A 62,741-nucleotide genomic window follows, 5' to 3' on the forward strand; every position below is an offset into this window, starting at 1 on the left:
TAAATTAATAATAATTTAATGTTATTAATAATAAATAACAACAATTAATAATCTTATTATATTTTAAATATTTTTTTAATTTTATGGTTTATAATGGATAAGTCAACGTAAACAAATACATTAATAATAGACCTAGACCTATTTTAGACCTAGAAATATCGGTGGCAATCGAAAGCCCGACAACCGAAATCCCGTCAATGAAATTTTAGACTGTATCGAAATCCCGACAGTATCAAAATCCCGACAATCATAATGACGACAATCATAATCCCGACAACCATAATCCCGACTATATGGAATATGTCTACAATAACGTATTTAAATTATTCCAGAGCATAATCATTTTGAAATTGTTATTAATAATAAATAACAACACTTAATAATCTGTATTTGAGATTCTTTCATATTGTTAAGGTTTATTATAAATAATTCAACAAAATTAAATAAATTAATAATTTATTCTTATTAATAATAAAAAATGTAGCACATGGTGACTACAATCCGAAATAATTTAAAAATGTTATTGTAGAAATTTTCAATATAGTCGGGATTATGGTTGTCGGGATTTCGATGTAGACCCCTAAAATATATATATTTAATTTAGTTTTTATGTTATATTATATTTTTTACCGAATAACTTGTTATTATTAATATAATAATAATTATAAGTGAGTTTCTTAAAAATATATTTTTGAGTATATGTCGCCGACTTGACCGTCGCCGAGTTGGCAGGTGCCCAGTTGACCGTCGCCGACTTATCCGTCACCAATCTGTCGAGTACCCGTATTAAAATAATGCATGCAAAGACTGCTTATTTTTTATTTTTTTATAATATTATTTACATTTAATTAATACATATTTTGCTGGTAATTTACTTGTTTGTTGTTGATTCGTTTGCCATTTATTTTTTGTTTTGTTATTTATTGATGCAATGTTGATTGACTTAGTGCTTCTTGACGTTGAGGCTCTCTTATTTTTTGTTCTAATTCATGCGTGATTTGTTTCTCTTCTCTAGTTCTTTCTTATTTGAAAACTGTCACCACTGATATTACTTGCGTCGGCTCTGTATACATTTTGTCTGGTGTTTGATTTTAATATTTCATATGAATAAACTTTTTTTCTTATCACCTGAGACCGTAAATTATTTATGACCCTTCTTGTACACCAGTATTTTTTGTTAGAAATTTGTTGGCTATATTTTGCTCTTTACATTAATGCACTGTTTTAGTTAGGTTTTGACTCTTTTAATTGCTTTGAGCTCACGTCAACATATGCACCCAACCTCACATTCTTTTCACTATTAACTATTAAATAATAATATAAAATATATACAATACTAGCTCTAACAAAGTTAATAAAAAGGATTTTTATTTTCTCTAGTGGTGATATTAAGTGTACGCGCTACCCTCGTAAGGAATTTCATGATTGCCGCCTTTGGGTTAGGCATGACTAAAGGAGATTGGGTATTCGTGGCATTGGAGATGAATAACGTAACATTTTGAAATCATGCTATACTATGATGATAGTTGCTTAAAATTCATTTTTTGTTAGGAGAGTTATTGGGAAGACTCGGTTTGGTCCGTTGACAACAAGAATGACTCCGTTACAAGAAAAGCATACGAGGCTCTCATCAGAGTGAGTTTACTTCTTCCAACTAAAGTCAGATTCCAGGATGTTGCGGATAAGGATAAAAAAAAAACTCAGACTGATTATAATTACATTATTAGCGAGAGGAAAAAGGTAAATTACAAGTTACTTGCGCAAAAAACATTAGCAATATTCATCCAGGATGTACGATTTATGTGTTTGTAGGTGGACTTCGCGATTGGCGCATTTTACGACGGTATTTACTTGCTTGGTATGGCTTTGAACGAGACGATTTCTATGGGTGGAAACATCAGAGACGGCCTGACCATAACCAAATTGATGTGGGGTCGTGAGTTTAACGGTACAAAATCATTATTTTTTTTAATAATAATTAACTCATTAACAATATACTTTGATTTTATTTAGGAATTACCGGTCATGTCAAATTCGATGATAAAGGAGACAGAGATGCGGATTACTCCATACTCGATTTGAACCCAATAACAGGGAGCTTTGAAGTTGTCGCTCATTACTCCGGTTTGAACAAAACATATTTGCTGGTTCCTGGACAGATGATCCATTGGCCAGAAGGACGAAAAGACCCTCCGCTGGATATTCCAAAATGTGGATTTTTGAATGATCATCCTAAATGTATGAATGATGGTAAGTCATAATATATATAATGCACTCAATGAAATGTACTTAAATAAAAGTACACCAAGTTCCATTTTAAATATTTCTACAATGCAACTGGAATTGCTTTCCTACGTTTTCTTACTAATAATTTTTGCTGTTTATGTATATTGCCGCTGCTATCAAAAGAATCAGCAATAAATATTATTTATGGAATTGTCGCTTTAGGATTGATCTTAGCTTTCTCAGCTTCACTAGCTTTTGTTTATTTTAAGTAAGTAGTTATACATTTTTTAATATAATTACATTTTATTCTTTATTTATAAATGCGTTTAACCGGTTATGAAATTGCATATCAAAAATAGTAAATGTTCACCTAATATCAGCGCCGGATTTACGAAGTAAGTCAAATAAATAAAGAAAAAAACATTATTACCAATAAGCTTCCGCACCAATACAACCATATTGTGTTACATTTCTTTACATTACCGTAATCTGAAGCAAATATTTGTAAATATAATACAAAATTTTACAACCATTAAAAATGTTAACTTTGGAAGGAAGTAAAATTGTCAGTAACACTGGAGTATCCTGTCGGACAACTGATTTGACATTCGCACGATGTAAACATACGAGGATGTGACTTTTATGTAGTGTTGTTTGATAAATTAAATATTTTGTCTTTATTGTGGCGTTAACTTAGTTTTATACATTTAGCAGATCTGACTTATTAATTAGAAATGGCCCTAATATTTGGTGAACATTATAATATTTCATTATAACTAATAAAATTAATGCAATTTATGTTAGGCGTGTAAGGCGAGTACCAGAGAACTTAAACAACATGTCATGGCACATACGACCCAATGAGGTGATATTTGACTTAGATATATTTTACGACTCCGAACTAGGGCTTCTGAGGTTACCTGAAGTAATGATACACGTTGAAATAAGGAAACTTAATTATAAAAAAATATTTTATTTGTTTTGCTAGTCAATCAACTCGCTGCATACGTCATCAAATATTATTACGGAGGGAATCTACAGAGGTACTCGTGTATGCATAAAGAAAATTACCAAGAAAAAAATGGATATTAACAAGAAACTTCTCTGGGAAATCAAGCAAGTACGAAATATAAAATGTGCAATATCGTATAACATTGACAAATTGAATGTTAGCATGTAAAAAACAGATGTATATATTTATGTTTGTTCTCTCTACTTTCATAAAGACATTTTTTATGTGCAAATGGAGCTTCATTCCATTTCTTTAAGGTTAAAGATGTTATACACGAGAATGCTGTTTGCTTACTGGGTGCATGTATTGAGAGTCCGACCGTCCTTATTATCACAGAATACTGTACCATGGGAAGTTTGCGTGAGGTTCTACGTAACGATGAAATTAGTCTTGATTGGAATATCAAGATGTTGTTAATTGACCATATTGCTAAAGTGAGTAAACATAATGATATGTAACCAAATGAACAACTCTTCTTTTCAAGGGGATGAGCTACCTGCACAACAGCGAGATTTCCGCTCATGGGAAACTAAATTCCCACAATTGCTTAATCGATGGCCATTTTGTATTGAAGATTTGCGATTTCGGTCTAACCTCTCTAATGACACCAGACGATATCATCAAGGATATCAGTTATTATATGAGTAAATCCATTCATAACTTATATTTTGCTTCCTTCATCTAATTTACACAATTATTCTTTTCATTGTAATATATTCATTTCACATTTCGTAATACCATATTAGAGTCATAGCTAGCTTATCTTTGATTAAAAAATATATAATACATGCATTTATAAAATATTCGAGGTAAATTCACCGATATTAATGTTTCAAACATTAATTTACCGATTAAATTTATATACAATAATTATAAGTATTAATTGCAATATTAATTATTTAACTTTTAATAATCCAAGAACTATTGTGGGTTGCTCCGGAACTGCTTCCTAACACCGTCATAGTAGGAACTCCGGCAACGCAAAAAGGCGATGTCTATAGTTTTGCTATTATCCTTGAGGAGATTATTCTGAGAGCTGGTCCTTTCTTTGCCGCAATGCAATGCGTAGATGTTCATGGTATTATCATATAGACACTTTAGAATTTCTTAATTTGTATTATTATATTTTTCCTAAGAAATTTTAAAACGCGTGGTTGCCAGGGCGACTCCTCCATTTAGACCGACCGTGGATGATACAAACTGTTCCGACGGTTTGATTTATCTAATGGAATCATGCTGGGAGGATAATCCAAATCACAGGCCCACCTTCGACGTTATCCGTGGGGCATTCCGATCTATCATGAAGTACATATTATTTCCAAATTATTACTTAATTGTCTTACTCACTTTTTTTAAGGAACTACTACGGAAATATGATGGAAACTCACCAGACCCAAGGAACACTATAAAGTATGATAATAAAGTCAAGAAAAATGTCACTCCGGAGTACCCTTATACTAAGTATTAATAATTAAAATACAGTGGAATCTCGCTTAACGAACATAATCCGTTCCAAAATTTCCGGTTTTTTACACGTATAGTGAAATACTCGTATAGTGAAACAATGTTTACGATAATGCGTTCCATGCCGGAAATGATAGTACTTGGCCTCGATTTTTAATGATTTTACTTTTCATTTTTATTCGGAGACATGCAAGTGTTATTAAATTATGCACAAAAAAAATCAGTAATAACATGTCCAAACACAAGGAACAATTCACAAATGGTAAAGTGAGTCCATTTGTTTATATATAAAAACGTATGTTTATATTTGAAAAGTATAGTCCGCTAAAAACAAAGATGACAAAAAAAATCGAAGATGGTTAATATATTCAAAAAATACACATATGTGTAAGTTTTGAAAATAATATAGAAGGCACTCGTCATGCGAAACGTCGCTCGTTAAGCGAGTCATTTTTGTTAAAAATTATTTTGCTCCTTAAGCTAAATCTTCCTTAAACCTCGTTAAGCGAGGTTTCACTGTATATAAAATTTAGATATATTATCTTAGGAAGAAATATTTCAATCATAAAGATGTATTTTTGGCAGTATCCTGAATATAGCAACATCTTGCATTCTTAAATCTTAATTTTTTAAACTAAATATGTTGAATGTTTATATACAACCAGTGGCGGATTATTGCATTAGGGCCTCTCAAATCAAGAATACCTGACAGTAGCTCTCACTTTGTTTTTTTTAGAAAGTCACCCTCCTTCAATAACCTATACAATTTTTAACTAGAAATATATTTAAATTGGAAATATTTATAGGAATGCCTCACAATTAAATTGCGTCTTGGGCCTCTCAATTGCTCAATCCGTCACTATATGCAACTAAGCATATATTGAAGAAGTTTGGTACCCTTAATCTAGATTCCACCCGAGTGTACTTATTTGTCATTTATATCCACTAGTAATCATGTATCAATAATCATATTACCTGTTCTGAAAAGTATTCAATATTTATTGTAGAAGAAATATTAATGATAATGTTCAGAAATAAAATTCATTATAATTTAATATTAATTAATATTATGTCGTGTCCCAGGGATGGAATTCTAGACACAGTGGAATATTGTCTGATGCTGTCGTTGTGGAGTCTCAGTTGTAGGAATTAAATAATTTGTTTGGTTTTTAAGAGACTATGCTCATCATATTAACGTTTTACTGAGATTATTCTAAATACTTATTCTACTTACAAAGCTAATTCTTATTAATACGGGGTGGGAGTTTTGATTGGGAATTGATAGGGCATATATTGATGATTAAGCGTTCCCACGGGACAAAATCTTATACATTTGTTTATATGAAAAATATGATTGATTACGATTGTACTCAAAATTTGGTTTAAAATATTCTTCGTCACTTTCTAAAACAATATAAAAAACAATGAGAAATAAAAAAAAACAATATTACAATAAAATACATAAAACTGTGAAATCTTTAATTTCTAAGTGCAATAGATGTGTTTTGGCATAAATTTATTTTCTCTTATTTAGTTTCTATAAATCGAATTTAATTCTTTGTCCATTTATCAAAAATATTATCTTTAAAATTTAAATTTTGTCCATATCCAACTAAATTTGTTGAATCCGGTATTACTATAAATTTGAGTTTTAATAATTTACCATTTATTTCAATGTTACCTTCACAACTACCGATTGTTTCAAATTTACCTACAATACAATCAATTAAGGCATTATATTTAGTAATTTTACATGACTCATTTTATTTACTTTCATTAATTAAAGATAAGTCCGATCCTGTGTCAAGTAAAAATGTTGTTCGTTCTTTTTTGCCTATATCTAATTTAAATTCTACAGATCTTTTAAATATTTTCTTGTGCTGGCTGCACTGTTCCTGTTGAGTGAAATTATTTTCTTCGGAATTATCGTGAACTAATTCTTTTTCTTTGTCTTCAATAACCAAAATTGATTTTGAATGTTTATTTCTTTTTCCTTTATCTCTGCTAAATATATTATTATAATTCGATCTAAAATAACAACTTTTCGTTTTATGATTATTTTTTCCACATATAAAAACATTTCATCTTCTAAATTTTCCTTTCAACATTTATATAATTTACTTGATAATAATTTTGATTTTCATTATCATTAATTTCCAATTTTAATAATTTTTGCAAGAAAAATTTAATATTTTGAGTTTCCATTTTAACTTTAATTAAATCTTAATTTTTATTCTGACCAAAAAAAAAGATTTTATGATTTCTTGTAATTTCTACAGAAAACTGTTTTTAATTAATAAAAATTCGGCCATTTGCACAACTACAACAATCAGAAATAAAAAATTCCACTTACATAAGTTTTTGCTTCTCCCGTCCGCCTGCGATTTCGTCCGTAATAGCTCCAGGAATTGGTTTACCCTCTGCTGCGAATGGCTTTGAAGGAACCGTGAACTTGGCTTAAATCGTTCTATGGTTTCGTAGATGCAGTTGTAACGAGTCCGTTGTCCAGTCTTCAGGAATTAATTGACTCTCGTCGGCTAGAATCCAGAAATTGTTGACTTCTTACGATATTCGGTCACGTTAGGTTTGTACACCGCTGCCACAATGTCGTGTCCCAGGGACGGAATTCTGGACACAGTGGAATATTATCTGGTGTTGTCGTTTTGGAGTCTCAATTGTAGGAATTAAATAATTCAATTGGTTTTACATAACTTTATTATAATAATTGGTACTCTTGGGGTCCCTTTCCAAGACAATGTAGTTATTTTGATAGGTTGACTAAGACTAATTTTAAATACTTAATCTACTTATAAAGTTAATTCTTATTAATACGGGGTGGGAGTTGTGATCGGGGTTGAATTCGGAGTTAAGGTATAGAAGTATCGATGGGAATGTTTACGCTTGGTCCCCTTTGTTTATACTAAAGTCCTTTATGCCGATTCTTATGTTTATATAATAATCCGACTAAGAGACGCTTTGGATGTCTCTAGTTCGTTAATACACTATATTAATAATAACAATTACAATAATAATGGTTGGACACAACAGTACGTGTAATGATTATTATATGTTTATAATAAGGACTTGAATGCGGAATAAAGGTATAGGAGTATCGATGGGAATGTTTACGCTTGGTCCCATTTGTTTATACTAAAGTGTATCGAACTAGGATCACTAGGATCGAACTAGGATAACAATTATAATAATAATGGTTGGACACAACAGTTTTACTTCTAGTATCTGTTTCATCGGTCGTTAGATCGTTTAATAGTTTTATTCTGTTGTGTTGTCATGGCCGACCATTTTATTATCATCTATTGTATAATAAATATGTATATTTGTTAGGTCTACCAATTTCCTCTTAATTAGTACAAATCATATTTGACGTATCCATCAAATATATAAGCGGATACGTCATTAATTAGAATAACTTGTGGAATATTTCGAAGAACGGTTACACTTTAAATTGTATAGTTGCGTCTATTTTATCACCACTTAACAGCCTTCTTCTGCCTCTAAATATTGGGGTAGGATTATAAAACTTAGATAAAGAAACGGTTGTATTTTCCTCAAGCTCAAAACTAATTTCCTTACCTCCGACGCAGACCCTTTTTGAAATGGATTCATGTTTGTATTATATAATTTTGTCTTTGATATGGGGCCGACTGAGAAGACATTCACAAATAATATTCAGTGGCATCAGGAGGTGAAAGGCCACTGAGATACTCGTGCAACTCTTCATTTTTCATATTTTTTTAACCGTCTTATGCAACTATTTAAGCGTGTTTTGTCTGCAGGATCACGAGAATTTTGCCAAGTCATCCTCAGTTTGAGCTTCTAAGATATTTAATGGGCATTTGTATGTTGTTCCATTCAACGATAACAGGGGAATAGCGTTTCATGCTGCTGTTTGAATGGATTAAGTGAGATGTTCAACAGCATCCTCCAGGTCCTGCTCTATCCGCAGGACAGAAAAGTAATTTATTTAGAATATCTTTCAGCATACTCCAGAGTAATGTAAAACGAAAAATCGGGATGGTAGTGACCAACCACTAAAGTTTGGGTAAAACTGAGGAATATTATAAGTCATTAACAGAATCAATAAGCAGAGTAGTCAAATCCCACGGAAGACAGTGACCATTTGCAGCGTTTCTTCGTATTTTTAACTGATAAGACCAAATTGTAGAATTGACAGATCACACGGAGAAAAGTGACCTGAAGCGGAGCGTCTTTTTAAAAAAACGTGTCATACTCCTCAAACTCCCACCCCGTCCGTATTAATAAGAATTAACTTTGTTAGTACAATAGGTGTTATGTAATTAGTATTAGTAAATCTTTTAAAGTATCTACATTGTCTTGGAAAGAACCCCAAGTACCAATTATTATAATAAACTTGTTTTAAACCAAATGGATTATTTAATTCCTACTACTGAGACTCCATAACGACAACACCATACAATATTCCACTGTGTCCAGAATTATATCCCTGGGACACGAAAATAATTTATTTAAAAAATAAAGAAATGATAAAAAAAAATATAACAGAAATATTCATAACTTTTTTATAGCAACATTCGTGCCTCTCATTAAATAAAAAGAAAAAATGTTGTAAAAATCATAAAAGTTGAGTTTCGAAAACATTTTTGTATAAACTCTGTTCCTACAGTTGAGGTAGTAAAATCACTAACAGAGCAATATTTATAGTTTATATTTAGAAGACAAATAATACATAATAAATTACAATAATAAAATTACAGGAGTGCGATTGTTTTTATTATCTTTTAATATTTTTTTATTTCTTTGTGTGATATGATTATTATCATACTTCTTGTGCACAATTGGGGCGAAAGTGAGACCCATAATACAAAAATAAATAATAATAAACTATTACAAAGGGCTACTGATCATAGCTCTTTCCGCCCTCGATTTAATTTATTAATAAATATTTATTAATATTCTAATAATAATAATAAAATTTATTGTAACAAATCATAATAATATTAATTGCAACAATACAAAAGATCATAATTTAACATTTCCATACAATAATAAGGAAACAAAAAATTCAACTGCTACAAAGGACTATTGACCATAGGTCTTTCTGCCCTAAATATTCTAATATTACATAAAGCGCGTGTAGCATTGATATTGAAATTATTCTTTCACTAGCTGTTCTACATTAATTGACTGACTGCGTATAATTAGAACCAAAGGTAATAGTTCGCCCTTTCAACAACGTCATAAAGTGTGAATCTAAATCGATTTTATTTCCAGGTACACATGTGTCGGTTTGTCTCATCATTTAAGTTTCTACTTTAAATAACTATAAGAAAAACAATTGCATAACGTGACTACAACCGTAAATATATAAATATCTACGATTTTTATGAATAACCTCCGGTGACATAAATAGACCCTACTCCGAGGGTAGTCCCAGAAATATCCGACCTAAGAAAGTAATCACAAACAAAAATTGCTTGATACCCTAGCAAGAACCGTCGAACTTCTCAAAATTTCAAATCTTTTACCTATGAATCGATATTTTCATCATTTTTTTGAACTAATAAAATATTTGAATTGGAAATATTTAGAGGAGAGCCTCTCAATTAAATTTTTATTGGGCTAAATCCGTCACTGCAATAATTTTATATTGACACAAATAATTCCTAACAAAAATGGGATTAAATATTATATTTTTCATATGAACGACGGTCACAAAATCTATATATTTCTAGAACGCAGGCGCGTGAATTTCCTGCCTAAACTAAATTTCTAGAGCTGTTAGAAGCGTGAGTTAGTTTAGTACAACATTGTCATCCAATGAATGAACAGACCTCTATAATGAGGCTATAATAAATAAATAAATAAGTGTAATTTGTTGTGTAAAAAGGCAAAGTGATTTTTTAATACTATATATTAATTTTTGATTAATGTATCTAAGATTAAATAGATCACAGCTAATGCGTGTAACATCTGAACATGCGATGAATAAAATGTAAGTTGGAAGTTTTTTTATTCACAATTTAGAATAAAAAAAAACAAATAAAATATGATAAATTTATTGCAACAAATTACCAAAATATAAACTTAACACAATAAGATAATAACAAAAATAAAACTAAATTAAACTAATCTTCTCAAGAAACATAAAGTAAAAATATTAGATAGGATGATGTAAATTGGCTCCTTGACAAATATTTCATATATAAAGGAACACATATGTCATATAAGTTGTTTAATAAATGTTTTTTTATAAAACTATTTTACTATACTTTATTATATATACGTTACTACTATACTTTTTATAACATCTTCAAATACAAAACTTATTTGACCTACAGTTTCCTTTAAAAAAAAACCTAACGCATTCTATCAATCAAAACGAACTAATAGCAAAATAGTGCCAAGTCTGTACTAAATTATTGAGATTATTTTGACCAAAAAAAAAAGAAAAGAAAATTAAATTAAAATAAACATTGAGCGGATTTCCCATCGGAAACCTTCTAATTACAAATATAAATTTAACCAAATAATAATTTGACAAGAACAACAAAGAAATATTAATTCTATAACGATTACTATGCAATTAAAGAAAATGTATTTTGTTTTAATTTCTAATAGGAAGGTCAAGGATCTTGTGTCTTTTTAGTCTGAAGGGAGTATCACTGTTATCTATGATAATACTAGTCTGTTGAGATGGTCCAGTCTGTTCTGGTATCACGCACTAAAATTGTATAATTCGTTCTACACATACAATGACATACAGTGGCAAAACTGTGTGGGAGTTTGCACAGATCGCAAATATAATAGCTACTCATTCTTTTATATATAGGTAGTAATTATGAATGCTGTAAAAATTATAAATTTTATAAAAGCTAATGCCCTTACTCAATATTATTTTCGGTTTTGTGTGAAGAAGTTGGCGTCCATTATAAGTCGCTCTTACTTCACACAGAAATTAGATAGTTCGTTTATTGGAATTGAAAGCAAAAGTGGAAATATTTCTAAATGAAAAAAAATCTGATTTAGCAATTTATTTCAACGACAAATAATGGATTGGCAGAAATCTTCTCCATTCTAAACCTTCTAAAATATCAATGCAAAGAAATCAACACAACATTTTTTTCATGCGAGATAAAATTCAAGCGACAAAGTGTTTTTAAATGTTTCCAAATTATTTTAAAAATATTGCAGATAACTGTGAACTACGTACAAAGAACGTATACATTATTTAATACAATATCATCTTCAAAAAATAATTGTTGTTTAGGGGTTTGTTGCGGACCACTGTTTGTTGACCACTGTTCTAAGACATATAATATATTGAGCGAAAAATAAAAACTATAGTCTCCATTTCATCTTTCTAATACATATTTTATCTCGAGTGATTGAAGATTATGAATAAATGGTAAGAGAGTAAGTACTGTGAAGAATTATCTGAATAAAATTGTAGTGGATGGTGACTACGCTCTGGAATAATACAATCGGGATTTTGATATAGTCGGGATATCGATTTCGCAAACGATTTGTGACAATTTAATGTACTGTATTGCGAATCACATAAAATGGGGTCTATATACCAAGACCGGCAACCTAAAGTCCGTCTATTGATATCTCGACGTTCGAAATCCCGACGTTCGATATCCCGACGTTCGATATCCCGACTATATCAAAATCTCGACTGTATCAGAATTTCGACAACCATAATTGCGACAAACATAATCCCGACTGTATTAAAATCCCGACATTCGATATCCCCACTATATCAAAATCTCGACTGTATCAGAATATCGACAACCATAATCGCGACTAACATATTCCCGACTATATCAAAATCTCGACTGTATCAGAATCTCGACAACCATAATCGCTACAAACATAATCCCGACTATATCAAAATCTCGACTGTATCAGAATCTCGACAACCATAATCGCGACAAACATAATCCCGACTATATCAAAATCTCGACTGTATCAGAATCTCGACAACCATAATTCCGACAAACATAATCCCGACTATATCAAAATCCCGACTGTATCAAAATCCCGACTATATCGAACATTTTTACAATAACATTTTTAAATTAATTCGGAGCGTAGTAACCTTGTGTTACACTTTTATTATTAATAACAATAAATTATTATTAATTAATTTGATTTTGTTGAATTATTCATAATAAATCTTAACATATTGTGTTATTCTTATTATTTATTATTAATAACAATTTAAAAATTACTACGGTCCGGAATAATTTAAAAATGTTATTGTTGACATTTTAGATATAGTCGGGATTTTGATACAATCGGAATTATGGTTGTCGGGATTTTGATACAGTCGGGATTATGGTTGTCGGGATTACGATACAGTCGGCATTTCAAACGTTGGGATTTCGAACGTCGTGAATTTGATTGACGGTATTTCGGTTGTCGGATTTGCAATTGCCACCGCATTAAATGACATGACATTTGAAAAGAGATAATATGATTTACTGCAGAATTCGTATGTAATGGATACGTGACATGTCTATTGCATGCAGGTCTCATTCATTACTATAATTGCATTATCTTCGATTCTAAGCAGTGTTGTACGGTAACCAGCAAACGTCAAAAATTAATATCACCAGCATCAAGAGAATGCATGCTTCGATTTCGTTCTTTTATTAATATCAATGACCGATGTAAAAAGTCGTGTCCATATAGTGTCGTGTATTCCGGGATGGAATATCTAAGGGCACTGGAATAATTTGTAGCTTTATCGATGTGGAGTCCTAGTGGGTTTTATGGTAAAGTCTAGTTAATAGTATTTATTTAACACTTAGATGATAGAGTTCTTAATCTAGCTTCCAGTTGCTAACAAGCATAGATTGCTGCTTAAGAGTTATACTAGAACTGATATAAGTTTAGCTATAACGTGGCTAAAACTATTACTAGGACCAGGACTAACTTAAAATAATAAATTTTCGTCTAAGAATTGATGGTCAAGAAATTGCCAGATGAACTTTTGATCACGATGAATGAATGCATTCAAATCATAAACATAATTAAATCGAGAGCCGTAACTTCGCGCATATTTGGTAAACTCAGTGCAGAAATGGGAGCCGAATATAAATCCTTATTATTTTATACTGAAGTTCGTTGACTGTCCTGAGGCAATTTGAAATCCTATTGCAACCATGCAATAAAATCTACGAAAGAACTGTCTCTGCAAATTCTTAAAAGGTCTTGACCAAGAACTTCGGTTTGCATTGTCAAATATTGAGCTAAATATAAAACTTTTGTGTTCATTGAAACATGCACAGGTATCACATTGAAATGAAAATTTATTGTAAATTTTGTGTATCAATTTAATATCTATATATTTTAATTTTTGGTTTGCTGCGGAATCCTTGGAACAACTTTGGTGTGCCGTGGGTGAGAATAGGTTGCGGAGCACTGTTTTAAAGGAATGGGCTAATTTGCACTGTCAAATACGTCTACCATAAAAATAAAGTATTGAAAAGGATCATAAATCTTACAATTATTTAGGGAGATTAATTGTGAGAGTGCATAGTTTTTATAGTTAACTGCCCGACATGTAACATAAACTTCCACTTATGAAACTGACATAACAAAATGTCCAATGAATAATGAATAAGAATGTACTTATTACACATAATACTTAGATATCAATAATTAATAATAAAGTGCTTGGACACAACAACACTTTTATTTATTTATAAATATTTCATTAAATGAGGTACTATACATTTTTATACGAAATAAAAAGAATAAAATGATTGATTCGTTATACGGTTTTTCGTTTTTCGGTCAACTTTTTGGGTGCGTATCTAGACCAGATACAAATTATGATATATTAACATAAAATTCACCCTGAGATAGACCAAAGTTTTGACTTTGGGCGTCCCGGGAACAATTCTGAAATGTTAAGGGCGCCGCTAATTTCCACGACAATATAATATATTCCATATTTATTTATCTGATCTGTTTAATTTTTATGATGTGCACTAATTTCATATTTTTTATTTTAATATATTGGTACTACGGAAGTCATTGTATTTTGTATTAATTTATTAATTTTGTTCAAATTCAACTGCGGTGAATAGGAAAGTGTTTACCCTTAATATCGTAGATTGACTTCAACCTTTTAGTTGTAGTCAATATTATCAATCTCAATGTCACAACATATTCTGTTTAATTCATATTAATATATTATAATTGGTTTTAAAGATATATAAACATTTTTAAATTTTAATGTTGTTTATATCTTCTATAGATATTTTTAGTTCTCTAACTGAATTTATAAAAATTAACATTGTAAAATAGCAAAAAATATAACCTCAAGTACATTCATTTTTTACTTTACGATTAATAATTTACTAATTAATATATTTTGAGGGCGAAAAGACCTCGGTAGATAGCCCTTTGGCCAACATGTCAATTATTATTTTTTTGTTAATTTATGTTAGAATTTATTTATTTATGTTTTCTTAGAGTTATTATTAATTAGTTGTTATCTATAGAATGTATTTTTTTTGTATATTGCAGACTGACCAATAAATTATTATTATTATATTTTGATTTTAATATCTAATGAAGGTTTTATGAAATTACGTAACCTCTATTCACAGCAAAGATTTACAAATAACAATAGCTGTCCGTCAAGAAATAAATTATAAACGTAAACTATGATTTTGGGTACAACTAGGAGTGCAAAAGCAAGAAGAAGAGTTTTAGGTTCGATCGCCTGCTACAAACATTTGCTTAATGAAAGAAAAATAAAGTGACAAATGACTAAGTGATTTTATCGCCAAAAAAATAAAAATATCAGAAGAGCCAGGACTTTCATCACAAAAATAAACTTAATATTTCTGTGTGCAAATGTTTGTGTTATATCAAAACATATATCATAATGCAAATGATTATAAAAACAACTTAAAATTAAAGTGAAATTTGTTTAATTTTGCTCGCGTGTTCCAGTTTCACCATTTGCTATGTGTTAAAATGACTTCATATGACGCAGTTTTGTTAAACGCTGTCTTCATTAACGCATATAAAGCACTAAATGAGGTCTTATTTGTTTCGTATTTGTTTTCATTGAATTATTCATTATAAACCTTAACAATAAAAAATATTCTAAAATAAAAGTAGATTATTAATTGTTATTATTTATTGTTATTAAAAATAAATTATTATTATTTAAGAGTCATAAATATGTTCTAAAATAAAATTGTCGTGGCCGACCAATTTATTAACATCTATTGTATAATTAATATGTATATTAGTTAGGTCTACCACTTTCCTCTTAATTATTACAAATCATATTTAACGTATATAGTTTATTTTATCACCACTCAACAGCCGTCTTCCGCACCTAAATATTTGGGTAGGATCAAAAAACGGTTTTATATTTCACAAGCTCAAACTGATTTCCTTACCTCCCACACAACCCCTTTTTGAAATGAACTAATTTTTGTATTATATAATTTAGTCTTAGCTAGAGGGTTGAACTAAGAGGGATTCTTAAGAGAGAGAGATAGTCCAAGGAAGAGCACTTATCTATGAGATCAACTATTGTACAGTTCACTTCTCAATAAAAACTCCGATGTGTATAATAAAGTTAATTAAGAATATTGCATTTAATTTTCATAAATCCCAATATTAGAATGGTGGCAGCGGTAATCGAACTCTCAGCGTGACCAAGCACCGTCGTAAGTCAACTTTAATAACCGGGATTGAAGCCAAATCATCAGGAATCAACTCCAGGTGACAGAGCGTGGTGTTACACAACCTTGGTCGAAGCCTACAACAAACGATTCAACCCAAGTTTCCGGTTCCTCCAAGTCTAATTGCAGCAGAGGGTAAACCAACTCCAGATATCTGTACGGACCAGAATTCGATGGCGTAAACCAACGGATGGGAAAACAAACAAACAAAAAACTATGTAAGTGGAATTTTTATTTCTAGTTATTGCAGTTGTGTATGGCCATCTTTTTTTAAATGAGAAAAATTTACTATAAAATCATAAAATTTTAAATTTGAAACGTAAAATAAAGTTAAATCTAGTTCAATTTATTTTATAATAAAAAAAAAATTTGGTCAGAATAAAAACTAAATTCAATTAAAATGGAAACTCAAAATCTTAAAATTTTCTTACAAAAACTTGCATTGGATAAAATTTTAAATCATCAATATAATGGAAATTTTGAAACGATAGATACATTTATAGAAGATTGAGAAAGACAAGTCAATTTTAAATCTAGAATAACAGCTTATTTTAAGTATTTGCTCAAGTTTTAGAGAAGAAGCAGACATTTTAGTTACAGGAAAAAAATATAAACCATAATTAAAGCAATTATTATAAAATAAATTTGGACCAGTGATAGATATTGCTCATTTGAATTTTCATATTATTACAGAATTTATAAAATTTCAGAAAATATTAAAAATACCATAAATCACACATATAATTCAGATAGACATGATGAATTACTAAAGTTAGAATTGTTAGAATATTTCAAATTAGGTCTTACACCTGAAATTAGGCAATTTGTTACAGACAAAAATCCAGACTCAATAGAAGATACATTAAAATTAGCCGAAAATAAAGAAAATTTAAAAAATAAACTCGCCAAGATCAATTATAATCAAGAATTTTTGAAAATATGTTTAACCAATGTAACACTAATTATGATTATAAGTTTAATCAATGTAACTCTAATTATGATCAGGAGGAATTAATTAATGAAAATCCAAATCAATTTCAAATAAACTGTATAAATATCGAAAGAAAAAATAAAAATGTAAAATGTTTTATATGTGGAAAAAATAATCATAAAACGAAAAGTTGTTATTTTAGATCAAATTATAAAAATGTATTGGGCAAAGATAAAGAAATACGTAATATAGATTGTAAATCAATTTTTCAAATTAGTGAAAAGCAAGAAAAAGATTTAGTTAAAGAAGAAAATCATAAAAATGCATTAGGCACACATAGAGAAAATTGCAATAGACATTGCAAACAAACATGTATTAAAGGTTAAAAATAAAAAGCTTTACATTATAAGTGATTTACTTACGGTATTAATAATTGCTCAAATGAGAGATAAAATATAATTGATATTATATTGCGTTGACTGCGGTACAAAGAAGTTATTGTTGTGCATGTTCGTTCTTGCTCTGCAGTGTTGGTATAAAAGCAGATGATGCTGATACCTCTACTCACGCTTATATAGAGGACAATGACGACAATTCTGATTCATACATTATTATATTAATTACAAATACTAAAGAATCTAATAAAAGAACATTAATTAGCATGAAAAAGTTTTATCTTGTCGTAATACAATCATTTATGCATTCCGTCTGGCTGTAATACATGTGGTGTATAAAATACACCGCGCGATTAGTATATATAAATTTTAGTGCGCGAGTATTTAAAAGTTCTAGCCCTTTGGTTACAATTGGTGACTAATAAAGATTTTTTATTTTATTAAAATAATTACTGTAATACTCACTTTTTTTTGCAATGAGATTTGTAGATGAAAATAAGACTATAAATGTTTCCAAAAAAAGATACCAGTGCAATGATAATATAGATGTAGACGAACATGTTGATATCATTGAATATGGTTGATAAATGCATGATTTTTTACTTGATTTTAATTCTTCTTTTAAAATATTAATAATTTATGTCTGAAAATAATAAATATTTGGATTATTTTAATGAAACTTTTAATTAATAATTCGTTTAAAAAGTTATCAAACACCAATCAATCAATAACAAATAGTTGTCACTTTTATTTTAGACACTTGAAATCACAATAATAAATAAGTTAGTAAATGACAATCGTTTAAATTTGGTTGGTATTATTAAAATTTCACGGATTCGCTACTGCCTGTTGCTAGCTGAGATGACTAACGAAATCTGTCGCGCCAGTGGCTAGCTGCACTTTTCGGAAGAAATATTTATGCGCTCGCGCCCTTATTCAATGGCCATTGTCCAATGGTCATATAGGTATTTTAATTACATTTAAACCGTCGGAAAAATATGTATCGATTTCTATGAAAAAGATCATGAAATCCATTTCTACACAGTGAAGACTTTCTTTTAAACAGAACATATTTTAATAATTGTAATAAATGTAAGATTATTCTAAAATCTGTATAAAAAAACATTTGTTTTAATTGAATTTTAAAATAATATGTAATACACAATTTGCAAAAATATTTTTTTATATGGAATATCTAGGTTCATCGTAACCTTAACAAATCTCCGCTGTGGAGGAGATGTATACGGGGTACTTTTGTTAGTTTCAGAATCGAGAGTGCGATTGATGGAACCAATTCGTCAATGGATATGTACCAAATTATCCGGAGCAAAACAGTTTTTCCGACCACCAATATATCAAGACACAGAGTCCGATTATTTTCTGTCGTTCAACATTAAACATTATTAGGAGCGCTCTACGATAATAACCCTGAAATAGCCAGTACCCGAACTTCAAACAGGGTGCGCACAGACTTCCCTTCAGCCGTTTACCGTTCGGAAACCCATGAATCAGGAAGTCAAGAAGCGGGTTTTTTAAAAATACCAATCTTTCACTTTCCCGTAAAAGAACGACATCAATACGTTTTTTTTTTAGTCACCGATACAAACAATCCTAAATAAAGTTGAGACAAATCCAACATACAATACATTTATGTACATTTTTATACAGCCAAATAAAGAACACTATTAAATCCAATCTAAATTATTTTATAACAATTTTTATATTATTGGAAAGTAAACTTCGGAACTCTTGTATTGTATGCAACCGTTATTATAATTATTATTGTTAATATAGTGCATTAACGAACTAGAGACATCCACGGTGGTTCTTAGTCACCTTATTGGGTCTATATCGAAATCCCGACTGTATCTAAATCCCGACTATATCGAAATCCTGACTGAATCGAGATCCCGAAAGTATTTTTTATTATTAAAATTTCTACAAATAACATTTTTAAATTTTTTCGGAGTGTATTCACCATCTACCATATTTTTTGGGTGCACCACCGACCTAACACAACCCCACTAATTCAATTCAATTCAATCCAGTTAATTCTATCTTTAAAAAGCTATATACGAAAGCACTGTATCAATAATGTCTTGAAATGATGTCAGAGATCGAACTTACCTTGCGAGATTTTTAGATCAATTACTTTAATATCTTGCATTGTTTGAAGTTAATTGATGAATTATGGAACTACACGAACAATTAATTCAGAATGGAATAAACTGTGGCAAGAGTGTGTGACAGAAAGAGACATCGATAATTTTCAAGAACAGCCTAACAGTTGATAAAATTGTAACGCATATTCATTAAAGATAGGTAGTGCAGATATAAAAGTATTGGTCGAGTAGCTATTTAGATTAATTATGTATTCTATGGACTGCAATTGTTCTTCTCTTACACTAGTTCTTTTTTCACGAAGTTCTCCAGTCTACGTCCCGCCGATCATACTGGAGGGACGAGAGTTTGAATGGGTTGGAGAAATTAGATCCCTGGGAGTGTGGCTGCAGCTCATCTTTTTAGGATGAATTTGCAGAACATGGAAACAGATGACAAACGTCTCATACGAAAGATTTAAACGTAGAGCGACCGATGAATCAGGCAACCCAATTTACTTGGCAACGAACACCATACTGGTCACATTTCGGGGTAAAGTTACCCCATACACGTACACGTACCATTCAGTGTCATGGGTCACAAAGAGAAATTTTGTAAAAATTGCCGTGGTGACCATTATACCACGGAGTTCAATAAAAAACTATCAGACAGTATTTGTCCGAAATACATTAAACAAAAAGACATAAAAGATACCATGATTAGACGCAACTACTCATATCAAGAAGCAGCGAGCCTTTATAAACCTACTACATTAAATTTCGTATATGATAGAGATTTTCATCTGCAAGAGAATCATCTGAACCTCAGAAACTAGCATTTATGACTAGGTCCGAGGAGGACATTAAATCGAACACGATTCATAAACTAATCGGTATCCTTCGGAAAGCTTTGGAGGACCAGGAGGTACCATCAGTATTCGATCACCCGGACTGCGCTTTAGCTGTCGACCACTGTCGACTCAATAATCACTTGAATAGATCTGCTCCAATCTAGGAGTAATAACTACGACTTTGACACCGCCGAATCACATAACTTTCTGACTTAAAAGTATAAGTATGATGTAGTTTATTTATTTTTTGAATTTATACATATTTGTCTATTCTTGTCTGTATATCTACTTATTGATACTTGTATCTTATAACAGCTCGTATAATATTTTACCTACCTGTCCGAGATCTTCCACATTGTGATAAGAATCGCTGGGCCCCGGTTAGTGAAGAGTTCCTATATTTTTTTTTGAGTTACATATATGTGTATTTAATGTTTAATCCTATTTAGTATTTAATACAGCATTGACTGACTACATTAACCCCGATGTGCGAGCTAAGTAACACACAAGAAACAGAGAAGAAGATATTCGTGTCGACAATATAGTTATTTAAGAAGCGCTCTTTTAGTCTTTGTAATAATATTGATCCTCTTCAGGGAGTTTAACTTATTAATATACGCGTTGACGATTTGGTCGTGTAATGTTACTGTCTTGTGTATTCTGCATTTGTCGAGAATTTTCTACAGCTCGCTCTTTTTGTTTATCAAGTGGTTTTATTTTGATATTCGGGATATTTTTATAGAAGAACAATCGTTTTTGAAATAGATATAAAATTTAACACTTAGTTGATAATATATGAGATCAACACTTGTATAGTTGACTTCTCAATAAAAAATATTGATGTGCATAATAAAACTACCTAAGAATATTGTATTTAATATTTATAAACCCCACTAAAATTCGCAATTTTTGTTTTTATTGTAATCTGATTCTACTTGTTTGTAATTTTTGCCTTAAATTTATATTTATTTTGATTGCTTTTATTAGTAAGAAACGAGAAAAATGGAACTGCTGTGTGTCCTACCTTGTAATGTAGAGTTTATCGACCACAAATTGAATTTCCTCTGTATTGTATTTATTTGCTTTTTCTGTTATTATGTCAGTTGGATTATTATCCAATTAATGTATTATAGTTATCTATATTTTCGCCTACTATCTACATACAAATTATACCATATGATAAATTTTTCTAATACTACTAGCATCAAATACACCAAAATTCAGAAAATAATGTCTAGAAATTAGTCTATGTTTCTATGATTAATTTGATTTCATAAAATAAATTATATACGAAAATACGTTAAAGGGTTTCATTATCATTTTCTTTTATTTACGACATGACAATAAATATACAACAAACACACAATATATTCCTTTAAGCCTAGATGTTTTCAATATCTGATAATAATGATACTGCACTTCCAAGGATTTATATGAGTGAAACATTTTTTGAGTGCATTGTTTTAGATATATTGCATTGAACCCACATTTATTAATATAAAACAGATCACAATAAAATTAAAAATGTTATATCTGTTAATGTGTTCCTTGATATTACATTGAAAATATAACTTATGAAATTAAATTACTTTGCATTGGGTGGGCGTTTGCAATTTTACCATCATTGCCATATATTACTAGCTAGTGTTGGTGGCGTGGCAGACGCCCCGTTGGAACCGTTTAAGTGTAAATTGCCAAACTGTTGCTGAAGATTCGATTGGCTGAAAAATGGATTGGGGGTTTGTTGAGAAAGCTGGGCATTTGCCCGAGGAAACTGATTCATCTGGAACTGGCTGCCCTGCATAGGCTGCTGATTATTAAATTGATTACCGAGTGCGTTGTTAGTTGACTGGCCTATTGTATTATACTGCATGGAAAATTGATTTGGGTATTGCTGTGGTTGATGATAAGCATTGAAAGCGACATTATTAAAGTTTGCCGGTGTCGCTTGGGTGAAATTGCCTGTTGCAGTTTGATTAAAATTTGATATGGCAGGAGCGAAACTGGTCATCTGTTGATAGTTAGTCGGAGGATTGTAGCTTCCTGCACCGCTAAAATTATGACTCGGTTGTTGGAAATTATTCGCTGGTTGAGTGAAATTATTTATAGGGGCACTGCCGTATAACGCTAAAATACTGTCCTTGGTTAACTTAACGTTGCCCTTTACAGTTGGTGTTGTCTGATTAAAGAAACTTTCCTCCTCGCTCTTAGCGGGATCGATGACCTTCTCATCCTCCTTCTTTTCGCTGGAAGCTTGTGCAACCGGAGCAGGCGCTGATAGAAAGTTACTGAAACTGTCATCTCCATTCTGCAAACCCAACAAATCGGCGTTTTGTTTGTTTTCCTGCTTTGGAGGAACGATTGGATTTATTCTGCCTGGCTTTGGGCTTGCAGTTTTAGGTTTTGGCAATTGCGGAACTTCCACCGCACCGTGTGACTTGTTCTCCATCACAGATGTTTTCTTCCTTTTCTGTCTCTCAATTTCTTCATCTATTTCTTTCTCCCAGTTCACCTCTGGCAATGATGGAGGCACCCATTCTCTAGCAATATACTTCTTGTGCTCATACTTAGCCCTGATGAACGTTTCCAGACTAGGATCATTTTGCGGTCGACGGAAACTGTCGGGTAAGTTTGCTTCATAGACAGCACGAGCCCTCGAGTTCCCCATTTGTTGTAAGGAGACGACTTGTTCTGGTGTCCATGAGTCTAGATTCACAGATTTGACTTTGGAAATGTGAACGCCCAAATTTCGATGGATACCAGCACATCGAATACAAAGGAAAACACCTAAATTCCAGGAAGACCATCTTGGTCCTGTAACCAAACACACACAAAATCAATTAAATTTTCACAATAAAACATGGAAAATAATAAGAAAGTTTCTGTTTACCACAATGGTCTCATTATACAATATGCAAAAAATATCATTAATATTGTATATCAAATAACATATTTCATTTAAATTTCGTACATTCAGTTAATTTTCTACTTTGAAATATTTTAAAATCTCAAATAAATAGTAATACGTAATAGTAAACGTATTACGTATTATTACATATCAAAAAATAAGTTTTTTATTGACAGTATTTTGATCAATTAACTTATACAACAAAATATTCCATATTTTTATTTATATACAGTGATAACGATTGGAATTAATTGCCATATTCATTCCATATGCAAATTCATTCCTTATTCAATTTCACTGAATAATATAAAACAGCGAAATAATAACATAAATAATACGAGATAAAAACAATAAATTGAAATAGATTTGTGATGTTTAATTTAGAGTCCAACAATGAAACCAACTATTATGCCAACATTCTAAGTAAGTAACATATGTACATGTTAGAATTATAAATCTTAAAACTATACAATACATAAACACATTAGGCTCTTTAACTACAGTGCCTAGAACCAACAGGAATTGTTAGGGCCTACTCAAATTTTTGAAGCACACATAAAAATATTGGAATTAGGACTCAAGAATACATATTTTGTTGTTAAGTATGAGATGCAGGGAGGGGTGGTAAATGCTCTGGGATCCACAACAACCTTAATTGAATACTGGTGTCATTAATAGCACGAGGATTGATAATTAATTCAATTTGTCAACTAAACACAAAGAAAATGTTTTTTTTTTATTGAAAGTCTTAATTTGACTAATCCACACAATTCACACAAATATTCAGATATAAATAGATAAAATTTCTCACATCCAAAAATAAAAGTAAATTTACAACAATGAACAATATTGATTGAATTATTGTTTTTACTGCAAACATTTTTGTCATATATTATTATAAGCAATTATGAAGAATATTATTTCTGAAGAATAAGTTAAGTGATTGAATCAATATTTGGAAAGTACACTTCTACTTTACTATGTAACAAAGTTGAATTAATGAATAATAATAATAAAGTTGCATATGTGGTTATGATAGTAAAGGTTGGTTCAATGGAAGAAAAAAAACTTAGATAATGATTACTTGTAGAAATGAATATAGGATGTTTAGAAGCATAGCCATTTTCAGTTACCCCAACAAGAGATGATGGGATGGTATATAGGTGAAAAGAAAGAAGCCTTTACCTTTAGAGTCACAGTCCACACAATACTTGTTATCCTCGTCCCTTAAAAGGGCATTCAGCACAGATTGGCATTTTTCTTGCAGTTGTTTTGCCTTCTCTTTTTCAGCCTTGGTAGTCATATCGAAGTCCAAATCTTCGTGCTATGGCTTTTTTCAAAATGTTAATTGTATGACAACAGGGGGTGGGCTGCCATTTATTTGACCGACCGAATGTAGGCACAAAACGTCATTGTGCTTGCTACGTGCGCAAGCCTTTGTTTTTTTCGATATGACATCCATCGCCATCTATATTAAACTTTGAAAAATACTACAAGAATAACATAAAATCCCAAACTTCAAGTAATATGTTTATTATTTATATATTGTGTAGTATACAGCTTACATTTACATCTAATTACCTTATAAAGGCATTTTACAATAATGTTTTGTAGTTTAAGCGTAGCTTTTAATCATATTTGGTTTAAATATTCAAAGAAAAATATTGAATAGAATGAAAATTAAACAATATCAAATAAATATAATTTTATGCAGTATATGAAAACATTGTTAAGAAATTAATTTAAAAGAAATAAATCAAAGCAAATTGTATAGAAAACTAATTGAAAAGTTAGATGATACAATTTTCAAAATGATATCTATATCATTTACTTCCCATTTGTACATTTAAAACATATATGTTACATAGGCACATTTTCGTAATTTTACTTTTATTAAAAATAAAATTTGAAATAAATTGGTCATATTTGTTTAGATTCTAAATATATATATATATATAACTATCTATCTACATATGGTACATTAAAACATTGTAAGTAGCATCTCATATCCTCCTCCTCTTTGTGCCACCCGAGGTTACAGTTAAAGGACTAGCTTTACCACTATTATTTGCATCTTCTGGCTTCAAACTGCCCCTAGTTGGACGTTTGGAAGGTCTTGGAGATTCATCAGATTTATTTCGCACAATTCTGGGTTCCTCTTTCAATTGAGAAGTCCTACCCTTAATTGGTTTTGGTTTTTCAGTTTCTTTCTTGATTTCCTTTTTTGCGATGAGCGTTTTAATATCTTTGCCATCTTTGCTGTCACGTCTCTGAATTTCTTTATTATTAGCCTTTGGAGTTTTTACTTCTTCTTTCTTAATCTCTTTCATCATTTTTGGTGTTTCTCTACCCTTCTGGTTGTTTTTTTTGTCATCAGCTTTTTCTTCTTTCTTCAGCTTCAGGGCACCAAACTCAGCCTCCGGCAAATTAAATTCTTTCTCATCATTGGGAAATGGCAATTGTTCACTTTCATCTAAAACCTGCAGATTGTACATGGTTTGTAAGTGGGACCAGATCTTTGTGGATTGTATATCTTTTTTGATATTCTCTGTAAGTTTGTCCCAAATGAAAGCCATTTGAAAGTACTTATTTACACCTAGAAAGTAACATAATCATTGAATGCACGCCAGAAAAATATGCTCTTGGATTTCAAGGCATTTGTTATTGTTGTTAGTGAACAAAATAGTAAACAGTAAAGGGAAAGTGAGGTTAGAATCGACCGAAATACAAACAGCTTACTCACCGACAGGTTTGTGACCGACCATGGACTCCAATAAATGGCTCTCATTCACAACGTTCCATTCGAAATCATCCATTTGAAGTTCTTTCAATTCTTCTGGCTTAAAACTTAGTACTTAAATAATTAATTGTTTGACAAGATGCAGAAATTATGTGAAGCTTAATGCAATTGTATGCAACCATATGCAACTCTTCATTGCTCTTCATTTTGTAGGTATTGCAGCCATCTTCAGATTTATAGTAACATTGATTTAATGTTTTTATAAACATTCTCGATTCTAATTGTGCTGATTTAAAAGAAAACTTTGAAATATTATTTAAGATCATAAAATATCTATAATTTAATATATACTTTTAAAATGCAATAAAATATTTGAAATTGCTAATAAAGTTGCATAAAAATATTATTATTAAATTATTATAATATTATAAATAGATTATTATAGATATTATAAATAGTCATAAATTCTAACAAATATATATGTTTAATAATGTTATAGGTTTTGGTTATATACAAAAATAAAATAAATAAAAAAATTTAATTTCATTTTAAAATATATTTTGCTCGTATTCAATATATCATTCATTATGGCACAGAATAGTAATAAAATAGTTGCTACATATAACAAAATTAAAAAAATTGTGGTTCTTGAGAATAAAGTGAAAAATTTGTACGTCACTGACTTGTATTAACAACACGAAACGTGGAGGATAATTGAATCCAGGAGCAGCTGTCAAGGTGCAAAAGATTCGTGATTTGTTTCATAGGTTTATGTTTGAAATTTTTTGGTTTCATTACAATACCAGTTTGACAAAACAATGGTTTTATTGGAAAATGATTCGGTAAGCTGAAATAATAATTCTCTTTCAATTCAGAAATAATCTTCATTCATGTATACATTAACCTAAAAACAAACTGATTCTTCTATTACAGTTTCTCACAGAGTTGACAAAGCTATTCCAAAAATCTAGACTGAATGGATCAGTGAGGATGACATTCAAGCGATGTGAGTAACATAAATTTAAGACACTTCAGATATCATTTGTGGTCTTTATGTTTTCAGATGATGGCAATGATAAACCAATTCCGAGAGAGGGTAAACCACCACTGCCAGAACCTAGTGAATACATGTGTCTAATAAGAGCACAATCTAGGTCTAAGAAAATTGCAACTGTCATTAACCAAAAGGACATCAACAAATTTCAAGTGGCCTACAGTAGTTTATTAAAGGGAAATTTGGATGGACTTAAGAAAGTGAAGAAGATCAAGACAAAAACAAAAGCTGAATAAGATTTGCATGTCAGTCAACTTCATAATTAATTAATTTTTGTGTTTAATTTCTACTGCTTGTTTTTCTTTACTTTATTATTACTTTTTTTTAAGTTAAGAGAATAAAGATGTTTATTTTATTTTTTCGATCCTTGTTGTCTTCAAATCATTTTGACTGAGGGCATGTCTTCTTCGAGTAGTGGACACAAAAGCCGCCACCTGATGGGGACGATCGCATCAAATCTGATGCAGTCGTTTGCACAACCTACCAGCATTTTGTTCGTTTTAAAACACTGGTCGCAGTTAATGATGCACATGTCTATGGCGAATTCCATTTCCGCCAACTCCGATGATGTTGGGTGACCGGTTGAGAATGCGAATATCATCATTGACAAAACGGCTATGATGGCTTTCACTTCTGGAACAACACATTATATTTTAGCATCAAACTCTCAGTTAAACTTTCTACTATATATGAAATGTACACAATTACTAAAATATACAAATTTAATTATAAACCTAATGTTTGTTTTGTAATAATATAAATTATTATTTATTTGATAAACTTTATTGAAAAGCAGCAAAATGATTAATGACGCGTAGAAATTGTAGATTTGTTCTTAGAGTGCCCATTTGAGCGCACACAGGTCGGTATACTTAACTATACCATATTTAGAACAAAATTGTATTGAAATATTTGATTAAACGTGATTCCAAACATTATTTACAATACAATTATATTTCATAATCAAACATTGATTACCATTATATACTATGCGAGATTGCTACATTTCAAAATTTCTACAAATTTATTATTATTTGTAAACATGTTGATGCTTTGTGGTTGATGTGCTGCTTGCGATTTTAAATAAATCTCGACCCATAATTTATGAAGTCCGCCAGTTGAACAGAGCAGGATTAAATTTCCAAATGTTCACTGGTCAAAGCGGAAGTTTCATACCAAAAAGGACATGTAAAACAGCAAATCCGTCCAAAGGTGGTTTGAAATGATGCTAACCGCATAATGCAATTTACTATTTAATATTTCATTCGGCGGTTGCCTCCCACGCGATTTTCTGCGTGCTACCCATTTTACAATCTGTTGGAGGCAGAGCACCGCTAAATGTTTTATAATTGCTGCCGAAATGAATATCCTATGGACAATTCCATTAAAACCAAATTTATACAATTAAGAACGAATAAAACACAAATTTCAAAAACCGCATTTCACAGCACAGCATGGGCTTTCAAATACTTTTCAATTAGAGCCTTCACACTTTATTACTTATAATAATCTGATTTTCATTTCGTCACTCTTAAAAAGATCTTATACTACAAAATATTTTTGAGAAATTTTTACTTACTATCGCAACAGTTATTAACATTACACAGTTATTAATTAAAATACAATTGTCATATTTTTTTTTAGTTTAAAAATATAAATACTACTCTATACACAAATACAAACTATTTATTTAATTTAAAGTAACTTCAATTAAAATTGAAACGAAATAAGAATAAATTGTTATTTACCCATGCTTGCTTCTTGTTAGCTTTATGGTACAAAAGTCGTGTTATGAACAATGGTTAGAACGCTGTCAGCTTGCAAACACATTCCTGGTGCCTTTTATCCCAGACCAGAACATAAAAATATGATACACCTGCTGATAGGACTAATTCTTCCACGATACTTAAATGGCCCTAAATCATCGGAAACGTTAGCTAATTATAATACACTATGTATACTTTCGATTTTTCATGGTTCTTCAGATACTCGATTCAGTTAATTAAAATGCGTATAAAATATGTTATTAAAATGTATATTGTATAATACAAAAATCGAATATTGAAATTTGTATAATTATATCAAATATTATCAATTTCATATATGTATACTAATATTTATAAACTTATAATTAATATAATTAATTAAATATTTAGATATTTACTGGAAAGATATTCTTAAATAATATTAATATTATTGCAAGAATAAGAGAATGAAATAAATAATTATATCCAGAGCGGAAAGACTCTTGATCAATAGTTCTTTGAAATAGTAAAATTTACGAAAATTGTTTCATTTAGAAATCGATCAAAATTGCGTTGCCAGGCGTCTGTTTACATAAAAGTAAACAAGTGTGCGTTGCGCGTCAAAGCTGGCATATATAAATTATAATATTTACTGGTGATTACGCAAATTTTGTGCTGAGAAGAAGTCATGGGAGATGATAAGAAAGCTGCTAAGAGCGATGATAAAAAGGAAGATGAGGATGAGAGGTTGGATTACATACTGACTTATCTTACGAAGACGTTGCGCTTGAAACAGGACAAATGGAACAAAATGATAGCCACTGATGAGTATAAAGTAAACAATTATAGATATACCAGTTAGAATTGAGATATGATTTATAAATTTTTATGTATATTTTTAACAGTCGGTGGTTATGAATTTCCTAAATAAATGGCAAATGATGCTGATTTTGAGAATTGCTACTTCAGGATTACTAGTTTCCGCAACCGAATTCCCCAATTCGCAACGCAACAAATTTACGTATTTTATCAAGAAAAGCGAAACTCATCTCGACATGGATAATATTAAAGAAGAACTTATAATGGGCGAGTTCTCTTATAAACCCATCGAAGATTTATCCATACTTGCTGAGGAGATCTTTACTCCTATACTCACCAATTACAACAATTCTAGAGGATGGCCAAATGTTCTTTATACAGATGTAAAGAAGCAAATTGTTGCATTCAACAGTACACTATATCAGGTAAAATATTAATTATTATTCTATTGAATCTCTATATTATTGCATTAAATTACAGATTAAAGGATCTTTGAAAGGCGTGACATTGTTACCCATGCCATCAGATATAGAACACATCTTTGAAGCTGAGGAGCGTTATAGACAAGGCGAGGTTTATGATTCCGACTTGGTTCTCAAGGCCTCGGCTGAAGCCGCTGTTATACGATGGTCTAATATAATAAGTGACATTCTTAAGCAAACTTCAATGGTGTCATTTGCTGGAGGTGCTCATCCAGGGCCTAGCAAAGAAGTTCAGTTTTGGTTGTCAAGATTAAAGAATTTGGAAGGTATCTATAATCAACTCAGAGATCCGAGGGTTAAAAAGTTGGTCATGTATTTGGAAATGACAGACAGCAGCTATATGACATGTTTCAAAGATATATTTAAGTGCGTCGTGGCTGGAATTATTGAGTCGCGAGACATTTCCTTATATTTCATGCCAATGAAGCAGCACTTTGAGCGTTTTGAGGGCGACGAATTTATTGATAATTCAGATTATATTAAGCCATTTCTACATTGCATTGGATTATTTTGGGGAAACTGTCGGTATTATTGTAACAGCGGAAAGATAGTACTGCTTTTGCAACAAGTCGCAAATTCTCTTATTGATGCGGTCACTAGATCGATAGAACCAAGTTCGATTTTCCAAGGGGACACCGAAGAGATCCATAAGAAGTTTATTATATGTTTAGAACTTTTAGACAAATTTGAGAAGAATTTTGAGATCGTCAGGAATAATTTAGAACAGTACTTTCCAGCAGAGGTCACTCCCGTCCCTTGGACGTTTCATTCTCGGAATGTCTTTCAAAGATTGTACGATTTTAAAGCCAGACTTAAATTGGTTGATGGAATTTTAGCTACGGCTTTGGAGTATTTTAAATTGGAAAAGGTGGAAATTGGCGGTCTTAAAGGCAGAATTATTTCACAGAAATGTGTTGAGTTGTTTGAAGAATTTAACAAAGCCTATAGTAAATTTCAAAATATTCAATATGATATATTAGATATTGAGGACGAAAATATATATAAGCATGAAGGAAAATTTGCAAAGAAGTGCTTCGATTACGATATGCGTCTAGCAGCAATCTTTTGTCAGGGATTTGATGAATGCAATGATTTGGAGGGTATGTGTAAATTGGTGAACATAATTGGTAATCTTATTGAGAGGACAATCATTTACACTGAGTTAAAGCCAAAGATTGATCGATTAGTAGAACTTTTATCAGTTGAATTGGATACTGTCAAAGCACTTTACGATGAAGGAATAAAGCACGGCGTTCCAACAAATAATTATTTTCCTCCAGTATCTGGAAAAATGTGGTGGCTTCATAAATTAAGATCTCGCATTACATTTCAAACGGAAATGTATAAATCAGTTAATCATCCAACCATAAAAAATGAAGACTCATTATATAACCTGGAGAAATACGATCAACTAATAGATATAATTGTTAGTGATGAGAAGAAGACGTTCGAAGATTGGGCTAAAACGATACCACAGATTATTGCAAAGAATTTGTCCAAAATGCAGTTACTAAGAAGCAACAATGATATGCTTATAGAATTGAACTTTGACGCCGAGTTGGAGTGTGCCCTTAGGGAAATCAAATATATTAAGTTATTGGGAAAGGAGGAAGATCTTCCGGAAAGTGCAAAAGGTCTCTTCGATCGCAACGAGGAGTTGGTGAAAGCTGTTCAAAATCTTATGAGAACAGTCGAGTGGTATAATCACTTGAAGCAAAAAACCTTGAGTGTAGAATTTGCAATGATACAACCAGAAATCGAAGAAATAGATGAACTACTGGAGCAAGCGATTACGGCATTAACATGGGAAACAGACAGTTAGTTTATATGTCACATGCCGTACCAAATATTTAATATTATTTTTCTTTTAGATTTTGAACAGATCAACGAAATGCACGTCAGGTTGCATGAGTTATATCTTCGGGTGAGTCAAGCACAAAACAACATTAGTAATTTCTTTGAGGAAGCGGATATGTGGGCACTACAACCAATATTTGGAAGGAAAGACGACAAAGATGATGAACTTATTGGCTTAGATAATAGGTTAGATCGAATTACCAAGAAATACGAGAAGGTGAAAAATTCATCTGATGAAATAATATTAATTTTAAAAGAAAATTATTACCTATATCATGATATCCCATTACCAAAAATAGAGGAAGATGAAGTGCCTGAAGAAGAACATGTAATCCATGAAGGAGATGCAATTCAAGGAGAAAGCACAGCCGAGATGCCAGTTGATGTTGCTATTGACGCACAAGAACCAGTAGTTGAAGAAACTCCAGAAGACCCTTATGATACAGCTTTGGAAGATGAGAAATGGATAGATTATCTCAATTATTTAGATGACTTGATCTTGAAAAAGTTACTAGAAGCCGCTACAGTGAGTATGCACTTCTTCACTTACGAAATGAACGAGAATGGCGAAAAGTATCCAGTATTTGAAATCACGATCGAGTTAAGAGATCCAAATATCTATTCTGATCCATCATTTGATATGGAACAGGACAATAATTTTCCACGCTTTCTTAATGGTCTTCTGATAGAGATTACTCAAATGGGAGAGTACTTTGTACGTATTTTATTGGAAAAGGGAGAGAATTACCTACAAGACGTGATACATGACAACTACATTCAAGACATACAAAATGATATATTGGCCAAGGCAAATGCAGCAGTCCAAGAAGCAGTTACCTATTTAGAGGAGTTCGAAGAATACGAGTATCTTTGGTTGGATAGTCGTCAAGAATTCTTGAGGCAGTTTCTTCTGTATGGTAAAGTTTTAACGCCAGAAGAAATAGTGTTATCACGGAATGAAGAAGGGATCAAGGAGACGCCACCAACGATTAAACAATTTAAAGAACAGATCGATACTTATGAAGAATTAAAGATCAAGATTGAGGCTATCCCATATGAAAAGAAAATTTTGGGTTGGTTGAGATTGGATATAAAACCGCTTAGGCAGAGTATATTGAATATGGCATGTAAGTGGAGTCATATGTTTAAACAACATTTGATGGATCATGTATTAAACAGTATTGAAGAGCTAGAGAATTTTATTATTGAATCTATTGAGGCGATGCAAAAGCCTCTTGCAGACGATGACTATGATGGTCTCATAACAATTATGGGATATTTGTTTAAGGTAAAAGATCGTCAGATGGCTACAGACTATATGTTTGATCCATTGAAGGAGATCATGAATCTTTTGGGTGAATATGGTGTTGAATTTACAGAAGAGACTCATGTACAACTCCAGGAGCTACCTGATAAATGGAATAACTGCAAAAAAGTGGCGCTCACTACTAAACAAGCTATTGCACCTATGCAAGCTAACCAAGTTAATGCTATAAGGAAGAGATTGGCATTGTTCGACATCAGACAATCTATGTACAGAGACAACTTTAAGAAAAGTTCAATATTCAAGTTTACCTGTAAAGATGTATATAAAACATTGGACAAAATTCATCGAGAGGTTAAAGAGCTAGAAACTGACATGGATAAATTGGTTGATCAAGGAAATTTGTTTGAGCTTCAAATACCAGAGTTCAAACCTATTAAGACTGTACGAAAGGAAGTAAAAATGGTAAAACAATTATGGGATTTTGTGAATATTGTCAATTCAAATATTGACGAGTGGAAGTACACACCTTGGCGTAAGATAGACGTTGAAGGTATGGAAATGGAATGTAAGAAGTTTGCAAAGGAGTTACGAGCAATGGATAAAGAGCTAAGGACATGGGATGTATACAACCAAACTGAGGCAACAATTAAAAATCTCTTGACGTCATTGAGAGCAGTTACAGAGTTACAGAATCCAGCCATTCGAGATAGACATTGGAAACAGCTGATGCAAGCAACCAAGGTATGTCATTCTTATATTTGTCATTATTTAAAAATTATAAAATATAACAAAATATTTAACAAAAATTTCACGCAACAGATACCAGGAATAGAATTACTATACTCAGTGAGTACACAAACAAGTCTTTAAAGTGATTGAACAAATAAAACTTCTTATTTCAGTCTTCAATACATTATCTATCTTTATTACATATAATATGTCTGCACAAAAGTAACCATAACCATCATTTCCTATTACTATTATAATCATTGGTTATCTTTAGGTGAAATTCGTGATGGACGAAGGAACAACTCTAAATGATTTGCTTGCGCTTAACTTACACGAGTATGAAGACGAGGTGAAGAATATTGTTGATAAATCTGTTAAAGAGATGGCAATGGAAAAAGTCCTGAAAGAGTTAAATGTGACATGGTCCACCATGAATTTCGAAAACGATATGCACGAACGAACAAAATTGAATTTATTGCGTGCATCTGAGGAGCTTATAGAAACTTTAGAAGATAACCAAGTACAGCTTCAAAATATGATGACATCCAAGTTCATAGACTTCTTTCTCGAAGAAGTTTCAGATTGGCAAAAGAAATTGTCGAATGCAGATCAAGTGATACAGGCATATTTTGAAGTGCAACGCAAATGGTGTTATTTAGAGAGCATTTTTATTGGATCAGAGGACATTCGTAATCAATTGCCAGAAGATTCAAAGAGATTCGATAGAATCGATAAAGATTTTAAAGATGTTTTGAATGAAATGCAGAAGACACCAAATGTAGTGAAAGCAACAAACAAACCAGGATTGTACGAAAGATTAGACGGCATTCTTGGGGAGTTGATGCTTTGTGAGAAGGCATTAAATGATTACTTGGAAACAAAGAGGTTAGCATTTCCACGTTTTTACTTTGTTTCCTCCGCCGATCTTTTGGATATATTATCGAATGGTAATCAGCCGGACATGGTTCAGAGACACTTGACTAAACTTTTTGATTCTCTGGCAAAATTAAGATTTGAACAGGAGGGTGGAAAGAATAGCAAAAAAGCAAAAGCAATGGTTTCTAAAGAGAATGAAGAGGTTGTAACGTTTGTGGGCATTTGTGATTGTACGGGAAAAGTTGAGGTCTGGTTGAATAGAGTCATTGAAATTATGCGAAAAACACTTCATAAACTGTTTGGAGAAGCTATAAGCACATATGATGAAAAACCAAGGGAAGTGTGGATTTTTGATTATCCAGCTCAGCCGGCTTTATGCGGAACGCAAATTTGGTGGACTTCTGAAGTGAATATGGCCTTTGCCAGGCTTGAGGAAGGTTATGAAAATTCGTTAAAAGATTATCAAAAGAAGCAAATAGCCCAATTGAATGCACTGATTGTCTTGCTGCTCGGTGACTTGTCTGCAGGTGATCGTCAAAAGATCATGACAATATGTACAATTGACGTGCATTCGCGAGATGTAGTTGCTAAAATGATAGTAGTTAAAGTTGAAAATTCTCAGGCATTTCAATGGCAGAGTCAGTTACGACACAGATGGGACGTAAAGGTGAAAGACTGTTTTGCCAATATATGCGATGCACAGTTTAGATATCAATACGAGTATCTAGGGAATACGCCGCGTCTTGTTATTACACCCTTAACCGATCGATGTTATATAACATTGACTCAGAGTCTGCATTTAATTATGGGTGGGGCACCAGCTGGGCCTGCAGGAACAGGAAAAACTGAAACTACTAAAGATTTGGGCAAAGCCTTAGGAATTATGGTCTACGTGTTCAATTGTTCAGAGCAGATGGATTATAAATCCGTAGGCAATATTTATAAAGGCTTAGCCCAGACTGGAACTTGGGGGTGTTTTGATGAGTTCAATCGAATATCTGTTGAAGTATTATCCGTCGTAGCGGTTCAAGTTAAAACCATTCAAGATGCAATCAAGGATAAGAAAACTCGTTTTAATTTCTTGGGAGAGGATATTGCTCTAATACCAACGGTAATATAACGCAGCTAATAATCGTAGAATATTAATTTTATATTATTTTCAGGTCGGTATTTTTATCACAATGAATCCGGGATATGCAGGACGTACCGAGTTACCTGAGAATCTGAAAGCCCTCTTCAGACCTTGTGCCATGGTTGTGCCCGATTTTGAGTTAATTTGTGAAATTATGTTGGTTGCTGAAGGTTTTCAAGAAGCACGACTTTTGGCTAGGAAATTCATAACATTGTACACGTTATGCAAAGAATTATTAAGCAAGCAAGATCATTATGATTGGGGATTGAGAGCTATTAAGTCTGTGTTGGTAGTTGCCGGATCACTAAAACGTGGCGACCGTCAACGTCCGGAAGATCAAGTATTGATGAGAGCTTTACGAGATTTCAACATACCTAAGATTGTTACGGATGATGTGCCAGTGTTTATGGGTTTAATCGGTGATTTATTTCCGGCTCTGGATGTGCCACGGAAGAGAAATCTGGAGTTTGAAGTTTTAATCAAAAGATCAGCAATTGATATGAAGTTGCAGCCTGAGGATGGCTTTGTTCTTAAAATTGTCCAATTGGAAGAATTATTTGCTGTGAGACATTCTGTGTTTATCATTGGTTTTGCTGGAACAGGAAAGTCAATGGTCTGGAAAACACTTAATAAAACGTATTTTAATATGAAAAGACGACCAGTGTACAATGATTTAAATCCAAAGGCAGTAACTAATGATGAACTATTTGGTGTTATTAACCCATCTACACGCGAGTGGAGAGATGGATTATTTTCTGTAATAATGCGTGAGCAGGCCAATTTAACAGGAGATGGTCCTAAATGGATTGTACTAGATGGTGATATTGATCCAATGTGGATCGAATCTCTAAATACCCTGATGGATGATAACAAAGTATTAACTTTAGCTAGCAATGAACGTATAGCACTTACAACCCATATGAGACTATTATTTGAAATTGCGAATCTTCGTACAGCCACACCAGCCACTGTATCTAGGGCGGGTATTCTTTACATTAATCCTGCAGATTTGGGCTGGAATCCGTATGTATCATCTTGGATTGATACAAGAACACAACAAAGTGAAAAGGCAAATTTATCATTGTTGTTTGATAAGTACGTACCACCATGCCTTGAAGCTATGCGAATCCGTTTCAAGAAAATAACTCCTATTTGTGAAATTGCTCATATTTCCATGCTTTGTTATTTATTGGATTGTTTTTTAACACCTCAGAATGTCCCATTAGATTGCCCTAAGGATTGGTATGAAATATATTTTGTTTTTTCGATCGTTTGGGCGTTTGGTTCGGCATTATTTCAAGATCAAATTATTGATTGGAGGAATGAGTTTAGCAAATGGTTTACTAATGAATTTAAAGCAGTGAAGTTTCCTACTGCTGGTACCGTTTTTCATTACTATATTGACGAAGAAACAAAACAATTCTTACCTTGGGAAGATTTGACTAGAGATTTTGAATTGGATGCAGATATTCCCCTTCAAGCAACTCTGGTAAACACTGATGAAACTACTAGAGTAAGATTTTTTGTAGACCATCTTATGGCAAAGAAACTCCCTGTGATGTTAGTAGGAGGTGCAGGTTGCGGAAAATCTGTAATAATCCAAGAAAAATTAGATGAGCTATCAGACCAGTATTTAGTTACTAATGTACCGTTTAATTTTTATACCACTTCGGAGATGTTGCAGAAGATTCTAGAAAAACCATTGGAGAAAAAAGCTGGAAGGGTTTATGGTCCACCCGGTAGTAAGCAGATGATTTATTTCATAGATGATATGAATATGCCTGAGGTAGACAAGTACTTCACTGTGCAGCCACATACGTTGCTTAGACAACATTTGGATTATCAGCATTGGTACGATCGTCAAAAATTGACGCTTAAAGACATACAAAATATCCAATATGTATCATGTATGAATCCTACTGCAGGATCTTTTACTATTGATCCAAGACTTCAACGGCATTTCTGTGTATTTGCAATGAGTTTTCCATCAGTGGAAGCACTATATGTGATTTACAATTCTATTCTGTCTCAGCATATGCTTATACCAGGAAACAAATTTTCCCCAAATTTGCAGAAAGGGTGTCCATCTATTGTTGCAGCAGCTTTACAGCTTCATCAGAGAATATCTATGACGTTCTTACCAACTGCGGTCAAATTTCATTACATATTTAATTTGCGTGACTTATCTAACATCTTCCAGGGAATGCTCTTTGCGACAGGCGATGCCATCAACAATCAGACAAGTCTTATAAGGCTATGGATGCACGAATCAATTCGAGTATATGGAGATAAATTCACCGAAACCAAAGATAACGATACGTTCAAAAAGTTGATCACAGAGATTGTGAAAAAGGGTTTTGAGGAAATAAATGAAAACGATGTATTTGAAACACCATTGATATTTTGCCACTTTGCTGAAGGAATAGGTGATCCTAAATATCATCAGATTTTAGATTATTCGCATTTGAATAAGTTGCTATTAGAAGCTCTAGCTAGTTATAACGATTTGGTAGCGGCAATGAACTTAGTATTATTTGAAGATGCTATGAACCATATCTGTAGAATAAATCGAATTATGGAAGCACCAAGAGGTAACGCTTTGTTAGTTGGTGTTGGTGGTTCTGGAAAACAATCTCTGACACGTTTGGCAGCGTTTATTTCATCCCTAGAAGTCTTCCAAATTCAATTAAAGAAGGGTTATTCCATGAATGACATGAAGGCAGATATAGCAACAATATATATTAAAGCTGGTCTAAAAAATGTTAGTACCGCATTCCTAATGACCGATGCTCAAGTACCTGAAGAACAGTTTTTGGTACTGATTAATGACATGTTAGCCTCTGGTGAGATCCCTGAGCTTTTACAAGATGAAGATATTGAGAATATTATCAGCATGATGCGTGGCGAAGTGAAGAATATAGGATTGGAAGATTCTAGGGAAAACTGTTGGAAGTTTTATATTAATAAAGTAAGGAAATTAATCAAAGTTATTCTGTGCTTCTCTCCAGTTGGTTCAACACTGAGGGTGAGATCACGCAAATTCCCAGCTGTTGTCAATTGTACCGCCATCAATTGGTTCCACGAATGGCCAAAGGAGGCTCTCGAGAATGTCTCTAAGCGTTTCTTGTCTGAAATTGAAGTGCTTCCTAAAGAATTGGTTAATTCTGTATCTCTTTTTATGTCATACGTACACACATCGGTGAATGAAATGTCCGAAGTGTATTTAACGAATGATAAGCGTTATAACTATACTACACCAAAGTCATTTCTTGAGCAAATTGCATTATATTCAAAACTTTTATATGAAAAAACTGGAAACGTTGATTATAGCATTTCACGCTTAGAAATGGGTTTGTTAAAGTTAGTATCTACTTCTCAAGAAGTGGATGGTCTTCAAGAACAACTTTCCGTACAAGAGGTGGAATTGGCAAATAAAAACGCACAAGCAGATAAGCTCATAAAAATTCTTGGTACAGAAAATGAGAAAGTGGCCAAGGAACAAGTTATCGCATCTGAGGAGGAGGCTAAAGTCACAGTAATCCAAGAAGATGTTTCTGTTAAAGCGAAAGTATGTGCAGAGGATCTGCAAAAAGCTGAACCTGCTCTCCTAGCAGCACAGGAGGCACTTAATACGCTCAATAAGAATAACCTGACAGAATTAAAATCTTTTGGCAGTCCACCTGAAGCTGTTGTCAACGTAATTGCAGCTGTATTAGTTCTTTTCTGTAAAGGAAAAGTACCCAAAGATCGCAGCTGGAAGGCAGGAAAGATGTTAATGAATCGCGTGGACAAGTTTCTCGAAGATTTACTTACTTATGATAAGGAAAATATCCATCCAGAAATCGTTAAAGCGATTCAGCCATATGTGAAAGATCCAGAATTTGATCCCAAGAAAATTGTGTCTAAGTCAACTGCGGCAGCTGGTCTTTGCGCATGGGTAATTAATATTATGAGATTTTATGATGTATATTTGGTAGTCGCACCTAAGAGGCGAGCTCTGCAAGAAGCAGAGGATGATTTGAATAACGCGAGGACTCGATTGAAGGAATTAAACGAAAAATTGAAATTCTTAGAAAATCAGCTTGCTACATTGAGATCAGAATTTGAACAAGCTACAGACGATAAATTAAAATGTCAAGCAGAAGCTGCTGCAACGGCTAAAAGTATCGATTTGGCCAATCGACTGGTGAATGGTCTTGCTTCGGAGAATGTTCGCTGGAGACAATCTGTTGTAAATTTTAAAGGACAGTTTATAACTTTACCAGGTGATGCACTTCTAATCACTGCATTCATCTCATACGTAGGTTGTTTTACACGTCGATATCGTATTGAACTGCTGAATAAGCATTGGATGCCTTTTGTAAAAAAGTTAACTTCTCCAATACCAATGTCAGATGTTTGTGATCCCTTGAGTTTGCTCACAGATGATGCAATGATTGCCAAATGGAACAATGAGGGATTACCCACAGACCGTATGTCTGCAGAAAATGCTACCATTTTAACTAACACCGCCAGATGGCCACTGATGATTGATCCGCAATTACAAGGTATCAAATGGATTAAAACAAAATATGGTGATCAATTAACTGTTATCAGATTGACGATGCGAAATTATCTTGATACTATTGAACGTTGTATTTCCAACGGTAACGTAATTCTTTTGGAGAACATTGGAGAAACAATTGACGCTGTCCTCGATCCTATTCTAGGCCGTGTGCTCGTCAAGAAGGGAAAATGTATCAGGATTGGTGATCATGAAATTGATTTTGATCCAAATTTCAAGCTCATTATACACACAAAACTGGCAAATCCTCATTACAAGCCTGAGATACAAGCACAAACGACTCTAATAAACTTTACTGTAACACGAGATGGTCTTGAAGAACAGTTATTAGCAGAGGTCGTGAAGGCTGAAAGACCTGATTTAGAGTCATTAAAATCAAATTTAACGAAACAACAAAACGATTACAAGATCATTTTGAAAACTTGCGAAGATAATCTTTTGGAAAGACTGTCATCGGCGTCAGGGAATATTCTAGGAGATGAAGCACTCGTCATAAATCTAGAGACTACCAAGAAAATGTCTGCAGATATCCAAATTAAAGCAGCCGAATCCAAAGTGACTTCGGTAAAAATAGATGAAGCTAGAGAGCAGTATCGACCAGCAGCAGCTAGAGCATCATTGCTCTATTTTATACTAAATGACCTAAATCGAATCAATGCCATATATCAGTTTTCATTAAAGGCTTTTACAGTAGTTTTCAAATATGCTTTGTCAGTTGCCGAAGAAGCTGAGAAATTGAAAGACCGTCTTCTAAACTTATTAGATAGCATCACATTTTCTGTCTTTATGTATACCAGCCGTGGACTTTTTGAGTGTGATAAACTCATATTTATGGCTCAGATGGCTTTTCAAATTCTACTGCATAGTGAGGAAATAAATGCCGGCGAACTAGATTTTTTACTGAGATTCCCAGCAATGCCCAATTTAACATCGCCTTTGGATTTTCTGAGTAACGTCTCATGGGGCGGTATAAAATCTTTATCGCAGCTTGATGAATTTCGTGGCTTGGATAAAGATCTTGAAGGATCATCAAAACGTTGGCGCAAGCTAGTGGATAGTGAGTGTCCAGAAAAGGAGAAGCTACCAGGAGAGTGGAAGAACAAGTCTTCCCTACAGAAATTGATAATGATGAGGGCATTCCGACCCGATCGCATGACGTACGCAGTTCGCGGTTTCATTGAAGAAAAACTGGGCCAAAAGTTTATTACAGCCAGAACCGTTTCGTTTGAAAAATCTTACGAGGAGACTAGCAATGAAACGCCAACATTCTTTATTCTATCGCCTGGAGTGAATCCGCTTAAGGATGTAGAAAAGATGGGAAAGAAGTTGGGATTTACGTTTGACAGTGGAAATTTCCATAGCGTATCTTTAGGACAAGGACAAGAAGTTGTTGCCGAAGCGGCGATGGATATAGCTGCTGAAGAAGGACATTGGGTTATTTTACAAAATATTCACTTGGTGTCAAAGTGGTTACCCATGTTAGAGAAAAAGATGGAACAGAATACAGAACAATCACACCATAATTACAGATTATATTTAAGTGCTGAAGCTGCAGCCGACCCATCTGCTAATGTTCTACCGCAGGGAATTCTAGAATCGGCAATCAAGATCACTAATGAACCTCCTACAGGTATGCACGCTAATCTGCATAAAGCGTTGGATAACTTTAATCAGGAAACGTTGGAGTTATGCTCAAAAGAAGCTGAGTTTAAGGCAATACTATTCTCGCTGTGCTATTTCCATGCTGTCGTTGCGGAGCGCCGTAAATTTGGGCCTCAGGGTTGGAACAGAAATTATCCATTCAACATGGGCGATCTGACGATAAGCGTGAACGTACTGTACAACTACCTGGAGAATAATAATAAGGTGCCTTGGGAGGATCTCCGCTACTTATTTGGAGAAATTATGTACGGTGGACACATTACTGACGATTGGGACCGGAGGCTATGTAGAAATTATCTGCTTGAATATATGCAACCGTTGCTTGTAGAGGGTGAACTGTATTATGCACCAGGATTTCTTGCACCACCAAATACAGATTACATCGGTTATCATCGACATATTGATGAAAGATTGCCACCGGAATCTCCATATTTATATGGACTACATCCAAATGCAGAAATTGGGTTTTTGACTAATACTTCAGAGATTCTCTTCAAAACGATATTTGAAATGCAACCTAGGGATTCTGGTGCTGCATCTGGGGGTGGATTGAGTCGAGAGGATAAAGTCCGATCTACTCTTGATGACATTGCAGATAAACTTCCCGAAGAGTTTAATATTGCGGAAATGATGGCAAAGGTAGAAGATCGGACCCCGTTCATCATCGTATGTTTTCAAGAGTGCGAGCGCATGAATATTCTTATGCGTGAAATGAAGAGGACTCTTAAAGAATTGGACTTAGGTATGAAAGGTGAATTGACCATAACCACTGATATGGAGGTCCTGGAGCAGGCTCTTTTTATGGATCAAGTTCCAGCTGGTTGGGCGGTGAAAGCTTATCCCAGTCTTCTTCCTTTAGGACAATGGTGCGGAGATTTGAGTTTACGGATTAAAGAGCTTGAGAGTTGGGTCAATGATTTTTCGATGCCTGCTGCAGTATGGCTGGGTGGTTTTTTCAATCCTCAATCATTCCTCACGGCAATTATGCAGCAGACAGCTAGGAAAAACGAATGGCCATTGGACAAAATGTGTCTCATGTCTGATGTAACAAAAAAACAGAAGGAGGAATTTATGTCAGCACCACGAGAAGGCGCCAATGTACACGGTTTATATATGGAAGGTGCCAAGTGGGATTCACAGCTTGGATGTATTGGCGAATCAAAATTGAAAGAGCTATTCCCTGTTGTACCTGTCGTTTACCTCAAGGCCATCACTCAAGACAAGCAGGATCTTCGCAATATGTATGATTGTCCTGTCTACAAAACAAAAACAAGAGGACCCACATTTGTCTGGACATTTAATTTGAAGACCAAGGAACGTGCATCTAAGTGGGTCTTGGCTGGAGTAGCTATTCTGTTGCAAATTTAATATTTTCATTGTTCATAACATTTATCGTTTGTTAATAAAGTTTGAAAAAAAAATCAAATCAAAGTTTTACATTTTTCTCTGATTGATATAATTGAAATCCATGTTTTCTCGTTTCTATTCATTTCCATTTGTTTTAGTTAATCTAATCTAGGAATATTTAAACATCTCTCATTGCGACAATGTTATATACTGTTTTGTTCTTTTTTACTCACTATCAAATGTAGTGAAGAAAATTAAGTTATCACTTCTCATATTTCATAGTTTCATTTGCAAATTAATAGTATATAATTGTAACAAACTGGCCTTTTTGTGCTTGGGATTTAATGCAAGACGAGTAAATAGATTTCATTAAATTTTGCGTATAAGATCTATCGATCGCGAAAAGTTTACTGCGGCTGTTCCCATTCAAATGCCGCCCTCGGTACGAGTTCCCGTCGCACATAATTCATATTGTATTGAGCCCACTTTACCTCAAATAAACAAACTTAACATCTGACTCCATTGTGCTACGAACAAATCCTTCCTTGCTCCTCCAATTAGAAACAATCATGGCTTCCCATGAAATATAAACTTCTTCGATATATCATTGAATTGTAAAGTAATTTATTTATTATGAACAAATCTAAATCATTTTTGTAAACACTACTTCAACAATAGCTATATAGATGATCAAGCTAAAGCTATTATATTTATACGTTACAGTATAAACTAAAATGATTATAAAATAAAATTAATAATAATAATAAACATTATGTATTGCAAATAGAATATGTTGAGCTAATATAAATAATAATTTATTAGCAGGATGATGATGCGAAAAGAAGTTTATGCAGTGTTGTTATTTTAAAAACTTTGTTTTTAATTTAAATTTTAATTAATAGCAGAATATAATGTAACCAAATACAAAAATAGTATAATTTTCCCGGTTTGACCCACATGACTTCGATTCTCTGTTCAAAATTAAGATCGATTGAGGGAAACTTCAAAAGCAGTCTTCACTATATTACGAATTCATAGGGATTTATGCGCACTTTGGGGATGGTAGTATCGGGGATGTGTGAGTGTGCAGATATATTTTGATTTCCTTGGACATAATTGAGGGTTCGCAGAAAAGAAGATTTGGAGAATTTCCTTGGAAACGAAATAATAATAATAAACTCTGTTCAGAAGAACCTAAGGGACTGGTTACCCATTTTGGATACTTGATAGGATATAAAGAAAAGAAGCGAGTGGAAATATTCTACGAATCAAATACTAGTAATAAAAACAAGAAAGACGAAAGACGAAATCCCTCTCACGAGATATAGCGAATACGAATTTATTTGATTTACTTATATCTGCAGTTTATCAAATTATTATAAACGTAATTAGGTACTTAGCATAATCATAATCGTTGAATATTGTTAATATCTTAAAAATATCACACGTTTATTGTGCAGATAAGCAAGCAAAGCATTCGCCCAAATAAATGTATCATTCCTCAGCAAAGTACGATATGTTGGAAAATATTAAATCAATATTGGTCGACTTCAATATTTAGTCCTTCTGTGAAGCGAGTTAATAACTTATAACAAAAGGATTGCGCTTATTGTAATTAGACAGATTGCAATGTACAAATCGAGAAATATAGAAATGCAAGGAATGTGTTCAGATAATTTCTAAGTACATTTCATTACATACAAGATTTTATAACGTACAGAAGCTGTGCGCATGAAAATAATATTTATTCGAGAAACAGATAAGAAGACTTAAAAGATTACGGATTAACCCCGTTTCTCCCATTTCTATCATTATCTTGCTCTCTTCGATTGATAGGAAGGACAGACTGGATCAGGCTCTTTTATTTAACTCGATATATCGCACCAGATAAGGGCATTATTGGCATAAACACCTTACACTCTCCGATCCAGTTTTCTGGATTAAGGAGTATCGATTACGTAGATAGACTCTGAAGCTGCGATGAAAAAGAGACCCAGATAGAGCGAGGTATAGGGTGATGTTATATTCGCAATCGTAAACGAAATCTCGAAATCATTCGTACCAATTTCTTTCATTGAAAGTAAAACAATTCATAAACAAAATAATACATAATTACATAACGAAAAGATGCGTTTGTATATGGAATATTAGATCTTTTATGTATTTTAATGCATAGTCATCTTTCTATTATATTATTATTACAATAAATATAGCATCAGTTTACAAATATAGAGAAGCTTATTACGTATTTAGAGTAATTCATTCACAAGTAAATTTATACAATATGTACATCCTTTCCATTCAAAATATTTGATATCCCGTCTTCCAATAAAAAAAGGGAAAACTTATCTTCTAAAATAATTGTACTACAGTTAACATATTTTTGCTTATTAATGGTCTCTAAATCCAGTTGCAATTACAATAAGTTAATAATTATCCTGCTTAATGGTAGACATAAACCATAATATTTTCTTCTTTTTGCACATTTTCGTTTTAATATCATTGTTGTAGTTAATGTGGTCGAAAGTTATATGATCCGGAAATTTCCTCGGCCATTTTTTTTATTTTGCTCATATTCTATCCTCGGGGATCCTTGAAGAAATTCAGTTCAACTTTCTTTCGTAGGAAGTGTGGATGAATCGAAGAAGAGTAGTATTAAATTAATTAAAAGCATTTGATGTTTCTTTTGTGCTGTGGAAAATCGAAATGAAGCTTGTTTTCTTTTTCCTCTTTTTGTTGTTGCAGAGAAAAACATAATGTGTGTTTGTGTGTAAGAGAGAAGAGAAGAAGAGAAGAAGAGAGAGGTAAAATAAAATAATAGCGCCGTCCAAAGCTGGACTTCTGGTGTGCCCGAAAGACAATCTGCTCAGGCTTTAGCTTTTTTTATTCGTTTCCCCAATTACCTAATGTGATAAAAAAAATAAGATGTGGGCGTCAAAATCCAGGTGAAACCTAATTTTATTATCTTTTTTCACATTTGATGCATAATTATTTGAATCATGTTGTATTGTTTATCATTATTATCACCTTAGGTTAGTCTGGCCATTTTTTTAGTTGTCGGTGATGATGATAGAGGCGGTATTTGGATGTTATAAGATAGGCATGGCATGTAACCCTCGTGCGGAGCAAACAGTCGTTTTCACGGCGCTTATTTCAAGGGGCTTCGGGTGAGTCCGGGTAGAAGGATCGAGCGAGGGTCGGGCACGGTCGGATCCCAGCCAAGGGGCAGTTTTCCGGGCGGAGTCTCCTGCAGTGTACCCGCTGCAGGATGCCGGGGGTTGAAATAGTCTGCGCGCTGAATTCGTCCAGGTGCGATTGCGATCCGAACAACGATCGTCCTTAAGTGCACCTGCATTTGGACATTGAGGACTTACGGTGGTGGGGGTTCAAATAGTTTTCGAGATGGACGAAGTGCGTGATTTGCGTGACGAGTACCGGCGAAAACAAAACGTCGCGTTGTTGCATCAATTGAATCCACGGCACGACGACACGGATGAAACGCATAGTAATTGAACATCACTAGTAACGAATTTGAAAAACCAAACAATCAGTATTAAAACCTTTATCATTAATATCTAATAAAATTAGTTAGTGTAATTACTATTAAATTGCGTGTAATGTGAGTGTTTCAAAGTAATTAAGTGAATTTATTAACTAGACCAACTGGAACTGACTGTATCGACAGGACCAGAACGTGCGACAAGGATTTTCACGTGGTAATTCTTTTGCTATTCTGTTCCGCATTTCATAGTTTCAAAATTGGTGATTACGAACTGCTCGTAACTGCACTTGAGTTGCTCGCTCGGTCTGAAATTATCCTCTCAGCAAGTATTCATTACTACAACGGGCGACAGGGATAGAGTTTTATGATGGAGGCTATCCCCACTCTCTTCATTTTTTCTTTTGCTGCTGGACCATTTCAGATGCAAACGTGTTCGAAACTCGAGCATCCTAAGTATATGTAATCAAGCAATGATACACTTTTCGAAATATATTATTGGTAGATTCATTAATCAATTTGTAATATATGTCTAACAATTAGCTATGTTTACTGATTATTGTTGAGCAAATGCTATAAAACGATTTGTGGAATGGCATATTTAATGTTAATGAATTATTTTATAACAAACGATTTGCAATTAAAATGAATACAAAATTGGCCTTTTTCTATAACAATAGAAACAATGCAAATTAATGTTTTAATAATTTTTCTTTTTTTTATTTTTGTTGATTTGCGTATAATAGTGGAATATAGTAATAAAAAATACTATAGTGGATGCGCCGGGACTGAAGCAACTTCAAATTTACTATAAACTCGAGCTAGGATTCATTATATTCTCATAGATTTTCTAATAATAAAGATTGTATTTTTTTAATAATTGATATTAAATAATAATAGCGCATTCCTTAATTACAGATATAAAAACTAATCCTTATTATGCAGCAAGCATTCATTTCTTCTTCGACGCACTTTACGACTGTTTCCTTTATCCTTTACATTTTATATCTTGTTTTCTTTTTGAGTCGTGGGTTTGCAAAAAAAATTGGCTCATATAAAAATAAAACCATAAAATATTGCACGTTTTATGGTGCCAACATATTTTCCTTGTCCACTTTAGTTTCCTCCTTTCCTAAATTCTGCTTGTTTTATTTTTCACTACAAACCCTTCGGTCGCAACACGCTCATATAAATTTCTTCCTTTTTCTTCTTTTATGCATTCTGAATTAAAATTCTGCATACAATAAAGAGCGAGTGTGAGGAAAAATAAGTTGCGGGTTGGAGGAACGGAGAAAGCATAAATGTGGACGACGAAAGGAAGAGAAAAAAAGGTTAATCGAGTACAGACGATGGCCAATTTAATTTAAAAAAATGTGTTTTTTTGTTCGTCCTTTCTAACCTTTATTTGGAGCAAAATACCTTCCTAAAAATTAAATATTGTCGAATATATAGAAAATCTCATCAAAAGTATATTTACTTGAATTTTTGAAATTAATGTTGTTCATAATTTTTTTTTTTAAATTTTAAATTGTATATTGATACCAACGTTGCTTTCACTCTACGATATTAAAGTTCAATTGCGTTTGTATGTTCGGCACTATTCAATTTAACGTTACAAATAGAATTAATCCAGACATTGGTGAAATTGAATTTTTATTGCTTCACCAAATACAATTTAAATCTCATCTTAGATTAAATTTTTCAAAGAGAAACAGGATAGGATACTATTCAATTTCCATATTATTGGAATTAGTCAAATCTTGATTATTCTAAATGTTGGGCGGAAAGGCTATAATCAATAGACATTTTTAGATATGTATGTATCTATGTGCTTGTATGCATTACAGTTTTTTTGTATTATAAATGTCTTCAAAATAATGTAATGTCTCTGTCTGTAGTAGTTGAATGTAAAGTCCTAAGGTTATTTAAATTAGTGCGCTGTTGCTTTTTCAGTTTTATTATACTACACATTTGAGTATATTAGATAACTTTTATTTTATTAGAAATTTAGGTGTATCCTGTATTTTTCATACTTTATTTTTTGTATGCCGGCTAATGTGTAGAGCTCACGTGATCGGATTTGAGGCTGTGATGATGATGATGTAAAGGCATTTAGCCGGCGAAGCATCTGCACCATCAATCAGGATAATTCCTTGAAGATTCTGCGGCGTATTACATTCGTAATTGAGTTTACTTATCTTTGATTGGTCAATATTTAATTCTACGAATAAACATATAACGATACTATCTTCATTGATTCAACCATACATTTATATTTTCAATTTATTAATTATTATTAGAATTCAATATATTTATAAAAATATAAAAAATTGGTAATTTTCATTAATTAGTTAGAAATTCGGTTACAAGGGTTGCAAAACTGAATTTAAACATTTTTTATACCCATATATTTAAAATTAGTTTTCTAATATTTTGATCTTTTTATTAATGACCTTTTTAATGATGTTATTACAAAACATCATGATTTTATTACATTACTGTCTTTAATTTTTAGATTTTTTTTTAAATTATCTCCAATGACGCTTTCATGTTTGTTAATTTTTAGAGGGCATATTGATTGTTAATCCAATCTATATTTTAACAATTCATAATTTCAAAAATATAATTGCACAATACTTTCAAATAAAATCAACTGGAATAAATATGTCTCCTGAGTATAAAATATTTAGCATTAGCTGATATTTTTTAGTCAATATTATAAATATTTTGATTAGTTCATTAAAGTATATTCAGTTAGTTTATTTAATCTGAAGTTGATAATTATAATATTTATTAAAGAAAAATAAATAAGTATCTTGTTTCACTTTCAAGGTTGGTGAGTCTTCGAGACCAGATTAAATCGCTATGTTGATTTAACTTTGATGATGCTGTCGATAATTCTGCACGGTTCTACTTAATGACAACAAAAGCGTTTCTTCTTGGAAAATCCATCGCCTTCGAGCATTATTATCGTCATCACTGTAATTATGTTCCACAGTCCGCGATCAAGAATTACAAAATCCATGAAAAGTGGAGAGTGAGGGTTATAGTCCCCCTCCCTCGCCCTCACCGGCACCGGTCACAATAGCTTTTTTTCGAGACCACCGCACATAGAAAAAAATACATTTGCAGCCGCAGCCGCCTAAACCAAAAGTTTAATCAATTTCCTGTCTCGCACGGTAATAAATCATTTTCAGAAGTAACTAACTGTATTTAGAGCCTTGTTTGTTCTGAATTCACGGTTTTCTGTTTGCCATTTTTGTTTTATATTTTTCCACCGGCGCCCAAACTCAAATCAATCAAAAGGTTTAGCCTGCGGAAAAAATCATTAATCTGATTTACGACTTTGACACTTTTCGCGTTTGATGATTTTTGATGTTCGAGCTTATGTGTCACACGTCATAATGAACAAATAAAATTTAATTATTTTATATTGGTTACTGAATCATTATAATGTGTTTTGCAATATTTTTATTCACATTTTTCTCTTACCCAATTTTATCAACGATTAATATGTGTAAATATTTTACTTTATATGCACTTTAACGATAAATGTACCGATGTTTCATGTATACCAAAATTTCACTTAAAAAAGATACTAAATTAATGAAAAAATTAATAAACTTTCGCAAATTAACAGAATACATTTATACAGAATTTACGGTAATTATATAATTTCTTGCATTTATATTAATATAAACATACATAAACATAATTTCTAAATAAGAACCTATTGTTTTTACTACATTTCTAACAAATTATTTCTTAAATGGACATTTTCCGCACATATTTTTTTTACATACAGACAGATTTTTGTAGCTTTTTTTACATTTACTTCTTTGGTTTTTTTTTTTTTTCGTACATTTGAATCTGTAATAATATTTGTGATTGGTGTATGTCAAAGATCAGAAAATATGAAGACTTCACTTACATTTTTATAATATATTATTGAGCATATTTTTTAGAATCTGAGACTTCTCAAAAATATTACAAACTTGTACTTTTCCGAGATTGAAACTTTCTTTTATTTCATACAAATCAGACCGTCCAAATGACTCGGAACTCAATAATAATCTCCTATTCTACCATTATTCAAAATAATTTCTTATTCATTATTCATGTATGTTTCAAATTAATATATTATTGTTTGATAGCTCTCAGGTGGCCTACTTGATTGTGGGTAACATTACAATTGCTATTATATACTGTATTATACGTATGTCACAGTACGACATGTTAGCGTATTCAACATTCCATCCAAACGGATATAATAACATTCAACAGAGTGCACGCGAATGAGTAATGTCCAAAGCATAGAATTCAAAACTACAAAACTAGCTATGAACTGGAGAAATTAATTAAAGTATTTAAATTGGAGGCCTTGACAATAAAATATGTATCATAAAATAACGAGTGTAATTTTCAAACTATATACTTTATTCATCATTTATCGTATGGAACTGTAGAAAATGCATACTGGAAAATAATATTTTTGGATTTGATATTTCGGGTCGCGGATCGATGGCAATGTGGGTGGGTGAATGCGGCAATCCTGAAGAAGAACAAAATCCTCTTCCTTCCTTTCCAGTACCTTTCCGTTCCCGCTTTTTTTTACTGAAGCAACAGCAATTTGCGGCTTCGGCGGCGGCGGTGGTTCAGGCATTTTTAGCTTTTTATCTGGCAGGCCTTTATTCTACAATTTTTACTATTGCATCACGTCTCCCCAGGCGGGCGGCTCATGCGGTGGGATTCGGAGGAGGTGAATCCGGGAGCGGCAGCGCTGCTGATGCTGCGGCGACGGAGGATTCACTTCTTTTCACATTCTCTCGTTAAGCGCTCAAAGCATCTCTTCAATATATTCATTCTTACATTTTCCACTAGCGTTTCTCCTTTAGTTTCTCACGTATGTATATATATGCTTTGTAAAAAAATGCATTATGATTGAACACGTTTTCTTATATCTAAGAAATAATCATTTTTATAATAGCAGATTCTCGTAATTCTTAAATAAATAAACCAAATTTTAATTCGATGATAAAAATAAAATAAATAGAATTTAAATAAATATAATTAAATTATACTTCTGGCAAACATATATAAAATTATCTCTGTTTATCTCATTTTCATCATTACTTTAAGTTAACGAAATTAAAATAGGAGTTGAAAAAAAAAAAAATAATCACTGATGTAAATAAGCAATGTCGTATTTCTCAAACAATATTCTAGTTTATGTATGTTGATTGGCCGTATTTGAAATTTATGAACAATCGATAGAGTAAGTGGACACAAAAGGGCAAGGGCGGAAGGGTTAAAAGGAAAGGGCCATGAATTCGAATGAATCCGCAATTGAGATAGAAGTTGTCCCGCAGGATCTTAGAGGCGGTCATTTAATTAACTTTCCGGCCACGTCGGGCGGCAAATAATTCGAGCAATTAACCACGAATTGTATCCTCTTTTTTCTTCTGTTCCAGATTTGGTTGGTGTTCTTCGTACGTGTCGCGTGTCGTATCATATCGTGTCTTGACATCATTAGTGAGTTAAAGATGAGCTTGCGTCTGCTTTTCTTGCTGCTGGTTTTGAGGGTTGTGGTGGGATTGGAAGGGTCATCGGAGATGATTTTGGGCGCAGAGGTTGCTGAGGCTACTGAGGGAGGAAGCGCTTCTCTGCCCTGCAACTTGGCGCCCGTCCATCCACCGGACAGAGTCAGTTTGATCCAATGGTTCCGAGGTCCTGGACCAGATCAGACAACAAAAACCCTTTATCAGTACGACTTGCGGGGTATTCGACCACAGCACTGGGCAGACCCATCGCTCGGTAATCGATACTTCTTAAGGATTCTTGATGGCGAAAGAGCCGTCTTGACAATTGCACCTATTAATCTCACCGACGAAGACTTATATCGGTGTAGAGTCGAATTCACCAGAACTACCAACCGCTTGACCCACGTTAATCTAACTGTTATAGGTAAGTCATCTATTGATATAAAAGAATGTACATACCATAGAATAGTTAAAACACAATTTTATATACAAAACTATTTTTGATGTTTCCATCAAAAAGACCATCATCATTATAATTTTTATGTCAATTTATCGTCCGTAGTCTTTCACTATTATCTAATATAAATTACGATCTTAATAATAAAAAAATATTGTTAATTGAAAATTTCAAATACTTAATATAATAATGTTAGATTCGTAATTCGTACTGATATAATACAAAATATTAAAATTAAATAATTATTACTATACTCCTCATCAATTTTATATAAAATACAGTCCCATAAATTGTCCATTCAAAAGTGTCAAAAAGAGGTGTTGTATTTGTTAATTTTTAGGGCGCATATGTTTGTGCACTGTGTAATTAATGTAATGAATTTTGGGAAACTATCAAAGTATGCCTTTGTTTCACGATAATATGGGGTAACAAATTGGAATGAGTAGTAATAAATTAGACAAATTCTGATTATGCAAAGTCGATGTAGTGAGATGAAAGAGGTTTGAGTTATATTTATTTGACATAGGAATTCTCTGTTAAAGGAGGTAAGTTGCAACAGATTTTGCCTTTTAAAAAAGGAATTTTTCATCGTTGCGTTCCAACAGCCGTAGCCGCCTCCGCCCCTTCTGCTCTAGAGGAGACGCGTACACACATAAACAAGTACACACGCAAGAGACAGAGGGGTGGATTTCTAGTGAAACAAATACCAGCCTTGGGGTACTTCCATGGTAGTAGCTGTTGGGAGGGCGCCGATGCCTCTTGGCGCTGAATCATAGAGCTCTATCGAGCGGAAACGTTGGCATCGCAATGCCTAGAGTAACACCATCGGATCCTGCAATTAATTGAGGACGCACTATCATTACACTTCCCTGTGTGATTGATACCTCAATTATCTAATATACAAGAATACATAAAACCAATTTCACTTTATATTTCTAAGAATTATATTCATTAAATTAGTTTGATCTTAATTTAAATTTTCAATGATTCATTATAAATAATTTGTACTTCCCCCATTCTTCGTTTTCTTTTTATGGCTCTCCTCCATCTCCTCACTGAAGTAAACTTTGGTTGGATTATTTAAGCGGAATGCGGTGGGAGCTGTAGGTTTAATGTATATATCAAAAGTACTCTACGCCACTTGGATAAATGTTTCGCTTATAATGCAAGGCGCGCCCTTATTTAGCATAAACTCTAAAAGAGAACGTTACCAGAACCTCCCCCATTGGAAGTGGAGAAAGCGAGCCTTAATTTCCTTTTGATTTAAACCATTTACCGCCGAGATGCCATTTGATACCAACGGACTGCAAGCACTCATAACTCTGCGCCCCGATCGATCTAAAGGAAACGTAAATTATATTTTTGTAAATTATAAGAGTTCGGAGAAAAAGTATCAAACATTTAGAAGAACAAACAAAATTACTTCTTCTTTCATATGTTTACATTATTACAAACATAGCTATTGTTTAAAAAAAAATTATAGCAATAGTATATTTTTTATATGTACATAATTACAAACGCTTTCTAATTTTCAGTATTTATGTGTATTTTGATGTTAGATTAAGCTCATATATTATTTAATTTAGTTGCTTTGATCAAAAAAAAATAATTCAGCTATAAAAGAAAATGGAAATAAACGTTAGCCCAAAATTACCAAAAGTTTACTTTTTTCCCTGGGGCCAACTGCGTTATTTAACCGGATAAAAACACAGAAGTAATTGAATCAATCTAAGTTGGTAATCCTGCGGATTTAATACTTTAATGTTGTACGGGATGATGAGAAGTGCCAGCGACCGCACGACGAGATGAAATCTTTTTCATTTTCCAATATCGAAAACGAAAGAGGGGAATTAGGTTACAGCATCACAATTTTTATTAAACTTTCTTTATTATATTTATTGTGTTTTGAAATAGGTGAAACTATTTAAAGTATATATTAATTACATTTATTGAGTAATTGTTTAATAATAATTTATTTAATATTACTCTATTTTATATTACTAGTAACATTTTTATGACACGAGGCAGATGAAACTGTTAAATAATAATAAAAAAAACACATTTTTTGTGCAACAGTAACAAAACTTTCTAGTTGAATTAGCAATGTATGGCACATAAATAATTTAAAATATGATTAATTAAATGTTAATTGATATATCATGATATTTTCTCATAAATTCTATACAAGTCATATTCATATTAAATTTGCATAAAATTATCGAGTTCATTTATCGATTTATTTATTAACAAAAATTCTATCAGCATTATGTTTTGAAAATGAAAATCCCCTTTAATCTACAAAGATCTGTTAACAATAAAACAATATGATATTTTTTGTACATATTGTCAAATTCCATAGCAGAGTTTGCCAAAATTTTCCTGCAACGGAACATATTGCAAATTCTGAAATTTTCACGAAACGTCTATTAACGTTTCGCTCACGGAACATACTTTGGGAAACTTTGTTGTATAGGATAATGAGTGTAACTGTTACTCGCTATAAACGAAAAGTATAATGTAAACAAAAATCATGATATATATGATTCTTCAAATTCTTGCGTATTCTAGGTGCCGTTGTGTGCGTGCGTATTTTTTGTACTTTTTGCCTTACGCTCGCCCCTCTTTCCTCGGCTATAGTTCACTGCTCTCCCTTGCGTATATATATATATATATATTTCACGTTTTGCTTTATAAACTGTGCTCGGCCTGGAGGCTGTATTTCGTTCGCATTTCATTGTTGCGAGGCGGTTTACAGCCGCCGCCATAACTTTTTACTCTCGTACTCTGCTCTCCCCTGAATACGAGAGGGTTAGCAAAGAGGAGTAAAATACTGGAATTAATACGGCCATTGGTTACGGGGGAAAAAGGAAAAAATATATATAAATAAGAAACTTAGATTGCGTTTCGAAAGTCTCAAAAATTACAGCGACACGCTAGCTTTCCGAAGGCTTATAATCCGGAAGTTCAGGGCACACATAACACTCCGAGCTTATATATATATAGTAAAACTCTAAAAATCTTTTATTCTTCGTGATTTCTACCCCAATCAAAATTGTTTGAAAAATGACTTGTATTTTTCATTGGCATAACTAAATATAGTGAATTAAATTTATTATATATAAAATTAAAAGACCATCATAATTTAAGTATGCCGGAAGTTCCGAGTGACTTTTGATCTCACGTATCAAGTGTACCGTAGGATAAAAAGATTTAGAAAATAAAGATAGAAACAAGAACATTGGTCCATATGCAACAATGGGCAATCGACTTGATCTTTCTGCCCAGGTTATTTAAATTACTATTTTAACTTCCTAGAAGAGCTAGGTTTGTTTATTTTACTTTATGTTAGTTTTCTCCATGGAACCATGTGTATTCCATTCTATCATTTTTTATTCACTTCATCCAAATAAAAAAAGCATCTGTTATGGGTAAGATCAAAGAAGCTACAGAATACAATTTTATTTTCTGTCTTCGACCGACCAATATATAAAAAAAAACGATTGTGGAATGATTGCCAAACGGCGTTCTGACCTGTTTTAAACTGAAGTATTAACGTTCATTTTAGGAAATAAGAGTCCAAAGTTATCAGCAATCCCCTGGATTCAAACTCCTCAGTCCCTCTGATCTCTAAATCACTTTAAAGCGAAACAGAATCGAGAACCCAGGAACCGGAAAACTGAAAATCGATCAGTCTTCAACACGAAGTCATTAATTAGCTGAGGAAATCCAATTCTATCTTTTAATTTAAACTCATTATCTTCTCATTAATTCTATCTCTATTTTAAAATATATCTTATTAAGAACTATTTTATAAAAAGTTTACTATTACTATATCTTTCCTTCCTTAAAGAAAGTCAGTAAAAAAATGCTTATAAGAGCGATTATAGTAATTTTAGTAGAAAATGAAATACATACATTTAAATTAGATTTTTCTTCGAAAAATGATAACTTATTGTAGCTATTTTCTGACCTTGCATTACGATGGAACGTCTCCTTTTTGGGATATTAATCTTGGGTTATTCGATCGGGTAACTAAAAAGTAAAAGAATATTCTGAAGTCTGTCTAAAAGTAGGGAAAACGTAATTGAACGTTGCAGCATCTCATTTTATTCTTAATTTTTATATTTCGCGCATGCGAAAACCTTCGTCTCGTCGAAATGAAAGTAAATAACCCGGCGGCTCCGCCAATTTTTCATTTTCTTTTTTCTCTGCATCTCTTTTTCTCTCTCATACACACAAATATCCATAATATTATCACATAACCATGCGAAAAGTCCTGTATATTGTTTTCCCTATATCCATTGCGACCCCACATGAAGATGAAATTAATTCCGTGCGGCCGATTTAGTTGTTTTTGTCAGAACTAACATTTAGCACGTTCAGCTAACATAAAATTGAAATTCCCATAGTAAAGCAATAATACCACTAATAATAACATATAATTTCAGAATTCGTGTATTTTTCAGGAATTTGTTCACAAAAGTAAATAATTTCAATATTCAACGAATATTCATTGGAAAAACAATATTAAATAAAATATTCGTTCAGCCATATTTTTCGGTCATGCATTTTTTATATTCGTTTGCAAATAAGCTAAAATATATATTGATCTGTAATAAAAATAATATTTATTATAACAATAAATTACAAAATAAACACTTAATATTGTGGTGCTCACTCCAGTCCGATTATATGACGTCACCTACAAGCCCGGTACGGTGCGCCCCACTCCAGCCCGTAGCTGGTATTCCGGGAAGGTCTGATAAGGGTACTACCTGGGGAGGGTATATAAGGTGCAACATATCTGTACCGTAGCAAATTTAAGTACATTACAAATACGTACAATAAAATGACTACGTTTATTTATTTAAAATGTATCGAGGCACTCGTTTCATTTATTTTCTTTTTTAAAGATTTTAATCTATGTGATTTCCATGAAAGCATACTTTGATAGGATAGGAATGTGGGTTGCAAAGGCGAATAAAACGCAAACAAATGAGATGATTATAAGCCGACTGAGAATTACTATCACAGATTAAACTTTATTTTCCAAACGTCTACAGCAGACAGAAAATTAAAGGAAAATTTATATATACCTAACGGCGCTTCTTTCATTTAAGTTTTAATGATCCGAGATGACCTTGTTATGGACTAAGCTTGTCTGATTTAATTCGCCGCATCCGTTTCCGGCTACCACTACCAAGGCCTCAGGTGTTCATTTCACCGTTTTGCTTATAATGCGGAATAATGAGAAAAAAATTCTCCATATTTTAACTAATTTCGCTATTCTGCAAATAAATTCGCATTCAGCGTCGACGGTTTTCGTTTTCTGAGAAGCCAGTTTTGCGTCATTAATCGTCTGAGGAATTAATCTTCCATGAAACGTCACTGCTGTGAAACATACGTAAACAGCTGACAAACGGGAAAACATCGTCTATTGACTTCTATTATCTTATCTTAAGAATGTCACAGCGCGTGAAACCATCGGAGACTATTAATTGAGACTATTAAAATTGATTATTATTAAATAATTCATTTATTACTTAGCTCGAGTCTTTTTATGTTACTTGAAACATATCCATATCATAGAGTCCTACGATAGTTAAAATAAATAGGAAAATGGTAATTTCACACTATGCTGTTATATAATAATTAATTAAAATAGATGATATAAAAATTTAATAAGTATGTCAGAATTATTTTAAATATAATGTAAGACTTTCTACATAGCAAATAACTTTTGCGGTTATTTGCTTATAATATGATTCGTAAAACATTATATTTTAAATTTGAATATAGGAAAATTATCAAATTCATTAATATGTCCAATTATATGAAGTGTATATTGATGTAAGCACGACGCAAATTTAAGTTATGTAAAACTAATTAAATTTAATTAGTTTTCTAACACATTCGATTACAGCACAGTGTCCATATTTTCTATCCATGAGACAAGACATTATAGGATATATTTTCCATAATGATTTAAAAATATAATATGATTATAAAATTCCAGTACATAATTATATAAAATTTCTGTATCATTTTGTACGTATGTACCTATGTATTCAAGTGTTTAAACTACAAATAAAACTGTTTAAAGCTGGGAAGTTTTTAGAAATTTGCAAATGCAAAGTGAAAATAAATAAGGAAATTGGATTTGTACCAATCTTACATCTTTGTTATTTTGTCGGCATTGTTCGATATCAATTTGTTAGAGTTTCGCGCGGAGCCCGAGACAAAAAATTGCCGTTACCGAATTTAATAAAAATACTCGTGTTGGTTCCACGGTGAACGTTAGAGGCGACGAGGTTCGGGAGGTTTGCAAGCTCTGTGAGCAGATTGCAATTTGAGTAGAAATTAAATTTGCGACGTGCAACACAATGCAGAATAAATAACTGTGAGGCGCCTAGAATATGAAAAAATAGTAGGAGTAAAAAGATTCATACAAGAATTTGTAAAATATTTATTTCAGTGTATTTCCATGTGGTAGATTATCGGTTATTTTTGCGTCATGTACAATTATAGCAGACTCATTTATTTATTTGTAATGTGTTATGTATTTGTAGTTTAAATTATAGAGAAGTTTGATACATTTGAACCGGCATTATGTCGTGTATTATTTTGAATATACACAAACACACAAACGTTGGAAGCCTTATTCAAAGGGTTTGAATCAGTACTCCATTCCGTATCAGTGCAAATATTAACATTAGAACCATTGTTTATGCGACAATCTGGTTGAAATAATCACAGCATGCTGAAAGAGCTTAGGCTTAAGCAGTATGAATTCTATGTAAAATTCAAACATGTAAACCACTTTATATAAGAATAAAAAACATTTGAAACTAATAATCACAAATGACATTACATTGTCAATTTAATACCAACAATTGACTAGGCTTAAAAGTATTTAGTAGTATTTCTACTGTGCAGAAATATTATTTATGAAATAAAATGTAAATTTTAATAAAATGGTATATTGTGAAATTGTATTTCATTATTTCTTATTTTATTATCGATTTTTAATATTTATATTAGTATGTTTTCTTGATATGATGTTAAGTTATTACTTAAATTATGTCAATAAAATATTTTTCAAAAATTTACGTAACAATTCTAAGCATTCATTCCTTAGATATACACAGGAAATACTATAAGAGAAAAAAACAATTCTACATAATAAATAAACTAATGTCAATTACAACAATTGATACCGGTTTTACCGTCCAATATGTATTTTATTATAATAATAATTGTTATTATTGCAACAATAAATTATATAATAAAAAAATACAATAAAATAATATTAGGCTGATGTAAAGGACTATTGACCATAAAACTTTCTATTTATAATAAATTGTTAAAAACAAGAAATTAACATAAAATTTTGTCCATTTTTTGCACAATCTTCTGGAATTCTTAATTAACAGAAAAACGTGGATATGAATATTACAAAAAAATTTAATTTTTTTTATATTAAGAGATAATGTTTATTGTTTTTTTTTGTTAGAACTGAAACATATTATTAAATTATTGTTAATTACTGCTATACACATACCATAAAAATATTGCTTGCTAATAAATAATAGAATTATCACATGAAATTTTCAATAAAAAAACGGTTAATCGGTACTTAAAATATTTACCGGAATTATAATCCTATCTGCAAAACAATCATTCATTTTATATGGCTTTATTCTGATTTCACCCTTTGTGAGTAAATCAATGAAAATATATATTTATACACAATTAGACTCATTATATAAATGTATGAAATACGTTTTTTTTGTATTTTTATTCACAGTATTAGTATGGTGCATACTGGATATTAGAATTACTGATTTTCCCAATTAAGTACATGGAGAACCAAAGTTATTTTACTTTGAAATACAAATAAATCACAATAGAATGCGTATGAAAATAAATATCACTTTGACCTTTGACATTTTACGGGTTAAAATGTTAACTTTTCTTTTCAGGCGATGAGATTCAGCAAGTGTTGATTTAGTAAATGACAAAAATTGTGTTTCATGTTCAATTATAGTAGATATTAATATACAAATGTATATAAATATAAACAAATATTAATAAGTAGACGAATATCACAAAGTTAACGTACATGACGTTCTCAGTCATAAAATCTTGCATTGTCACTCCGTAAATAGAGATAGATAAGTAGAATAACACGATTCCTTGAACTTACGAAACCAAAGGGAAATTGCAAAGGATTTACTAATGTTCATCATTTAATTTTACTGCCGAAAACAATACAGCAGCTGTATTATAAAGTTTTATGATATTTACTAATTATTAGATATTCATTAAATTATTAGTTTGTTTATGTTGCGAATTGATGTAGTCTAATTATGTAAAAATTAGTTATTAACACAGTAAACATTTCAGCAAATGTATTTTGTATGCGTATTTTAACTTTCTGCAAAGTAATTTTATTTTTTGAGGTTTTCCTTTTGCTATTCCGGTCCAGTTAATTATGTAGGATTTTGAGTGTACATGCAGAGATGATGTAAAAGGAAATAGCGTGAAAATTAATCCTAAATTGGCATTTAAATAAGTTACATGATTATTTGTGCGCGCAACGTGGAAAAAGTGCAATGGGGAATACGGGCTCATCGAGTTTCGGGATTAGTTTAAACAAGTTAATCACCAGTCTGAATGACCGTAGGGGCTTTTGTACGCTGCAGTTCTCAGTCAGTTGGTAAACTACGTTAATTAGACCAGACATCGCTTAGATAAGAGGCGTGTATTCAACTACATTCGGCATCATCAAAAGGACGACATTATTCAAACATTAAAAATCCATATACATTCAAATCACATTAATTTCGCTGAATGTTGCTGTGCTAATTGATATTTTCAAACATAATTAGATTAATTAACGGAAATCCAGTAACATTTTCGACATCAGCTGCAGATGTAATCCATTATTCTGAAGTGCACGAAATCACAAAATTTGGAGTACAATTGTTAGATTTCAATTGGAAATTAACTGGTAAAATATGAATAAATCTCTATTTGCGTTGGAATTAATTAACTAAAAACATATTTTTTTAATTAATAAAGTTACTAAATCTAAATAAGTATCTATATTTTCCGTTTCTCGGAAACAAAAATCTGGTAAAAGTATTGAAGTATTGAATAATAAGAATAAGAAGCAAATAGATTAACTGAAAATTATCCGCATAACCAATTTACTTATTGTTCATACAATTATAGTTTTATCAATTTAGTTGTCCTTAATTGAAATATGCCTTGATATGTCAGTTGTCCCTTATTAGAGAATTCTCATGGAAGTACTTCAATTTTAAAGCAAGAAATGGTCGCCTTCATTCAAGTGCTTG

The 62,741-nt window shown here is 32.3% G+C and overlaps 6 protein-coding genes and 1 long non-coding RNA gene across 7 annotated transcripts; 5 read left to right on the forward strand and 2 right to left on the reverse strand.

Annotated features, from left to right (window-relative positions):
- Positions 1–696: 696 nt before the first annotated feature.
- On the forward strand, positions 697–4,757 carry LOC108563812 (atrial natriuretic peptide receptor 1-like; the record flags this gene model as incomplete). The annotated part of the gene is made up of 13 exons (XM_017922601.1): positions 697–783; positions 1,363–1,490; positions 1,552–1,740; positions 1,813–1,948; positions 2,014–2,250; positions 2,410–2,494; positions 3,031–3,151; positions 3,215–3,346; positions 3,496–3,672; positions 3,723–3,882; positions 4,158–4,316; positions 4,375–4,543; positions 4,596–4,757. Coding segments are annotated over 13 exons (1,832 nt in total), but the record flags the coding sequence as incomplete, so codon positions are not given.
- A 5,806-nt stretch (positions 4,758–10,563) lies between these two features.
- Positions 10,564–19,426, forward strand: LOC108563819. Its single transcript, XR_001891111.1, has 3 exons — positions 10,564–10,697; positions 16,365–16,643; positions 19,013–19,426. It is a non-coding gene; the product is annotated as an uncharacterized LOC108563819 (long non-coding RNA).
- Positions 19,427–22,001: 2,575 nt separating this feature from the next.
- Positions 22,002–25,005, reverse strand: LOC108563816 (stromal membrane-associated protein 1). The gene is made up of 2 exons (XM_017922604.1): positions 24,795–25,005; positions 22,002–23,515 (listed from the first exon to the last, which is right to left on the reverse strand). Exons 1-2 carry the CDS (start codon positions 24,910–24,912, stop codon positions 22,323–22,325), a joined length of 1,311 nt encoding a protein of 436 aa, XP_017778093.1. The 5' UTR covers positions 24,913–25,005; the 3' UTR covers positions 22,002–22,322.
- Positions 25,006–25,448: 443 nt separating this feature from the next.
- On the reverse strand, positions 25,449–26,536 carry LOC108563818 (MRG/MORF4L-binding protein). The gene is made up of 2 exons (XM_017922608.1): positions 26,353–26,536; positions 25,449–26,205 (listed from the first exon to the last, which is right to left on the reverse strand). Exons 1-2 carry the CDS (start codon positions 26,423–26,425, stop codon positions 25,613–25,615), a joined length of 666 nt encoding a protein of 221 aa, XP_017778097.1. The 5' UTR covers positions 26,426–26,536; the 3' UTR covers positions 25,449–25,612.
- A 495-nt stretch (positions 26,537–27,031) lies between these two features.
- Positions 27,032–28,066, forward strand: LOC108563817 (signal recognition particle 14 kDa protein). The gene is made up of 3 exons (XM_017922605.1): positions 27,032–27,191; positions 27,283–27,355; positions 27,413–28,066. Exons 1-3 carry the CDS (start codon positions 27,168–27,170, stop codon positions 27,637–27,639), a joined length of 324 nt encoding a protein of 107 aa, XP_017778094.1. The 5' UTR covers positions 27,032–27,167; the 3' UTR covers positions 27,640–28,066.
- Positions 28,067–29,836: 1,770 nt separating this feature from the next.
- On the forward strand, positions 29,837–43,904 carry LOC108563813 (dynein beta chain, ciliary-like). The gene is given in 7 exon segments (XM_017922602.1): positions 29,837–29,983; positions 30,054–30,392; positions 30,448–32,278; positions 32,321–32,584; positions 32,750–34,314; positions 34,577–36,289; positions 36,342–43,904. Coding segments are annotated over 7 exon segments (13,422 nt in total).
- Positions 43,905–47,126: 3,222 nt separating this feature from the next.
- LOC108563815 lies at positions 47,127–54,148 on the forward strand. Its single transcript, XM_017922603.1, has 4 exons — positions 47,127–47,599; positions 52,854–53,346; positions 53,922–53,924; positions 53,985–54,148. Exons 2-4 carry the CDS (start codon positions 52,926–52,928, stop codon positions 54,146–54,148), a joined length of 588 nt encoding a protein of 195 aa, XP_017778092.1. The 5' UTR covers positions 47,127–47,599; positions 52,854–52,925.
- Positions 54,149–62,741: the final 8,593 nt, after the last annotated feature.

Source organism: Nicrophorus vespilloides, unplaced genomic scaffold (assembly GCF_001412225.1).
Source record: "Nicrophorus vespilloides isolate i.1.1-1 unplaced genomic scaffold, Nicve_v1.0, whole genome shotgun sequence".
NCBI classification, from domain to species: domain Eukaryota; kingdom Metazoa; phylum Arthropoda; class Insecta; order Coleoptera; family Silphidae; genus Nicrophorus; species Nicrophorus vespilloides.

Bases quoted from the DNA above. Each gene is read 5' to 3' on its own strand.
- LOC108563818 (XM_017922608.1), bottom strand. From the start codon at position 26,425: ATGGATGATTTCGAATGGAACGTTGTGAATGAGAGCCATTTATTGGAG. The intron at 26,206-26,352 runs GTGAGTAAGCTG...GTTACTTTCTAG, and splicing joins GGTCGGTCACAAACCTGTCG to GTGTAAATAAGTACTTTCAA.
- LOC108563815 (XM_017922603.1), top strand. From the start codon at position 52,926: ATGAGCTTGCGTCTGCTTTTCTTGCTGCTGGTTTTGAGGGTTGTGGTG.
- LOC108563816 (XM_017922604.1), bottom strand. From the start codon at position 24,912: ATGACTACCAAGGCTGAAAAAGAGAAGGCAAAACAACTGCAAGAAAAA. The intron at 23,516-24,794 runs GTAAAGGCTTCT...GTTTGGTTACAG, and splicing joins TGTGGACTGTGACTCTAAAG to GACCAAGATGGTCTTCCTGG.
- LOC108563817 (XM_017922605.1), top strand. From the start codon at position 27,168: ATGGTTTTATTGGAAAATGATTCG. The intron at 27,192-27,282 runs GTAAGCTGAAAT...CTTCTATTACAG, and splicing joins TTTTATTGGAAAATGATTCG to TTTCTCACAGAGTTGACAAA. The intron at 27,356-27,412 runs GTGAGTAACATA...TTATGTTTTCAG, and splicing joins GAGGATGACATTCAAGCGAT to ATGATGGCAATGATAAACCA.